Source organism: Cyprinus carpio, unplaced genomic scaffold (assembly GCF_018340385.1).
Source record: "Cyprinus carpio isolate SPL01 unplaced genomic scaffold, ASM1834038v1 S000006675, whole genome shotgun sequence".
In the NCBI taxonomy this organism is placed as follows: domain Eukaryota; kingdom Metazoa; phylum Chordata; class Actinopteri; order Cypriniformes; family Cyprinidae; genus Cyprinus; species Cyprinus carpio.
In genome coordinates this window covers 655733-727821 of record NW_024879293.1, presented here as the reverse complement: position 1 = coordinate 727821, position 72089 = coordinate 655733, and the positions used below count along the sequence as shown (strand labels likewise).

Here is a 72089-nt window from a genome sequence, read left to right as displayed (position 1 = left end):
TTATCAGTTTAGATAGTTTTTAATGCTTTGGTAACTAGCAGAAGACAGTAATCAGTTTTAAATCACAGTTGCACAGATGCGGCTCGTTGTAACACTGCGTTACAGTCTGATGTTCTGTGACATTAACAATGTAATTTACACTGTTTACTTTATTTAATTTTAATGAGAAACCACGAGGAACAGGTGAATAAAGACTGACAGTAAATTTATAATGCTCAGAAGTGCATTATTTCAAGAAATGTAAAGCATTTTTGCTCGTTTATGTGGGCCGACACAAGCATGGATGCAATTTGTTCATCATCAAACTCTAAAATCATAAATCATAAAATATATATATATATACACAAACCTATCATCTATGAAAACACATAGATATGAAGCTGGATATGTGTGATGCTAACATTCAAAAGCATCAGTTTTCAAATCTCCCAGTATATTAAAATTGTTTTGAAGTCATAACATAATATTCTTAAAGTAATTGTGTGAAAATTACGCTTTATTAATTGAAAATAAACTCTGTAAATTTGAGTGTAAAGGATTAAAAGGCGTCACAGTTTTTACTGCCTCTAGTGTTCATTTATTTTGGAAACTGTAGTGAGATGTACTTATTGGTACGTGTTTTGCATCTTGTGAAAAAGTGCCCCCGGTATGTTTTTTTCCATGAGACCAGGTAGCTATAATAACCTTAAAGTGCCTACTTTAAGAGTCTACGGTTTGTGTTGCCATTTTGTGCATTATACAGTACAAGTGACTTTGGAATCAGCACATTTCAAATGATTTAAAATCAAAAGTCAGAGGTCACAGTGGTTGAATCACATTCCCACTCCATCTACTCCATGGCTTTTGTGACGACCCTGAGTCTCCTGATCCTATCGATGACGTCATATTTTCCGCGCTCACCCAAGCGAACTGGCGGACGCGTCGAGTATAAATCAGCCTTGACACAGAGAAAGGGACCGATGGCCGGCCAGCCGGGGTTCATCTTTGGGTGAAAAATTAGCAGATTTTATTTTAATTTATTTATTGTTTTTATTTAAATTTATGTGTGTGTACTTCTAACATGTTTGGTTGGTAAAATAAATGTTGTAAATTCAAATCAGAGAGACTTCCGTGTCTGGAATGGATGTATTCTTGAGTCTGTAAGGTAACAATAATATAATAAAATAACCTTGTTTGAAACGGGTTTGGCTAAAAGAAAATGTTGGTTTTTATCTATACTTCTAGGTACTTTTATTATATTCAATTTCAATTCAAGTTTATTTGTATAGCGCTTTTTACGATACAAATCATTACAAAGCAACTTTACAGAAAATTAAGTTTCTACAATATTTAGTAGTAGCTTATCAGTGGTGACTGTCAGTTCATGTGCATATGGCAGAAATTTTCAGAAAAATCAATAAAAGACGTAAACAAAAGACGATTAACACTATTAACAGCAATTATGCAATCAAACTTATAGCAAAATGTGGTAGTTCTGTATGTTGTCTCTGGGTTAGCATCATCTGAGGTCCTCTGAGGGGCTGGCATCATCTCTTCTCAGGTGTTCTGGATCCAGACTGGAGCTTGTGTAAATCCTAGTTACCACGGGATGTAAATCCTGTGGCAAAGCAGAGAAACAAATATAGACATAATTAGTGTAGCTGCTATTCCAGCCAAGTAAAAAATTAATTAGTTTAACCCAAGCTAAAGAATAATAATGCACATTTGATCAGATATAACTGCAGTCCAACATTATGAGATGCATTATTTGAATGCTTGCCAAAGAGGTGTATTTTTAATCTAGATTTAAACAGAGAAAGTGTGTCTGAACCCCGAACATTATCAGGAAGGCTCTTCCAGAGTTTGGGAGCCAAATGCGAAAAAGCTCTACCTCCTTTAGTGGACTTTGCTATCCTAGGTACTACCAAAAGTCCAGCGTTTTGTGACCTTAGGGAGCGTGATGGATTGTAGCGTGTTAGAAGACTAGTTAGGTACGCAGGAGCTAAGCCATTAAGGGCCTTATCAGTAAGTAATAGGCGCGCTGGAAGCTGTTTTCATGCGGGGGGGGGCTGAGGCCTGGTTTGGAAAATATGTGACGTCATTATGTTTGTGACTGACGACATGAAATTTCTCTACTAGTCTCTTCTCCCCTGGCGTGATTGTTACTGTTTTATACACAAAAATTGTACCTGATGTACTTGTACTTTGATGTTTAATAAAAATAATAAATAAAAAAAAAAATAAAAAAAAAATCTCTGTACTGTTTAGGCTATGTGTTTGTAGCCATTAAAGAAAACATATTTGGTTTCATATTTGTTTAAATATTATAGGCTAATGTAATTTTTTTATTTATTTAATCAATGTTTATTATGAAAGTGAGCATGCAGCATGAGAAAGATATGATACATCATGCGCAATAGCCTATGAGACATGGAGTGGGTAAAGACATGATTTTGACCACTTTATTGAGTTTTGTGTTGTAGAAAGACTCTGTTTAAAAGATTTTCGTTTTGTATAAATTGTATCTTAATTTTGATCAATATTTTATCAACCCATTGCCTGTATTTAATAAACAAGCAAATATATTAGCAGACAATGTAATAAGGTGCCGGCACATCACCTGCATCGCTACTGAACTGGAGGGCGCAGAAACTCAGCTTGTGCCTCACAGACAGTTTTGAGAAATATAGGCTATCTATTATAGAAAGCTTAAAAATGTCTACTTTTAAACGAAAATATTCAAAACGAAAATAAATAGGCTACTCTCTGAATATGTAGGCCTAATCCATGAAATGTGCATTTCTCTCTGGCGTTCATGGCGAGTCCGCATCGTCTTTGCAGCGACACAGAAAACACCATTTTATTAATAAACAATTAAATGTCTCCTTGCTATTTTTGACAAATTCATAATCATTTCTTCAGCCGGTTCTTTGTGGCAAAATTATGCATGCGGTCGTGCGCTTGAGAGCGGCTAGTAAACGCCCATTATTCTGACGGAAGCCAATTATTCTGACGGTGACGGAAGCATTCCTGAGGAGGCTAGGTTAGTCTTTTATCAACGAAATATTAAAATAATTAATCATTAGTTTATATCTTATACACTATATCTTAATCCCACATTAAACACATTGTTATGTCTGTTTTTTATTTATTTTATTTTATTTTTTTTTCACGTTTTTAAGTACAATATTAGGTTAGTCCACAGCCCCCCACCAGGGGGGGCTGATGCTATGACGGGGGGGGCTGCAGCCCCCGCAGCACCCCCCTTCCCGCGCCATTGCTAAGTAATAATATTTTGTAACTGATACGGAACTTAATAGGTAGCCAGTGCAGAGACTGTAGTATTGGGGTAATATGATCATATTTTCTTGACCTGGTAAGGACTCTAGCCGCTGCATTTTGGACTATCTGTAGCTTGTTTATTGAGGATGCAGGACAACCACCTAGCAGTGCATTACAATAGTCCAGTCTAGAGGTCATGAATGCATGAACTAGCTTTAGCAACAATCAATTTCTGGGGAATAATTAACTCAAATGAAGTGAATATTCATGAGTCTATGAATATGATGTGCTTATTGCTTACAAATATTAAATTACCCAAAGAGGGAATATTTAATCATTTAAAGGTAATCTTTACTAGAATTAATGTAAGTTATCTAGACAATCTGTTCGTCCCGCAAACTGGATGCTAGACCTCCCTTATCAAATATCAATAAAAATACCCTTCTTACAAACTCCAAGAAATATTAATCTTCTGATCAGGAAGAACAATATTTTCTGTGTCTGTAGTATTTAGATTACTGAATAGTAATTCCTAGAAAACAAAGCTTGTAGCTTAGATCACACGATTCAGGGACTTCGATCTTGATGAGCAATAAAACGGTTCAATTCAAGCAAATTATGGTATTTAATAAAAGCGGACTAAAAGTAAAAAAAAAAACGAAAATACAATTTAAAAAATGATAAAATAACAAAAAAAACAATAAAATAAAAAAAAGATAATCAAACGAAAATAGTAATGAGATAGAGAGGGAGAGAGAAAGAAAAAAATGAGAGAGAGAAAAGACGGAAGGCAGATCTCAGAGTGACAATTTTCAAACAGTTAACTTTGTGAGAGACTCCAAGTCATTGGATAATTTCACAAAAGTGGAATAGCCTAGACAACCTTAAACAGCAATTTTTAAGTAGCGATATAAGAAAGTACTTGCTTTGATCTGGCTCTTGTGTGTAGCTGAGCTCAAATTGTCCGTTGTTGTAGCTTCTGCGTTGTCCGTTCCGGAGCAGATGATGCGTGAGTTTGATGGTTAACGCGAATGTAAACTTTGCCAAAAGATGATTAGACTTAAGTTCGTTTGGCTCGTGAGGACAATTGAACGAAGTCAAATATCAGAAGACAATAAAGAAAAACTAAGATAAAACGAAAAATTAAAGAAGAACAAACGGAGGGACTTCTTGAGAAGTCCGATCGCAAAGCTGGGAAAACCCCTCTTTCTCTGGCGGAATGCCAAGAACAAGGGTTTTCCTTTGGTTTTTATTGAAAGGTTGGTTCACACCTATGTCACCTTATGAACCAATGAGGTGTGAGAAACTGAGGCGGGAAAAATCTTCTTTGTCTGCTGATTTCCGCCCACTGGTCTAATTTATGGCGATGAAAAAATTATAAATTTTTCTTCAGAGAGATTGTACTTCTGAAACAATGCATCTTTTTGTAATTTGCCGTTGAGATTCGTCACAGTCGGGTTTCTACGATCATACAGACACCATAAACTATAACTTTGCGAGTCAGGGATACAGAGATACAGAGTTGTTCCTAACTACAGGCATATAAAGTTTGATTAAACACACAGTAAACATTATATCTATTCCACTATATCACGTGAAGATATCTAAGCACATAAAGAGATACATTTAATACATTTAGAGGTAGTTGTATCAAAAATGTTCATGTGTGAGCCCTTTGAGGCCGTGTGTCTGTGTGTGTGTGTGTTGGGTGTGTGTCTTGAATGTTGTCGTGCTGTGAGTAAAAAGGCGGGTGTTTGTCTTTGCCTTTGAGGCCAACGAGAGGATCTCTGGACTGCCTCAAAGGTGTTATAAATGTCACTAGGGCTGGGATGTCGTCGACATCGCGGCGCCCGAGTGGGGAGTTATGTTAGAGGATGTTGTAAAACAAAAGTCCTTATCTTTTTTTAAGTTCTTGTCTATGAGTGCAGGATGTGTTAGAGAGTCAGGATTCATTAATATGAAACAGATGGTTGAATCCCATCCGCTCATTAGTTTTACATAGCTTTTCTGCATCAGGAACAGGTAACATGTTTCGTAGCTTGGCAATGTTTCTAAGATGGAAGAATGCTGTTTTTGTAACATGGGAAATATGATTTTCAAAAGACAAGTTACTGTCTAATATAACACCCAGATTTGTTGACAGTAGAGGAAGAAACAGTACATCCGCTCTAATTGTAAATTGTAATCTACGAGATTCTGTGTAATGTTTTTTGGTCCAATAAGTAATATCTCTGTCTTATCTGAACTTAATAGGAGAAAATTATTGGTCATCCAATCTTTTAAATTTTTAACACTCTGTTAGGTTAGATAATTTAGAAATTTCATCTGGGCTCCTTGAGATATATAGTTGAGTATCATCAGCATAACAGTGGAAACTAATCCCGTATTTTCTAATGATATCACCAAGGGGCAACATGTATATTGAAAATAGCAGAGGACCTAGGACAGATCCTTGTGGCACTCCATATTTTACTGGTGATAAATGAGATGACTCCCCATTTAGATAAACAAAGTGGTAGCGATCGGACAGGTAGGATCTAAACCAGCTTAAAGCCTGCCCTTGGATACCTGTATAGTTTTGTAATCTATCTATGAGTATGTCGTGATCTATGGTGTCGAACGCAGCACTAAGATCAAGTAAAACTAGCAATGAGATGCAGCCTTGATCTGAAGCAAGAAGCAAGTCATTTGTAATTTTAACAAGTGCCGTTTCTATGCTATGATGGGGCCTGAAACCCGACTGAAATTCTTCATAGAGATCATTTTTTTGCAGGTAGGAGCACAATTGAGCAGACACAACTTTTTCTAAAATTTTAGACATAAATGGAAGATTTGAAATGGGTCTGTAATTTGCCAGTTCACAAAGATCTAGTTGTCATTTCTTAATAAGAGGCTTAATAACCGCCAGCTTGAATGGTTTTGGGACGTGACCTAAAGATAACGAAGAGTTAATAATATTGAGAAGCGTTTTTTCTGCTACAGGTAACAACTCTTTCAGTAATTTAGTGGGTACAGGATCTAATAAACATGTTTTTGGTTTAGATGCAGTGATAAGTTTATTTAGCTCTTCCTGTCCTATAGTTTGTAAAGCACTGCAGTTTATCTTTGGGTGCGATAGATAAAACTAAAGTATTAGACGCTGTAGAATCTACATTTGTTATTGTATTTCTGATGTTATCTATTTTATCAGTGAAGAAATTCATAAAGTCATTACTATTTAACTGTGAGGGAATATTTAGATCGGGTGGCGTCTGGTTATTTGTTAATCTAGCCACTGTGCTAAATAAAAACCTTGGATTGTTTTGGTTGTTTTCTATGAGTTTGTGGATATGCTCGGCCCTGGCAGTTTTAGAGCCTGTCTATAGCTGGACATAGTTTTTCAACGCAATTCTAAAAGCTTCCAAGTTCGTTTTTTCTCCATTTGCGCTCAAGACTACGAGTTTCTTTCTTGAGAGCGTGGGTATTACTGTTGTACCATGGCACAGTACGTTTTTCTCTAACCTTTTTCAATTTGATGGGGGCAACAGCTTCTAATGTATTAGACAAGATAGTGCCCATATTTCGTCATTTCGTCTAGTTCATGTATATTTATGGGAACACAGAGCAGTTGAGATAAATCAGGCAGGTTATTTGTGAACCTGTCTTTGGTGGCTGGAACAATAGTTCTGCCTGGACGATAATGCAAAGCTATATAGTTATTATTATCAATATGCAGACAAGGAAATGGTCAATAACATCATCACTTTGAGGTACGATATCTATGTCAGTAAGATCGATTCCATGCGATATAATTAAATCTAGCGTATGATTAAAACGATGAGTGGCCCGGTGACATTTTGCTTTACTCCAAAACAGTTTAATGTATAGCACAACACAAGCCCTAACCAACAATTCTTATAATAAATATGAATGTTAAAATCTCCGAAAATTAGCGCTTTATCAGCGGTAACCAACAGGTCTGAGAGGAAATCTCCAAATTCTTTTAGGAAATCTGTATATGGCCCTGGTGGTCTATACACAGTAGCCAGAGCAAGAGATACGATAGATTTCTTTTGCATATCTGACAGTGAAACATTAAGCAGAAGTATTTCAAATGATTTAAACCTGTATCCTGTTTTCTGGTATATTGTTGCAACACCTCCCCCACGACCAGTCTGACGGGGCTCATGTTTATAACAGTAGTTTGATGGAGTAGACTCATTTAGACCAATATAATCATTTGGTTTTAGCCAGGTTTCAGTCAAGCAGAGTACATCAAAACTATTATCTGTGATCATTTCATTTACAATAACTGCTTTGGGTGTGAGTGATCTAATGTTCATGAGCCCAAATTTTAAAAATTGTTTTTGCTCATTTATTTTACGTTTTTTTCTGGTTTAATCACGATAAGATTTTTTTCTAGATCCTACATTAAATTATATTTTTGACCTCACTATTCAGGGAACAGACACAGTCTTAATAGATTGGACAGCGCAAGTACTTCTATCATTTAAGCGGGTAGAACAAAAGCCATCATAGCAGTTATTTGAGAATTGGCTTACTAGTCAAATGGAGCGTAGAGTTCTGGAGATGTTGTCCGAGAGGAGATCCGCTCCGACTCTGCTGGGGTGCAGGCCATATATTGACTGGGTTATATTGACTGGGTTAAATAGAATTGCATTACTAAAAAGTCATCAGTTTTTGTCGACTAAAACTAGACTAGACTAAAAAGAGTATGAACGTGACTAAAACTAATAAAAACTAAAATGACAGCTTCACACAAAGACTAGACTAAAACTAAAATTAAAACAGGCCGCCAAAAACAACACTAGTGTTAACAAATGCAAAACTGATATAAAAACACATTTGTTGATGCAACCGTGCCATTTGAACTTGTGTTATAATTACACTTTATTAATCGAAACTCTGTAAATTTGAGTGTAAAGGATTAAAAAGGGTCAGAGTTTTATTGCCTCTAGTGGTCATTTATTTTGGAAACTGTAGTGAGATGTACTTATTGGTATGTATTTTGATTGGTTGTCAACTTGTTAATTGATCATTAGTTTGAGTATTTAAGGGTGTTCTGAGTTATTTGGGGTAGGCACTCCTGGAGGGATAGTTCTCTCAGGAGTGTCTCTTTCTGACTCTTTTCTGGTTTGTTTCTTTTGGCATTTCTTATATTATGTTGTTAACGTTTTGTTCTTATATTAATTTAATTATTTCCATTAATACCCCTAGATTATTGTTTGTTGTTAATTGTTGTTGTAATAGTTTAATGTAATAAAACAATTTGTTTTGATGTTGCAACCTTAAACGAGCAGATCGTAACACTTGTCTTTCTCTTCGACTATGATAGTGTTAACAAAGGCAAACTGATATAAAAACAACATATTTGTTGATGCAACCATTCCATTTGAACGTCCTTATATGCAGATTTGACTTTGTTCCTGACTATGACTGTCTCTTCTTCAGTGCCAGTGATTTTTTCAGTGATAGTGATTTCTGCTGCTGCTGCTGCGTCTGCTGTTTTCCTGGCTGCTGTTCTCTGGCTGATCTGCAGAAAAAGAGCTGGTGAGTTTCAGATTTACTCCTTTATAACAATTAAAAAACCGTTCAGATCTCACTGTAATGATCAGCAAACAAGCACATCATGATCAGATTGTGTGTATCACAGAAACATGTGGAATATGTGACTCTGAGATTCTCAAACTCAGCTTTATTCCTGTAATGTCAATCTCAAATAGTTATCAAGTCAAACAAACATTGTTTCATTCAATTTAATGCTTCTTGCCTCAACATCATTAGCTTTGTGAACGTTCTGTGTTTGTATGTGTCTTTTATTAGAAGTAATAATTTGAGGCATGTTTTTTCAGGTAATAAAAGAGAGACTGATGAATCGGTGGTGAGTTCAGTAATAACAGTGATTTAGATCTGATTTCTGTCTTTAAAGCTCAATAAAGTGTGATTAATCAGTTTTAACTGTTTGTTGTCTGAAGGTCAAAGATGAGAATGAAGATAAAGTGACATATGAGACGATCAACATGTCCACTCCTGCTGCTGCGAGAGACAACGTGAGTCAAATAAACCATTAGACATTCAGTTCTGTTCTATAATGTCATATTATTTGAAATATTACAGTGACAAACATTTCTGTTCTGTGTGTTAAATATTTAGGAGCAGACACGTGATGTGACTTACTCTGAAGTCTCTTCTTCCAGTAAAAAGCCAGTAAAATCACTCAAAGTGAGTAGACAGCAGCTCATTCTCTTGTTCTTCATCACTGACTGCTGTTCAGAGAAAAGCACAGCAGCTTCTCTCGTCTATACGCTGCTGAGATGTAGTTCTGAATCTGAATCTCAGATAAATGAAGCTTTATCAACATGTGGCTGTGGTTCAAACACTGACGGAGAAACTCTGTGCTGTTCTTTCAGGATCAAGATGATTCAGTGACTTACGCTGCAATCGGAGGAACAGAAAATGAGCCACTGGGTGAACTTTACTCCTCTGTGAACAAGAACAAGAGCTGCACAAATCCAGATTCATGATACAGATCACTGCATGAGCTCCTCGTATCAGCAGCAGATGTGACGTTTCCAGCTTTGCTGTTTGGAAGAATATATTCGGAAGAATTATATGAAACGTATGTCAGTTATTTCTTGAACTGAAAAGGAAAAGTAAAATGCTGTAAAAAAAAAAAAAAAAGTTTCCCAAATTTTCAACCAAATGCAGAAGAAGCTACTCTAGTATTTAAAGACTGTTTCTTGTAGAGAGTAGTCTGAGAATTACATCAGTGTCTGTTTAAATTATATTCTATATGTCACAAAATTAAATATCAGTTATTTCTTTTTTCCACATGTGACAAAGAGTCATGGGTTCTAACTAGTTTTGTTCCAGTCAGATGATTGTTTTGTTTTCATTATGTTCATTCAAATACTGTGTGTGTGGTCAAATACAAAAAAAAAAAAATCTCATGACTGTATCTCTCTGTTTTGCTTCTAATGTCAGCTTGCTCTTCTGACAACTTACCCCATAAATTGTGACGACAAGGAACTTTTTTTTTTCTTTTTTCTGGGCAATAATGGAAGGAAGTGTTCAGTTGCCTTTTTGTTTTTGGAGTTGTTAATAATCCTCTGCTGAGATCTTGAGAGGTTTAATTGATTTAATTTGCAGTTTATGTTTAAATGCATAAGATCAGTTATTATTTGCAAAAATAAATTTAAATGGGAATTTAACCTTCTTTCCTTTGTGTATCTAACATGCTGCTTTTCCATAATTGATAAATAGTCAATGTCTAGCCTACATGTTTTATTTATCTTTTAGTTATTTCCTCATGTGACACGGCCTTACATGTTGTTCTAGAAGCTGTTACAGCCGGATCCACCCTACTGCTCTCTAAAGAGAGAGATGTTAAAATTAACTCGTCGTGTCAATGTGAAACAGGCAGATGTAAAAATATTAACCGTTTCAAGGTGTGAGAACCACAAGTGTGTAAGTGACATTTCAGCAACTTTACAGGAGGGCCAAAACAAAAACTGACCATAGTTTGATCTGACTTTGTGTACTGCTTTCAATCATTTATAATAAAAATTTGTACACACGGATGACAGTATATTCTTTGAACACTATTTTAATGTTCCCAATGTTTTATTCCATTTCGTGTTTAAAAACACATCTAATGACATTTGGCACCAAAAAACAAATCCAATTACAATATAAAAAAACAACTAACCAAAATAAAACGCATAAAAAACGCATAAAGAATGAGTTTAAAACAAAAAAACCTATTGTGATAAAATAAAATATCACATAAAAGTCATTGTATCAAATTAGTTACTTGAATGGGATTAATTTTACTAAAATGGTAATCCCAGTCACTTAACTATTTGACCAAATGAGTGATTGAAAAGGCCTTTACAGATTCCTTTATAGTGAAAATTAAATATATAATTTCATGCTAAATACACTAACAATATATTAACTTACTATATATCACTTGTCATATGTGCCTTTGCTGAAGCAAAGAGATGTAGGAGGTTCCAGTTGACATAGAACTTCACTATTGAACAGAACACCAGAAAAGACCACGTAGCACTGGTATGAGACAAACAATACCAGACGAGAAACAAGGGAAAGACACACTTTAAATGTACTGAAAATAATGGGACACACCTGGGAACAATGGAACAGAACGGGAACACCTGGAACAAATAACACAATCAGGACAGGAACAGGAAGACCAAATAAGGAAATAAACATAACATGGAACACGTGGGGAAGGAAACACACACAGACACGGAGCTGAGTCTGACACTACTAAACTGATATACTTAAAGTCCGCTAAACTGGAACTTATCACTCACCTAAAGGATTTTTAGGAACACCATACTAAAACTGTGTTTGACCCCCTTTCGCCTTCAGAATATTTTACTGTGTTAAAAATGGAACTATAGTATACTTTATTTACACTTTAAATATCTGGCAAATAAATATAATTCAAAGATCATATAATCCTCATCAATAGTGCCATTAAAACACATTTTAGACTTAATATTGAGAAATGTGCATAATCTGTAAGTCTACTACCAAACTTCAAGAGCATCACCCACTGATATGATGTTTCATAAACAAATTTCGGGAGGAGCATGCACGGATAAATGTTAATAAATTTTAACTAGTATTATATATATATATATATTGTGACGATCCAAGGGGCTGTAGTATTTTATTTGGTCCAGCAGGTGTCCCCGGGTAACACTTTTTGTGTCTTCAGGTTAAGTGCTGTGACGCAGGTGTGGAAAATTGATGGTGATTAACCATGCTGCTTATAAGGTGCTGGCTTTCTCACCCTCGGTTGGGAAAGGAGATTGGGGCTTGGTCTCTGCTGGTCTCGCGGTTTTCTGGTCATGCGGACTTTCTCACGCTCTCCAGTCCAAGGGCTTGATGTTGTGTCTTTGTATCTTTTTTTTTCCTTTAATGTAGTTATGTCTGTTTTTGATTAAAATACATATTTGTGCAAATTTGGTTACGTTGTATGGACTCTCCATTTATGTTGCTGCTCCTTGAGCCAAGGGGTTGTAACAGTATATATATATATATATATATATATATATATATATGTAGTAATGTACATATAATGTATAACCTAACGTATAACTTAACTAAAGGTATACCATTTCTAGGCGTGTTCCCCGAACCATAACTTAGGAAGCTGTTTAATATGTAGTATGATATATATAGTATATGTAGTATATGTACTGTATATACTGTAATGATTCCACTGAAGGTGAGTGAGAATCCAAGGGCAGTTTATTTACAGAAGTGAAATCCAAAACATCCAAACAAGAAACGAAGACTTGACTAGACTTGACTTGACCAGACTTGACAGAAACAGACTTACCGAAGCAGGTTACAACATTAATACACAACAGTGAACAAGGCAATGACATGGCTACTTATAACAGACAAGGATGAACACATGACATGAACAAACCAATGGGGAACATGGCATATGACTAAAACAACCAATAAGTAAACAGAACTGATAATCACATGACGACAATAAACCAATCAGAACACCACACAATGAACAAGAGGAACCAATAGCAGGAATACAAGAGGGCAAGAGAAGCTCGACACAAACAGCAATCAAGCTACAAAATAAAAGACATGAAAACAAGAACATGAAACAAAACCCCCAAAACAGACATTTGGAGCCACCTCTAAGGGCGCCCAAACAAACAAAACACAAAAAGTCCAGGAGGGTGGTGGAGCGGAGGCGGAACAGGGGGAGGGATGGAGGGCCAGGCCCGTGAAACAGAGGCAGGTCTAGACTGTGGAGCAGAGAAACAAAATCAATCAGAGGGGGACATGGGCTGTGGAGCAGATCCAGAGCAATATGGAGCCATGGCGGAGCAGAGACATGGACAGACCACTTGGTCATGACAGGACAGGCAGAGAGTACGTGCACGGCCTCCAGAGAGTTCATGGCCGGGGACTCAGGCGTGGCGGGCGTGATTTTTTTCCCCAAACCAGCTGAGCGCAAACCACACCACCGACGTGAAAACCCCACCCCACAGCCATGACTCACGTCTCTAGCTCGATTTCATTGGTCAACCCTGTTATGTCACCTGAGAAGAAGTTTGGACATCAATCAAGGTCTTTGATGGATCCGTCGCTGACAAACGGTACACAGTTCTTTTCAATAACATTTATTACTAAAAGTATTTGTAGGTCTCAATGTGAGTTTTTAAAATTATTATTATAGTTTTCATTTGAACTTTTATCTTTATCTTATTCATTAGGTTCGCTCTCAGGAGAGTACGCATGTTTTGGCTGTGGTGAAGACAAGCTCAGTCAAAACAAAAAAAACATTTTATATATATATATATATATATATATATATATATATATATATATACAGGGTATAAATTGGGCAGGTGCTGTCAAGCACATAGGCTCGACATTATGCTTCATTAACGCCAGAAGAGTAACATGATTAAAACATCAGTAACCAAAAATAGCTATGTAAACACCAAAATGCAAGTATTATTCTGATTGTATTACATTTAGATTCAGTGGCGAATAGTATAAGATTGGGCTGCTGAGGCAAGGCTCACACAGCCTCTCCATAAGATATCAAAACGCGCAACACTAAAAACTCAGCACCATGAGGTAAAAATTTAAAATAAAAAGTTTTGATATTTAAAAATACAGTTAGTTTGGCAAAATCACACACCACATTTTCACCATTGACTGTTTAATGAACAGTTCATAATTAAACAGTTCAATAAGCAAACACAATAATTTTACATTTTACTCAATGACATGAGACTCAATGACACACCCTTTAAACGCTCACTACTGGCACCTACTGGCATATTAATTTAGTTGAAAAGTTCATTTCCACCATCATTCTTGTTTTTTTATATTAAAAAAAATATTTAAAATAATCTCATAATATTACTTAATACAGTTGTATTTTTTCAGTGTAAAATTTAAAGTATAATTTTATAATTTTATCCTGCCCACATTTACAACTTTACCTACAAAACATAAGGCCTGGGCCTGCCCACATTTACAGCTGGCCCGCCAAATCAGAAATAAAACATAAAATAAAATACTACTCTGTATAGTTAAACATGGATACTACTTTATGTGGTGTATTTTATCTATAACATGTTATGTTAAAAAACAGTAAAATTATAAGTAAGCCTGATAACTATTTTAAATTTAAGTGTGTTGGTGACGTGTTTTCATTGGTCAATGCAACATCAACGTAGCACGCACTATTGCAATCTGGCGCGAACAACCAATGGCTAACGATCGCTAGAAGTGTACATGGTATCTTGATTTTTCTTTAGTATGGCCAAACAAGTTACTTGGATTGAATATAGCCAGTCGAAAGACCTTCTTATTTATTAAATCGAGGCAATTGTTTGATTAAACATTGATTAAAATTAAGATACAATTTATACAAAACGAAATTCACTTTAAAGAAAGCCTTTCTACGAAACAAACCTATGAAGTGGTCATAACCATGTCTGACCATGTCACATTGCGCCTCTTAGTAATGCTGTTCAGTGTTCACTTTTCATAACCAAAATAGATTAAATAAAAAAAACAATAATATTATAATATTGAACATATATATGAACCTAAATACATTTTCTTTAATGACTACAGCACCTAGTAACGTCAGAGGACTCAAGGCTGTTTCCCGAAACCTTCTTATTCAGGTTACACTTTTTTTTTTTCTTTTTTTTTTTTTTACTGAAATGCTGGAAAGTATTTAAAAGAACAATATTTCATCGCAGCATCACCACAGCAACAAAAAATGGGAACCAGAAGAAAGAACGTAAAAATTGAAATGGTTATTGTGGCAGCAATATATGATACAATTTTAAATATGTAGGCTAGGCTATTATAGTTTGGATTACTTTTCATAATATCCCACATGTCCTAATACATTCAATTCCAACTATTTCTGTAGCAGTGAAGCAACCCATGCATGTGAGAGAATAATTGATTCTGGAGCCGTCGATATCGACAGATTCAGCACCGTATTGCTCGGGGAACACGCCTAGAAATGGTATACTGTACCTTTTTAGTTAAGTTATACCTTAAAGCGTTAGTGTACCCAAAAATTGTTGTGATCTTCCGGGTCTGTTGTGAGTGCGTTCACGATACTGCTGACGTGTTTTCTGGTGCGCCCAATAACAAAGATAACACGTCAGCAGTGTCAATGCAGCGCCATGAACGCGCTCACAACAGACCCGGAAGAGAAGACAATCCTGAATAAAGTCTTAATTTTTTTTATTTTTGGAGCAAAATGTATATTCTATGCTTCAACAAATTCTAACAGACCCTCTGATGTCACATGGACTACTTTGAAGATGTTTTTATTACCTTTCTGGACATGGACAGTATACCGTACATACATTTTCAATGGAGGGTCAGAAAGCTCTCGGACTAAATCTAAAATATCTTAAACTATGTTCTGAAGATGAACGGAGGTCTTACGGGTTTGGAACGACATGAGGGTGAGTTATTAATGACGCTAAAAGCACGTTTACAACAGGCCCCGTTTTAGTCATCTTCGTAGTGCACTAAGATACAACGTTATCGAGAAACGCAGCCCAAGACTCTGCTGCTCTAGTATAATTTCAGGGCTGCATTTCTCGATAACGCTGTCTCTTAGAGTTGCTACAAAGACTCCTAACGTATAACTTAACTAAAGGTATACCATTTCTAGGCGTGTTCTCCGAACCATACCTAAGGAAGCTGTTTAAGATATACTTATGTGTGACTCTACCAGGTGCTGTCCGTGGCGATGGTGCTGAATCTGTTGATATCGACAGCTCCAGAATCAATTATTCTCTCATGCAAGGGCTGCTTCACTGCGTTATGAGAGAAAGTGGTGTTCTTTATAAAATAATCACTTCAGAAATAGTTGAATTTGCATGTATTAGGATGTTTTTATAGACTTGTTATCGTTTCTTATTCAAAAGTGATGTACGCGTGCACATATACGATAAGATACAGTGTAACATAAGAACGACGTAGCGTTAAGAAGGTTTCGGGAAACCCAGCCCTGCTGGATTCGGTACAACTGCTTTGATTTCGGAACACCCATAGATTCAGGCCCACCTTGACTTAATCCAGGCCCACCCATCTGTCACGTTCTGCATCCGCCACTGGTGTAAATTATTACATTTTATAACGTATAGATAATCACATTATTATAATTGTATTCATAGATCAAATGTAAGAATTTGAAATGAAAGTATTAATGAGATTAGTGGGAAAATGCCCTCTATAAAGGAAAAAAAATAAAAAAATAAATGTCCTTGGATAAAATTTAAAGGTCTCAACTTATAGAAAACTGATGAGGATATTGCTTAAGAATAAATCATTTTTTCACAAAAAGAAACACACACACACACACACACACACACACACACACACACCCACATATATATATATATATATATATATATATATACATATATATAGATCAAAAATACAGGGGAAAAAAAATTATATTGTGAAATATTATTATGGTGTAAAATAACGTTTTCTATTTAAATATACATTAAAATCTAATTTATTCTTGTGATCAAAGCTGTATTTTCAGCATCATTACTCCAGTCTTCAGTATCATTTCCTTCAGAAATCATTCTAATATGCTGATTTGTTATCAGTGCTGGAAACTGCTTAATATTTTTGGTTTTTTTTTTTTGGAACCTGTTATACTTTTTTTTCAGGATTCTTTGATGAATAAAAAGTTAAAAAGAAGAGCATTGTTTTATACACACACACTACTGTGCAAAAGATTTTGGACACTAGTATTTTATTTTATTTTATTTGTTAAATAAACTTGGTTTACTGTTATGTGTCTAAACGTTGGGCCATCTCAGTTATAATGCTAATGGGTGAATTTTCTGTTCGGTGACTTCTTTTTACTTTTACAGAACTGTTTGCCTCCTGGGTATAAATATCACTTCTGCACATATCGTTTGTGCACTACACAAGGCAAATCACACCTGGACCACACAAGTTTTGAGGCATCACTAAGAATTGCATTGACAGAAATTTGTGAAGTAAAGGAATGGGTGGAAAAGCTTAGCGAATCATCAGGAGTGTGTTGGAGAGTGGCAGTGACAAAACCAAATAAGGGACAATGTGTACTTTATAAGGTAATATCAAATAATTCCATTCATCTTTACACTATATTAGTATAAGACCTTTAGTTACACTGAAAATGACTTTACAGTAAATGTTGTTACAGTAAATGTTGACTTTACAGTAAGTGCTCTGGCACATCAGATTCTTCCCCCAAATTTCAAGACCATTATTTATATATGTATTATTTATATTTCACTTTATTGTGCCAGTAAGAAATATCAGTTAACATTGACTTTTACCATTAATTGTAATAGTCCAGTGAGATTTGTATCCCTGTGATGGACTTGCCATCTGTAGGCTCCAGTATTTGTACAACCTTAGGACAAGTGAGATGGATGGATAGATGGATTTTTGTATGCACAGGGGATCTGAAATCATATGGTTCACACACAGATCAAATCTCACCATCATCTAGTCAGTGTTGGGCAAGCTACTTGGAAAATGTAGTAAGCTAAGCTAACAGCTACTCTTCATTAAATGAAGCTTCACTACACTAAAGCTACAGCCCTGTGAAATGTAGCAAGCTAAGTTACAACAACACGGCAAAAGTAGTTTACTACATCTAAGCTATTTAAAAAAAAAAAAAAACATTTTTATATTGAACCAACATCATACCAAGTCAATGCTCTCTCAGTGATCAATACAACTGTCAGTGAAGCAGATAGACAGGCATAATAGTTCAGTTTAGTTTTTTATTCAACAGCTGTTCCAAATCAATTTGGCAACAAAAATCAGTCTTAACCCATCTTCAAGAATCAAGAAATAAAAGACTTGCACTCTAAAAAAAAAACTATTTATTTTACTAACTACTTGTTTTCTTAAAAAAAAAAAAAAAAACTAACACTTGCTTCTCTAATCTTTTTGTATTCTATCTTTGTTTTCTTTTTATTTATTATACAATTAACAAAAGCAAAAAAGGCCTCTAAATTAAAAAAAAAAAAAAAAAAACTTGCTACATGTACTGCGTTAAGCTAACTGAGACTTTTTATAGCACTTATATATCATTGCTCTTTTGTTGATTTTGATTTCTTCCATTGTGCTCATTTGTAAGTTGCTTTGGATAAAAGTGTCTGCTAAATGACTAAATGTAAATGGTAACCCTTCACAATAAGGTTCATTAGTTAACATTAGTTAACTAGTGTAGGTAACACGAACTAAGAATGAACAATACTTTCAACATTTACTAATGCTGTTACGGTCGGTGGCTTGGTCCGTCTGTTTTCTTTGTTTTTGTCCCTCCCTTGTTTTTATTGGCGTTGCGCTATCCTTTTGGAGCGTGTACGTGCTCTATCTCTCTCTTAGGTGGACGCACCTGTTCGTGATTTGAGTGGCTGATTGATACGGTATAAACATCAACGAGGAGGAGAAAGGAGATGGACAGATCTTGTGGGCCAGCCAGCAAACAAGCGTTTCTTTATTTGAATTTAGTTTTCTTCGTTGTTGTTTGTTCTGTATAATTTCGTTCCTGGGTTGGTATGTTCGTTAGTATTGTGACGTCTGTTGGGAGTGAGTGAATAAACAGATTTGAGCGACTTCGCTATTTATTCGTTCTTGTTTATGCTACGTATCTCTCTTCCCTCTGAGCTGATATTTTGATGAGAGGTCGTAACATAAAGTGGGGGCTCGTCCGGGATCCTGAAGTAAGTTAGACATATTGTAGGGATAAGGTAAGTTGACGCTCCGGTTATTTAGAGTGATCCAGCTGGCCGTGCTTCACGCCGGACCTTCCATCGGATTACTGTTTATTGTGTTGAGTTTATTGTTTTAATTTATTATTTTTGGAGGTATTCCGGGGAAGAGAGTTTTCTCTTAACTGGTAATCCTCTGAAGATTAGGAAGGTTGTAGTTAGTTTGTGGGTAGGTAGATAGGTCCGGAGTGTGCTTACTTGATTCCTATTATTTTTTTATAATGGCAACGTTTGATTTGAATGACTTTATAAAGCAACCAAGGGTCGAAAACATTGGACAACTGTCGAAAAGAGGATTTGTTTGTTATTGCTCAGCAGTACGAGATATCTGTTTCTAGAACATTACTTAAAAAAGAGTTGAAAGCTTGTTTGCTGGCCAGTCTTATTGAAAAAGGGGTGTTACCTGGTGGCGCTGAAGTAATGCAGCAGGTTGAAACATCAGTCGCTGTTACGGGAGATCCGTCTCCTATAACTCCTGTTACTCAACTGAATGCTGGTATGGCAGGTCCACCGTTGTCTATGCCAAAATTTGAGCCATTGTCAGTTTCTACTGATATGTCATCAATGTCTCTAGTAGGGGCTTGTGTGAAAGTATGGTTAGCTCGACTGCAATTGGAGACCCAAGATAAAGGTCAAGCACGAAAAGACGAATTGCAACATCAGTTGGAGAGGTATCGTATTGAGGCAGAAACTAAAATTCGGCTGCGAGAGTTAGAATTGGGAAAACAAAAAGGAGACGGTATTAGAAAATCAATTGTGTGTAGACTCTAGAGTGAGTGATGTTAACGCCGTAGCAGTTGTTAATGATGCTGGTAATTCTGCGTCTGCCCTTATATCAGATTCTTCGTCGACAGCTGCGTTTAGTGTGGCGAAAAATATTGCTCTGGTGCCACCTTTTAGAGAGAAGGAGGTTGAAGCATACTTTCAGGCTTTTGAGCGTATAGCTATGGCTTTAAAATGGCCAAACGAAACTTGGTCATTGATGCTGCAGTGTAAGCTCACGGGGAAGGCACAGGAGGTGTGCGCGCGTCGTTATCTTTAGAGGAAAGCGTTCAGTATGATGCCGTAAAAAATGCCATCTTGCGTGCATCGGCATTAGTGCCAGAGCACTATCGGCAACGTTTTCGTATGACTAAAAAATCTGCCTCCCAAACGTATGTTGAATTTACTAGGGAAAAGAGTGTATTATTTGACAGGTGGATTAAAGCCTGCAAGTCTACTGATTATGAATCTCTTCGTGAACTTCTACTTATTGAAGAATTTAAAAATTCAGTCCCAGAACGTACAGCTCTTTATTTGAATGAACAAAAAGTAATTACTGTGCAACAAGCAGCTATTTTGGCCGATGAATATGCTTTGATGCATAAAACTACTTTTGTTAGATCTTCTTAGGAATCAGGACTTAGTTCTCAAAAAGAAAAACGAAGTTTGCCATATTGATTCTAAAGTGAAGCCTTTAGGGGTGAAGTTTAGGAAGGAGTGTAGTTATTGTCATAAAATGGGACCATTCTATCACTGAATGTTATAGTCTTAAAAAGAAACAAATACGACATGACACGGTAGGTCAGTCCCGGGGAGTGGTGTTGCCTAAAACCGTCTTTCCTTAATCTTCTCCTGTTCCGAGTGATAGTGCTGAGGACTGTTTCAAACCTTTTGTGTTCGAGGGTTCTGTGTCTTTGACTGGAAAGGGGTGATGATCAGCGCGTGGTGAAAATCTTACGCGATACAGGGGGGATCGCAGTCCTTTGTGTTAGCAGATGTGTTACCTTTCTGCCCAGAGACTGCATGTGAAACGAGTACTAGTGTACAAGGAATCGAAATGGGTTTTGTGCCCATTCCTCTCCATCGAGTATGGCTTACATCTGACTTGGTGTCAGGGGTCTTTAATGTGGCAGTTCGTTCTTCTTTTCCTGTAAAGGGCGTTGAGTTTATTATGGGAAATTATATTGCCGGTGGTAAGGTTATGCCAGTGTGTTACATGTTACTAATATACCACAGGTTGAGACGTACCCTGATCAACTCGCACAGAAATTCCCTGATGTGTTTTCAGCCAGTGCAGTGTCAACAAGAGCGCAAGTGAAGGCAGCATGGCAGCATGATGAAGTCAGTTTGTGCGATACCTTGTTGGCTGAGGTTTCTGAAGATGGTAAGTTGCTTAACGAACAAATAGGTGATTCAGAATTAAAATCATAAATGTGGCTGTGCCAGAAATGGCTGCATTTTTGCCTGTTTCTTGTGAGTCACTTATTGAAGATCAGAATAACGATCATACCCTTGAGAGATGTCGTGCAAGTGCTAATGTTGCTGGATCGCAATCAGATAAGCACCAATATTATTGGGACAAGGACGTTTTAATGCGTAAATGGAATGCACGCTCGTTCATTGATGCAGATAATGAGTGGGGTTCTGTGAACCAGATTGTTGTCCCTTTTAAATTTCGACAGCATGTTTTGGCGGTGGCACATGATCACCCATGGGCAGGACATCTCAGGGTGACTAAAACATATGATCGTATTCTTCAGCACTTTTTCTGGCCCGGTTTAAAAACGGAGGTTTCTCGATATTGTAAAACTTGTCATACGTGTCAGATGGCTGGTAAGCCTAACCAAGTGATTTCGCCAGCTCCGCTTTACCCAATTCCCGCAGTTGGTGAACCTTTCGAAAGAGTTATTGTGGATTGTGTTTGGTCCACTTCCGCGTACTAAAACAGGGTACCAGTACCTTTTGACAATAATGTGTGTAGCCACACGATTCCCTGAGGCAGTTCCGTTGCAAAATTACAGCAGCTACGGTGACGAAAGCGCTTGTAAAATTCTTTACTACCTTTGGACTTCCAAAGATAGTTTCAGACTGATCAAGGCTCTAATTTTCTGTCAAGGGTTTTTCGAAAAACAATGAACTCCTTGAGTATTTCGCACGTTGTATCTAGCGCGTTCCACCTGGAATCTCAGGGTGCCCTGGAACGTTGGCATCAAACTTTAAAGTCTTCTTTGCGTAAATATTGTCTCGAAACTGAGAATGATTTGGATGACGGTGTCCTGCTGGTGCTGTTCGCTGTTCGCTGTTCGCGAGGGGAGACAGGAGTCCCTTGGGTTCAGCCCAGCGGAATTGGTTTTTGGCCACAATGTGCGGGGACCTTTAAAGGTTTTAAAAGATCAATTTATTTCGGTGGAGCAAGCGACAAAAATCAATGTTCTTGATTTTGTCACGCGATGTCGTGAGCGGTTACATAACGCTTGTGCTGCTGCAAAACATGCACTTGGTCATTCCCAAGAGAAAATGAAGAGGCAATATGTTAAGCGTGCAGTTGTGTGGAATTTTGTGCCAGGGGAAAAGGTTCTGATACTGTTGCCTTTGCCGGGTGCTGCTCTTGCTGCACGTTTTTCAGTGCCCTATGTCATTATGAAAAGAGTTAGCGAGACTGATTATGTGCTTCATACTCCAGATCGACGTAGGAAAGCGCGTCTATGCCATGTGAACATGTTGAAAGCATATTCGGAGCGATCAAATGACACTGCCGTGACAGGTAAACTCTCTGAGTTAACCACATAGAATGAAAAAGTGAACCCTGTATTGTCCATGTTGAATGCACAGGTTAGTGAGGATGGATTGGAAGTGCACCATGAGTTGCTGACGGGTGGGCTTTAGATAACTCTGAGTGTTTAAATTCTCTACAGGAGCAGTTGTCTTATTTAGATGCTGAGCAAAAGCGGGATGTTATGGAATTTATTAAAAATTATCCTATTTTGTTTAATGATGTTCCCTCCTGTACTTCAGTGTTACAGCATGATATTGATGTGGGTTCTGCCGCACCAATTAAACAACACGCTTATCGATGTTCTATAGACAAAAGACAGGTAATGAAAACCGAAGTAGCGTATTTGTTGCAGAATAATTTTGCAAAGCTGAGTAAAAGCCCGTGGAGTTCTCCTTGTATCTTGGTTCCAAAACAAGATGGATCGAGTAGATTTTGTACCGATTTTCGAAAGGTGAATGCGGTGACGGTGCCAGATTCATTTCCTTTGCCGCGAGTCGAAGACTGTATTGACAATATCGGAACTGCACAGTTCATTACAAAGTTGGATCTTTTAAAAGGATACTGGTAAGTGCCATTGACTCCGCGTGCATCTGATATTGCTGCATTTGTCACACCAGATTGTTTTGCTGAATATACGAGAATGGCGTTCGGCCTGCAAAATGCGCCTGCGACTTTTCAGCGTTTAATGGAGTTGGTTTTAAGAGACGTTGATAATTGTAATGTATACTTGGATGATGTGGTGATTTATTCTGCCACTTGGAATGAGCATATGTCAACACTGAAGACCGTTTTAATCGTCTTTCTAATGCTTCTCTCACACTTAACTTGAAAAAGTGTGAATTTGCGAAAAGCAACTGTCACTTACCTAGGTAAGCAAGTTGGACGAGGAAAGGTACGACTAATAGATGCTAACATTTCTGCTATTCTGTCATATCCTGTTCCTACAACCAGGCGGGAACTGCGGCGATTTTTAGGAATGGCCGGGTACTATAGGTGCTTTTGTAAAAATTTCTCTACGATTGTGGCACCTTTTTGACGGCTTTATGCAGTCCTAAAAAACCCTTTTTGTTGGTCTGATGTGTGTCAACATGCTTTCATGTGTGCGAAGTCTCTTCTTTGCAGTGCTCCAGTCCTGTCAACTCCTGACCTGTCCCGACCATTCACGTTGGAGGCGGATGCAAGTGCGACGGGAGCGGGAGCTGTCCTGTTGCAAGATGGTGCTGACGGTTTTTTCTCATCCTGTGTCTTACTTTTCTACTAAGTTCAGTCGGCCCCAGCTGAATTATTCGACCATAGAGAAAGAGACACTGGCGATGTTAATTGCGTTACAACATTTTGATGTTTATCTGGGGGCTGTTTCCTTACCTGTGGTGGTTTTTACTGACCACAATCCGTTGGTATTTCTGTCGCGTATGTACAATCATAACCAGCGCTTAATGCGTTGGGCCTTGATGGCCCAAAAATACAACTTAGAAATTAAGCACAAGAAGGGTAATGACAATATTGTTGCAGATGCTCTTTCGCGAGGATAATGTAGCCTCCTATGTATGTTGTAATTGTTTGTCTGGCTTCTAATGTACACTCAACTCAAGAAAAAAAATGAACTAAGAATGAACAATACTTTCAACATTTACTAATGCATTATTAAAATCAAGCTGTGTTTGTTGTCATTAATTAATGCACTGTGAACTAACATGAACGACAAATGAACGACTGTATTTTCATTAACAAAGATGAATAAATACTGTAATAAACGTATTGTTCATTGTACGTTCATGTTAGTTACATTAGCTAACATTAATGAAATCTTACTGTACTGTATAGTGTTACCATACAGATGTATAGGCCTACAAATAACTTAGGCTACGTTGATTTGCATCGTTGCATGTGTCATTCATTATATTATTAACGTTTCACCAAAATCAAGTTTAAATACTAAGTTTTTGAATGTTTCGAATGTCTTTTACCCCCGTCATTAACGACACATTCGAAGGCAGTACGGACATCTACGGGCATCATGAACTTGCAGGTTGTACAGTTTTCTGTCGCTATGTGGGCGCTCAGTTTTTTTCTGTTATTTGGCCAAAGTATCATATTATAAAAGATTCAGCGCTTCTCACAAGCTATCTGACTGTGACTTCACAACAAATGCTAAGACACTCTTCTCCGCTCCTCAAATACAAAAAACATTAGCCTTTATAAAGTGTTTCTTGAGTAAAGAGAACGCTGTACTTATTCAATCAACAGTTATTTTATTTACCTTCATACTGCAAACAAACTAAGATCCTCCAAACTGCGCGCCGCACTTCATTCACGAGAGAGGCGGGAAGAATAATGAGGTTTGACTGACAGTTTGAGGAGCCAATGACGTTACGAGGTTTTAGTGGCGGTGGCGTCACTTTTACTGGTCCAGGATCAGATCCTTAGCAGCTATATTTCCGATTTGAGCTTGAGTTTCAGAAATGCTTTGGATAATGTAACGTTAGCTTTTGTTGACGCTACCACGCTACTTGATCAAAAAAAGAGCTTAGCTACTGAAAAGCTATTTGATTAAGAAAGCAGCGATGCTACCACCACGCTACTAAGAAATGTAGTTAAACTACTAGTGTCACTACTTGTAGCGACGCTACTGCCCATCACTGCATCTAGTCCATCTGGAAATGCATAAAGAGGGGGAAAAATGGAGAGACACTAAATCATGCGGCAAAATCTCTAATACACTTGGAGAAATCTACCTGAAATAATAAAAAATAAAAAATAAAACAATAATAAAAAATGTATTCATGACATTATTTAATAAAAAATACATCATTTATGACATTATTTGTGAAAGCATCCTCAGTTTACAGCAATTTTCACAAATGCGTATACATTTTTCAATTTTTCAGCTTTGCAGGTTGATTTCTCCAAAGGACTTGGAGATATTGGCACAGTATGTAGCCTGTCTCTCTTTTTTTGTCTCTTGATGTAATCCCTGTTGGACTCTGATAGTGAGATCAGATTTCTGTGTGGTCCATACTGTTTGTTGTTGGACTTCTTGCTGCCATTTTCTCCCTGGAAGAAGAGATCTTATATGTCAACGAGATGTTTTCCTGGATGAATAAAGGAGTAATAATAATAATAATAATAATAATAATAATAATAATAGTACATTTGGACATTTAAAATAATTTTCTATTGCCAGACTAATGTAAAAGATATAAATAACTAAATAAAAAATGTACATGTCTAAGATTTGTGCACACTTCTATACATATTTAAACATTCATATTCTTTAGGCTCATTATAGGTGCCAGCACAATGTTTATGTCCGATCAGACGCGGCTAATCAAGGGCGGCTATCAAAAAATACATGTTGTGAGGCAAAAATGGTTTGCACTCTGGTGAAGACTACAGACAAAAGGGGAGGAACTAGTAGGTGAGTTAGAAAACTCAAGATTGGATAAAATAAGTGCTTTTGCTTGCTTCTTTGTGTGATTTGTTTTTATTTTTCAGGAGCAATGATCCCCATATACCCACTTACCCAACTTCTGTGCGTTTGTACAATGCACATAATCATAACATCTTTGTTGAGGAGGCACTGAGGCACAAGGATGTAGGGGTCAAGGCAATTGAAACCCTGACTCAGTTGTTTGAGATCGCTCTGGTTGTACTTAAAAGTGACCTGTTGGCTGAGCATGGCAACAAATAGGTATATGTCTCAGCCAACCGTGCCATTTGCCCAGACCTTCAGTTTTGCTACAGGTATGTGAAATTTTACTTGGTACAAATCAGTTGCTTTAACATACTTATGTAGTCAAGACAATTTTAATTTGCAGACTGTATCAGAAGTTGAATAAGCAGGAGTTTGGAGAGCAAAGTGGGGAGGGAATGCTAGCGGCTTTGGAAAGTGCAGTCTGTAATGACACCTGCACCAAACTTAAAATATCTTCAGCAGGAACACCACTTGTAGCCATATGTTCCCCACTGATGAAACACAAACACAGTCTCTCAAATAGTGGAGAAATGTGTTTTATGGATTCATCTGGTAACATGGACAGGGAGAACTGCAGGGTGTTTCTCCTCCTCACACACACCTGTGCAGGTGGTCCTCCTCTTGGGACAGTGATAACCCAGTCAGAAGATGAGAAGACAATTAGTGAGGGATTGGAGCTGCTGAAGTCCTTACTAAAAAATGATGCCTTTGGAAGGTGAGGTGAGGCAGGCTCTCGTGTGTTTCTGACAGATGACTCAAAGGCAGAGAAGGGAGCTATAGCACAGGTCTTTCCTGAAGCTGCACGACTGCTCTGCATATTTCATCTTCTTCAAGCTGTGTGGAGGTGGTTGTGGAACAAAGAACATGAAGTTGGGATGAAGGACAGGCAGACAATGTTCAGCATAGTAAAAGACATGCTTTATGCCAGGGAGATGAGTTCAGTTGAATTACTCTACCAGCAAGCCCTTGACAACCCTTCAACCACCAGGTAGAGAAAATAGTAGACAGGTAGAGGTAGCTTAAATATTTTTGTAGTACTTCTGATGTGTTTACCCTCCAGAGGCCTATTCTGAGGGTTTTATTGTATTGCATTTATTCTTTACAATTTATTTTGTTACCCATTACAGATACAGGAAGTTCCTGACCTATCTACAGAGTCTTTACAGGCGACGTGAGAGTTGGGCTCTCAGCTGTAGGAGGGACTTGCCAACACGTGGCAACCAAACGAATAACTATGTGGAGGCTGCAATGTGTGTCTTGAAAGACAAAATACTTCATAGGACAAAAACATTCAACCTGCATCAATTATTCAACCTTTTTATTACCTGACTAGAGATGTACTATGAAGCACGTGTGACAGACGTTGCTCTTGGCCATTGGGAGGCATTCCACCGGTCAAGATTTCTTGCTGCATAAAGTAATATCAAAGCATCTGATATTTCTCAGGTAAAATGTAATTTTTAATTATGAATCATTAAAAAAAAACTTGTTGGTTAATTTTGCAAATGGCTGTTTCTCAAAATGCGTTTTTAAGCCTTTTAAGTCTTGTGTTTTCATACGGTCATCATCAGCTGTCAAAGTTCATCTCCAATAAGAATGCAAGTACAGAGGACACATGAAAATTCTGTGATGTAAAAAGCAAACATTTGTCGTTTTGTTTTACACAAATTTAATAAAGTGATAGAGACATAGAGAAAGCCTGCAGTACTTTTTATTGGTATATTTAAAGAATCTTAACATCGACAAAGCATTAGTAACATTCAGTTTGTATACACATATTCACAAATACGTGCAGTAAAATAAAAATATCTAAAATAAAATAAACAACAATGTTGTAGTAGGTTATAACATCTGTGAAGTAATATGTCATTTGTTGTGCTGTCCTTCTCTTTACTGCTGGAATGGTTAGTTGAGCAACCAGATCACTGTGCATCTCCATTCTCACAAAGATGTGTTCTGTGTCCTAGTGTCCTACCAAGTTAATTCTTTAAAGCAATAGTCTGGCAAGACCAGTCTACGCGAGAATGCAGGTCCGTTCTGTGCATTTTTATAATTGAGAAACATCCAATATGTCTGTATTTTTTATCTTTATGTCACTGTTAGGTTGGAGAAAAGAAATTTCAGGTGAGATCATCCACATCAGGGCACACATATACAGTGGACATGGAGTTGGAGCTCTGCACTTGTCCAGTTGGCCATAGTGGGGCACCTTGCAAACACCAGGCAGCAGTAGTGCAGAATTACAACATCACCTCCATCAACTTTCTCCCCACAACAGCTGAAATGAGGGCTGAGCTGCTGAAACTAACAAAAGGTAATTATTTCTTTGTAGCATAGGTTGCGTGGTGGCCAGAAAGAAACAGTCCATCACAACGCAGCACAGTCACCTGCAGCACCATGGATAGCACCATCAGAGGACACAAGGTCTGGGTGAAACAGTGGTGTTCAGGACCAAGGACAGCTCTAACACAGGTGTGCAGCATTCCCCTCTGACAAGCAGACTCAACTCAACCATCTTTTTCATATTGAGTTGTAACACTAATGAGCGGATGGTATTCAACCATCTGTTTCATATTAATGAATCCTGACTCTCTAACACATCCTGCACTCAGAGACAAGAACTTAAAAAAAAAAAAAAGATAAGGACTTTTGTTTTACAACACCCGCCAACATAAAACCCCCCACTCGGGCGCCACGATGTCGACGACATCTCAGCCCTCGTGACATTTATTACACCTTAGAGATGATCCAGAGACACTCTCGTGAGCATCAAAGGAAAGACAATCACCCGCCCTTTTACTCACAGCACGACGACATTCCAGACACACACACACACACGAGCATTTCTGGCTCACACATGAACATAGGTGTGAACCAACCTTTCAATAAAAACAAAGGAAAACCCTTGTTCTTTGCATTCCACCAGAGAAAGAGAGGGGTTTTCCCAGCTTTGCGATCGGACTTCTCAAGAAGTCCCTCCGTTTGTTCTTCTTTAATTTTTCGTTTTATCTTAGTTTTTCTTTATTGTCTTCTGATATTTAACTTCTTTCAATTGTCCTCACGAGCCAAACGAACTTAAGTCTAATCATCCTTTTGGCAAAGTTTACATTCGCGTTAAACCACGAACTCACGCATCATCAGCTCCGGAACGGACAACGCAGAAGCTACAACAACGGAAAATTTGAGCTCAGCTACACACAAGAGCCAGATCAAAGCAAGTACTTTCTTATATCGCAACTTTTTTTTAAAATTGCTGTTTAAGGTTGTCTAGGCTATTCCACTTTTGTGAAATTATCCAATGACTTGGAGTCTCTCGCAAAAGTTAACTGTTTTAAAAATTGTCACCCTGAGATCTGCCTTCACTCTTTCTCTCTCTCTCTCACTCTTTCTCTTTATCTCATTACTATTTTCGTTGGATTGTCTTGTTTAAACTATATTGTTTGTTTTGCTATATACTCATATTTACTCTGTGTGAATTGTAGTTATGTACTCTTTAGTCCGCTTTTATTAAATACAACAATTTGCTTAAATTGAACCGTTTTATTGCTCATCAAGATCGAAGTCCCTGAATCATGTGATCTAAGCTACAAGCTTTGTTTTCTAGGAATTACTATTCAGTAATCTAAATACTACAGACACAGAAAATATTGTTCTTCCTGATCAGAAGATTAATATTTCTTTGGAGTTTGTAAGAAGGGTATTTTTATTGATATTTGATAAGGGAGTCTAGCATCCAGTTCGCGGGACGAACAGATTGTCTAGATAACTTACATTAATTCTAGTAAAGATTACCTTTAAATGATTAAATATTCCCTCTTTGGGTAATTTAAAATTTGTAAGCAATAAGCACATCATATTAATAGACTCATGAATATTCACTTCATTTGAGTTAATTATTCCCCAGAAAGTGATTGTTGCTACATATTTTATGGTGGAGAATTATTTTGGGCAGCGTTCAAATTTTGTTTTTGGTGAGCAATATTCATATTCATATTCATGCGTATTTTTGGATGTTAATATTATGCATGCGCATTTTTGAATTGTGAGTTAAGTCGCGCTTCGAGCGAACTCCTTCGGCACAAAAGCCAGCTGTTCAGCACATTAACAGTTTCTAAAAAGAAAACCTAACAGTATAGTCACTGTTATTTTTAATGAAAGTACACTGCAGTATAATGTTAAAAGTCTCCTGTTAAGAAAAGACCAAGATCTCTCTGCAGTGAGAACATTTTAATATTAATAACCCACCTATTAAAAGATGAAGAAATCTCTTTTTTTAGGACGAGACGTAAATCTGATCAAAGCGACGTTCCTCTTGATTCAGTTGTAAAAGGCCGTGTAATTACATATCGTTATTGAATTCGTGGTGAACCACAGTGATATTCAAAAATAAACAATAAATCTCCTGGTCTAAAAATTGGCTTAGCTACCCGATTTTAAACCTAAAACATTTAAATCATAAGTGCTATTTTGATAAATGTGTATGGGAGTGCAACAGACGGACAATTCCTGTTGTTCACATTTGCGTGTTTTTGCAGCGAAGAAATCCTGCCTCACTCTCTTGTGTAATATAGCACCGCAAAGGTCCTAAAACCTTTGTCTGTTTGTTTAGTTGTGATTTTGACGCAGAAAATCAGCCGACAAACGCTCAGATTCTAAATCACATTGAGGTTGTCTGTAATTCCGCTGACTAAACACCAGAGGGCGTCCTTTAAGTGTTTAGAAGTCTCAAATTACGCCTCGCCTTCTGATTTCAGCCTGCATGAGTGCAATTACGCCATCTCGTGGCCGTTTCAGATAATGCACTCTTACTGCTTATTTTAAATTTCACTGTGGTTGTTGAATTAGCCCGTCTAAATTCTCAATAATTATTTGCATTTACAGCTTTGCTCGTGCAAATATTATTTTATGTTAGACAAATTTTCCTGCCTTTGACTGTTTACATTTACTTTGAGTTTGGTTCGAACATGATTTGAATTAAAATTTAATTGTTTAATAGTGTAAATTAAATGTCTCAGATCAACCACTGATTGACCCACTTAGAAGGAAGTGAGCCATCTAGTGGCTGTCTCCTGTTAAGTCGGTTCACAGCGTTCAGCTCTCCTGACCTCTCTCTTTTCAATTCTGTTTTGAATTGCATGTTTCTACTCTTACCCTTTTGATTATTTCATAATTATTAATGATACCTTACTGTTATCATTGGTTATTATAGGATATTATTCAGATTTTCCTTTTAATTCTTCTTACATGCTTATTTTAAATTTCAATTTAAACCCGTTTTGAATTTTTAATTTGAATTAAGTTTTCTGCTCACCTGGTGAAGCACAGAGAGGGAATAGGCCCCCTTGTGGTGAAAACCAGCTACTACGTCCTCCTCCTGTGTTCCATACTGTCTTTTCCTCTTTTTGATTTTTATTCTTTTTCTTCTCTCTCTTTTGGATTAGGTTATTTTGGATAATTACCATCATTATCATAATTACCTTTTTGTTTTATCATAATTAGGTACAGCTGTTGCCTTTAATTTCTACATATATATTCACTCAGTTGATGTTAAACAAAACAAATCTTAATTCACTTTAAGTTTCCTTTGTTCATCCTTTGTGTATTTGATTGTGGAACTCCCTTAGTGATTGGACAGTCATCTCAGGTTTCCAGTGAGCAAGGGGGTCGACCAGCGTTACAGATACTGGCTGTGAGTGGACCCGGTTTCTCTTATCTCTGTCCGTCGTTGCGGCCCGCAGTAAGACCTCAGCAATTTGGCACTCCAAGGGTAGTCAATCAGTCCAGCCGACACAAACAACGCAATTTCTGGGACCAGTACCTAAACCGGGGCCTAAAAAGGGGCCACTCTCTTTCGAGAGGGTTCTAGGGAAAAGCCCAATTTTGCAGTGCTGTCTGGCGGTTGACACCTTGGTGTTGCCAGGTTGTGTTAAAAGTCACAAGCTGTTTGAGAGGGCGCGGCGCGACACAGAGTAACGGAGGGCCGGGGACACTGCAGTTGAGTGTTTGGGAGCGCCAGGGAGACTGTCCGCACTGCTGGTTTCCACCTGAGTGACATCAGTTCACCCAGGTGAACCAAATGTGATAAAACCCATCCACTTATTATAAGGCACAGAATATTAGATATTCCCCCGGATATATTTTAAGTGTTTGGTCCACTTTTCCTCTCTAAGCCACACCCTTTTCCTAGGTCTCTTACTCCCATAGCCACACGTGCTGTAGGCCCTAGCAGAAACTCTTGCGAAAGGTAGCAGGTTTAGCCCCTTTATTGTCTTCCTAACACTTCCAGCGTTCCTATTCATTCCATTTCATTGCAGACCAATTTATTTGGTGTTTCTGTTTTCACTGTGCTCTTTCCTATCTTCAATTTTTTTTTCTTCCCTTTTCATGCTGTTGTGATTTTGTTTCTTACAGTTCACCTAGAGACCCCAAGGAGAGCTAAGTAGTAGAGCGACAACCGAACAGCCGGTGTCACCAGGTGACCCACGAGCTGAATGTACAGTCATACAGCCAAAATGACATCCAGCTTAGAAACGTAGCTCCCATCCACCTGACTATCGGTCCTATGAGTCTAGTACATCCTATTTATGTCTCACCAATGAACACTTATTCATTTCTCATCGGCAAAGACCTGCTAGATCGCTTTGAGCCTTTACTAGACTTCAAACAGCTGAAAGTCTGGGCTCAAGTGCGAGATCCTCTTCCCCTCCAGCCACACAGGTCGCCGGCGCCAGACTGTCAGGTCACCGAGGTCACGGGAACTCCCACAGAGCCAGACTGTCAGGTCACCGAGGTCACGGGAACTCCCACAGATCCAGACTGTTAGGTCACAGAGGTCACGGGAACCCCAGCAGTCAGCCATGGGTACGCAGCCTCAACTACAAGCCAAGGCTCAAGTTCACTCCTCTGCACCTTCAAGGCCACCAAAGACTCTGATACCTACGGCCCCAAGGTCAAGACCAAATTGCAGCTCCATGATGTAACCACAACGGACATTATTCTGGCCATATGGGCAGACAACTCAGCCATTAGTCTCTCACTATACAACGCAATCATTGAGAAGACACCGGACCTTCCGTATGCCAGCAAGCGCACCCGTTTCCCCCTGAACCCACACCCATCCTCTATGGTGTCTGCCAGAGGAATCTGCGCTTTGTACGTGAAATGGAATTACCGGTGCCTGACTCATTATTTCCTGGTCCTTCCGGACCTGCCCCACGATGTTTACATTGGAGCAGACATCTTGATTCGCCTCAAGGCTCATGTGGACATCCTTAATGAAGTTGTATGGGCCCCACTGACTTTGCAGCCATGCGTTTCCATCAACCATGACAACCTAATGTCAGGGCAGACCATCCCAGAGGTCTGCACCTTAGTCAACGAACAGGAAACGGTGGTACCAGCTTACACCAAAGGGGTCACTATTCGGCTCAACATGCGATGTGGTCAAACCTTAAACCACACGCTGGGTTTCTTCCAACCTTCACCTGAATGTGTGGAACTCGGACTCACACTGGAAGCCACACCCCTCACTGAAGTGTCATCTCGTGTTGTCTACATCCTTTTCAACAACTGCACGGCAACTGACATCAACATTCCCAAGGCCTACCGGCTGGGATGGCTAGTGAGCCATGACTTTCATGACTTTGAACTTTTACTACCTGTCATTGGGCCCATTCCACCTGCACTGATACCCGAAGGGAGTACAGACAACACATTGTTCACTGCACCCTTCAAATTCATCGCCATCACATCTGTCATGTCAGTGACCAAAGACCGGGTGTGCAGAACGGAGCTGACTGAGGACCAACACCTCGCAGTATACACAGTCTCCCACCAGAGTGTCGGTGAGACTAATGAACCTACTACACCTCTCAATACCAAACCGACTGATGACACACCGACAGAGTAGCCTTACCCAGGTTTTGAATCTCAAGTGCAGCAAATTCTACAAGACACTAATGCACTTCAGAGCGATACGGATCATCAAGGACTCAGACAAGTTCTGTATAAGTTCAAAGAATCCTTTGCCAAAGACTCTTTAGACTGTGGTCTCACCAGCCTCCACACGGTGCGCATCCCTATGCACCCTGATGCTCCTCCCACTTTTGTCAAACAGTACAAAATTTCCCATCGCCTCACATGAACCAATGCAGGAGATCATCGAATCTATGCTTGAGAAAGGTGTCATCCGTCCATGCAACAGCACCTACTCAGCCCCCATCTGGCCCGTCCTCAAACCTAACGACAAATGGCGACCCACCATTGACTACAGGAAACTGAATCAACAGGTGCCGCTGTCACGATGGCCCATGACCCAGCTAGAACAAGAAAAAATACCCCGAATCAGAGGAGCCACAATCTTCTCTACACTTGATGTGGCCTCTGGATTCTGGACCATTCCGGTGCACCCGGAAGGCCAACACAAGCTGGCATTCACATTTGGCAACCGACAGTTCACCTTCAACAGGTGTCCGTTCGGCTATGCCAACTCACCAGCTGAATTCAACATCTTTCTGAACAAAGCCTGCCCAGATGCTAGAATGAGAGGTAACCTGATCTATGTAGATGATGTTCTCATGAAAAGTACAACGGTGGCCGACCACCTGAAAGAAATAAACTATGTTCTGAACCAATTATCCACCACCGGAGACAAGATCGCCCTCCACAAAGGACAGTGGTGCCGAACTAAGGTTAACTACGTGGGCTCATTGGATCCCAAGGCATTGAACCACAGTCAAACCGTATTCATGCTATTCAAAACATCAAGCCTCCCACTAACGTCTCTGAGCTGCGGAGTTTTCTAGGGGTATGCAATTACTCTCGACAGTTCATCGAAAACTACTCAGACATTGCCAGACCTCTGACAGCTCTGTTAAAAAAAGACTGCCATATCGTCTGGTCGAAGGCTCAAGAACACGCCATGAAAGAACTAAAACGACATTTATGCACAGCTCCATGTCTTGCTTACCCCGATCCACAAAAGGAATTCTACCTGGAAGCTGGGTTTTTCCGACCAATGTATCAGTGCTGGCCTGTACCAACGGCATGACCAAGACAAGAAAGTAGTTGCCTATGCAAGCAAGACACTGCTTCCACCAGAGTGTAAGTTCTCAGACTGTGAAAAAGCTCTGCTCTGCACTGTATGGGCCATTCAGCGATTCTCCAATTACATTGGGGCACAAAAAGTTATCATAGAGACTTGCCACCAGCCAGTAATGTTCCTCAACAGCCAACGAATACGAGATGTCGTGGTCACCAATTCACGCATAGCCACATGGTTAATGGCTCTCCAAGGACGCAATGTTGAGGCACGGTATGCACAGAATCACAAGTCTGCACTGGGCAATGGCCTGGCCGCATGCCAAAACTGCTCTGATAACACACCTGCAGAAACAATGGGCGTGCAAGAACCCCAACAACAACAACCAACCTGTCACAGGTACTTTGAAGAGAATGCGTGTCAAGGCATGCTCACAGCCTACGTCGATGGATGCTCCTACAACCACGATGGCATCCTTAAGGCAGGTGCAGGAGTGCTGTGGGTCAACGACCAGCCGTGCCCCCCCCACAACACTTCAAATTAGGTCCCCAGTCTTCACAATATGCAGAAATAGCAGCCATTCTCATAACTCTGCAGATCGCATCAGCCCATGACACCAGAGAAATCCTCATCTGTACAGACTCTAACTATGCCAGACTCAGTTTTGTGTGCCACCTTCCAGGTTGGAAACAGAATAGTTTCAAAACGGCAAACAACAAGCCAGTCAAACACCAACACCTGTTCCAGGAATGTGATAACATCACAAAAACACACAATATAACTGTGTACTGGAAGAAGGTAAAAAGATCACTCAAAGTTACCAGGTATGGACAAAGACCTAAATGATCAAACCTGACGCCCTCGCCAAAACAGGCGCACTACATGGGGAGGTGTGGTCACCCCCAGAACCCACACCCAGCCCCAATGTTGCAGTGTTAACCCGCAGCAAACGACCTTCACCTGTGGCAGTGCCCGCCTCACAGCCGCTATCGCTAACTCCGCAGATTTCCAACAACGACATTGCAGATATGCAAGCCTCTGACACTGCCAGAAAGACAATTCTTACCCACCTCTCTGACCCCTCCAACCACCCTATCACTCAGGCTCAGCTCACTGATGACTCGTGCCTCCGACACCTATATAACACCAGACACATGCTGCGTGTACAGGACGACATTCTGTGGTTTGCACCTGATGACAGCACAGCGCCACGGCTCGTGGTGCCACGATGCCAAAGGGGGGTACTACTAATGTACGCCCACGACACACCATGTGCTGGACACCACGGTATCAGAGCCACGTATGACACACTGACACAGGTGGCATTTTGGCCCGGCATGCAGCAAGATGTGGCAGAGTACGTCAGAGAATGTCTTGTGTGCTGCCAGCTTCACACCAGCAAACCCAAACCACAGAGCCCCACTGCAACGCAGAGGGATCACATTCCCGTGGTCAGACCTTCAAATTGACTGGGAAGGACCCCTGCCAAGGTCAACAAGAGGCAACAAGTACTTTCTCACAGTGGTGTGCCAGTTTACCAAGTGGGTAGAGTGTCTGCCAGCACCCAATGACACTGCCCAAACCACGGCATACCTCCTGATGAACCATATCTTCTCCCGGTTCGGATTGCCACTGAGAGTCAACTCAGACAGAGGTACCCACTTCACGGCCGAGATCATGCAACAGATCTGGCAATGCCTAGGGGTACAAGCTAAACTTCACATCAGCCACCATCCAATCGCGTCCGGCCAGGTAGAGAGATCGAACCGAGCGGTGGTCACCATGCTGAAAAAGTATGTGTCTGCTAACCAGGAAGACTGGGATGTAAAACTACCCCTTGTGCTGATGGCCATCAGAGCCACCCCGCAGGAATCAACACGGGTGTCCCCTTTTGAACTCATGACTGGGCGGCAGATGACCCTGCCACTACACTTGCTGTATCAACCAGGAGACTCCAACCTTGTCACTGCTTACACCACATTCCAGTTTCTTGACGAGCTCCATAGACACTTGAAAACAACTTTTGCTTTTGCCCAGGAACACCTGCAAAAAAGCGCTGAAGGCCAGAAAGCATCACACCAGGAACTAAATGTGGGCGACAGGGTCTTGTATTACAGCTTCACGCCGCCAACTCAGACAGGCCCCCAGCAGCTGTCAAAGAAATTCCTACCACACTGGACGGGACCTCATGAGATTATGAACAAACTCTCCCCAGTTGCGTACCAAATCCAGCTAAACCGGAGATCGAGAGAACCAGTTCTCAAATGGGTCCACCGTAACCAGATTAAGAGACATGTGGCCACCAGCAGAGAAAGACAGGGAGGGGCCAATGCAAGCTAAACTCAACCGCCACCATCGAAGCGGAAAGACTGTCCCATCCAACCCGGGACAACCCTCACTGACCTGTTCCCTCTCTCTTTCCCCTTTTCCTCCCTACCTCTCTCTCTCTCTCTGGCCTGTAACAGGATGCTGCTGTGGATTGTCATCCTGTGCCTCCAGACAACCAGAGGCCAGCCACCATCAGACATTATCACACTGGGTCCGGCCTCGGGCATTGTACTGAGAGAACAACCAGGACTCCTGATCACGAATTGTCGGACACACACCCAGAAAGTATACGTTCGACTCGACCCCTGCAACTGCTACAGAGCACACTACCCCCGCGCAGTAGCCCAGTACAGCTGGGCCGGTGCCCGTTGGACAGAGGACTCCCTCTATCACGCCGAGGCCGATGTCAAGCACATGCTCAACCAACTTGAGAAGATGACTGTTACCCAGGCGGAATAAGGTGGACACAACCGCCGCTCCAAACGTTTCCTGGGAGCGTTGCTCGGAGCCGCCGCTGCTGTTTGAACTCTGTTCAACATTGGTATGTCCAATGTCAATGCAGTAAACATAGCCACTGTGAGACGGCATGTGGCTGAAATTCAGACTGAACTTCCACAGCTAAAAGAGCAATCACCACACAGAGTGCATCCTTGCAAACCATCGGAAAGACATTGAAAGGAACGGTGGTCATTCTCAACACTCATAGCGTGCTTTTGAACCAGACCGTGAACTCCATGAAACAGCTGTTCACTGTCTTCCAGAATGACTTTGCCCAAACGCAGCTAGTCACAGCATTAATGACTGACATGTTACAGGAAGTGAGTTCCTCCATCGACAGTCTAGCCATGGGAAGAATTCCACCATACCTAATACCCTTAAGCCTGGTGCAAAATGTGCTGGCTTCCGCCATCACCACACCCACTGATCCTATGCAAATACACCTTGCCTACTCACTGGGTAGCGCTATTCCCCTCTACGTGGATCCCGAGCAGAAGGAGATGAGTTTCCTCCTGAACTTACCCATCATAGAGTCGAGCCGAATCTACAGACTCAAAGACATTGTTAATGTGGGGTCCTGGAAGGATAACACACATATCAAGATACGTACCCCTGAGGTGGTGGCATACCATGACAGCAACACCCAGCTGTACTTAGCCCCGAACCTGCACATGTGCACCCTGACTAAAGACATCCACTACCTCTGCCCCAGCCAAACCGTTTCTCAGAGACAATACTGATGGAATCTGCGGGTTGCAACCCATGATCAGCGACACGCGTTGCCCTGCCGACGCCCAGCCTCGCAGCCAAGTCACCGAGATGCAAGCTGAGATTGTAGGTGATAGATGGCTCGTTAACACTCCAGTACGTACCGCTACATTGACCTACGACCAGCATGACACCGCCACCCGTGTCAACCTGCTTGACCAGAGCATGTGGATTCAAGTCCCGCGAGGGGCCATCCTCCACCTTGACGATCTGGCCTTATACCATCTTCCGAGTGAAGAGTACCAATCAGAACTAGAAATCCCATCCTTCTTCAAGAACTACAACTTCACCCTAGGTCCAGAGTTAGAACTATGGATTGAAAAAAGGGGGGGGCCTCAGCTCATTGACATCGCTCCCGTCGACGCAGCCCTCCAAGCCTTGTCTCGATCATCCATCCTGAACACCTAACCTGTTGTCCAAGCCTGGACTCCAGCTGACACAGCACTGTGCATCTCCGTGGTCATCGGCCACACCCTGACCCTTGGTGTGGCCTTCATCCTATACAGGAAACTCAACGAGATGCGAACCTCTGCAGCCAAACTCAAGACAACCCTGACTGGAGGTCTCCGATGGAAACCATGGAGGGAAGGTACCACATCAGAAACGGATACGGACCTCATCGAGCTGGGTCGTCAGCCCTAACAAACACCTGCTCTCCTACCGTCATGATTCACCTGCCATCCGACCATTGTGATGGGTGTTGTCCGATAATGACCACAGGGCATCATCCGACCACAAAGGGGGAATGTAACACTAATGAGCGGATGGTATTCAACCATCTGTTTCATATTAATGAATCCTGACTCTCTAACACATCCTGCACTCAGAGACAAGAACTTCCAAAAAAAAAAAAAGATAAGGACTTTTGTTTACAACATCCGCCAACATAAACCCCCCACTCGGGTGCCGCGATGTCGACGACATCTCAGCCCTCGTGACATTTATTACACCTTCGAGATGATCCAGAGACACTCTCGTGAGCATCAAAGGAAAGGCAAACACCCGCCCTTTTACTCACAGCATGACGACATTCCAGACACACACACACACACACACCCACACGAGCATTTCTGGCTCACACATGAACATTTTTGATAAACTACCTCTAAATGTATTAAATGTATCTCTTTATGTGCTTAGATGTCTTCACGTGATATAGTGGAATAGATATAATGTTTACTGTGTGTTTAATCAAACTTTATATGCCTGTAGTTAGGAACAACTCTGTATCTCTGTATCCCTGACTCGCAAAGTTATAGTTTATGGTGTCTGTATGATCGTAAAAACCCGACTGTGACGAATCTCAACGGCAAATTACAAAAAGATGCATTGTTTCAGAAGTACAATCTTTCTGAGGAAAAATGTGTAATTTTGTCATCGCCATAAATTAGACCAGTGGGCGGAAATCAGCAGACAAAGAAGATTTTTCCCCGCCTCAGTTTCTCACACCTCATTGGTTCATAAGGTGACATAGGTGTGAACCAACCTTTCAATAAAAACAAAGGAAAACCCTTGTTCTTTGCATTCCACCAGAGAAAGAGGGGGGTTTCCCAGCTTTGCGATCGGACTTCTCAAGAAGTCCCTCCGTTTGTTCTTCTTTACTTTTTCGTTTTATCTTAGTTTTTCTTTATTGTCTTCTGAAATTTGACTTCGTTCCAATTGTCCTCACGAGCCAAACGAACTTAAGTCTAATCATCTTTTGGCAAAGAATAAATTACTTTCTTATATCGCAACTTAAAAATTCAGCTCCGGAACGGACAACGCAGAAGCTACAACAACGGACAATTTGAGCTCAGCTACACACAAGAGCCAGATCAAAGCAAGTACTTTCTTATATCGCAACTTAAAAATTGCTGTTTAAGGTTGTCTAGGCTATTCCACTTTTGTGAAATTATCCAATGACTTGGAGTCTCTCGCAAAGTTAACTGTTTGAAAATTGTCACTCTGAGATCTGCCTTCACTCTTTCTCTCTCTCACTCTTTCTCTTTCTCTTCCTCTCTATCTCATTACTGTTTTTGTTTGATTATCTTGTTTAAATTGTACTGTTTGTTTTGCTATATACTCATATTTACTCTGTGTGAATTGTAGTTATGTACTCTTTCGTCCGCTTTTATTAAATACAACAATTTGCTTGAACTGAACCGTTTTATTGCTCATCAAGATCGAAGTCCCTGAATCGTGTGATCTAAGCTACAAGCTTTGTTTTCTAGAAATTACTATTCAGTAATCTAAATACTACAGACACAGAAAATATTGTTCTTCCTGATCAGAAGATTAATATTTCTTGGAGTTTGTAAGAAGGGTATTTTTATTGATATTTGATAAGGGAGTCTAGCATACAGTTCGCGGGATGAACAGATTGTCTAGATAACTTACATTAATTCTAGTAAAGATTACCTTTAAATGATTAAATATTCCCTCTTTGGGTAATTTAATATTTGTAAGCAATAAGCACATCATATTCATAGACTCATGAATATTCACTTCATTTGAGTTAATTAGTTGCACGCATAAGAAAAACCACAGAACCTAATCACATAAAAGGGAACAAAGAAGCCACAGTAGAGGGAGACGAAGGGGAAGAGGACAGACTCAGTGTTGGATGCATTCAAGCCAAGCCAGCCCAACTACCCTCTTGAAGATAGAGGCTTAATTGTCGGCGTGAGTACAGTGAATCCCCTTAACTAATCCTACACCTCTCCTGCCTCTTTTCCAGAAATAAATTGATGCAGAAAGGAGCAACCTGAGAGAGAAGAAGTACCTATGTTCAAGTTTTCTCCCCTTTACCCTGAACCCTGCTTTATGACAAATAAAGAACTTTAAGTTTGCTCCAGTGACAGTTCGGCCTGGTGAATGATTTACTTTGAACCCCAGAGCTAACCCTCTCAGCCTGTGTGGGAAGGTTACATGTGGTGGAGAATGCGGGCATGAGTTGACCCTCGCCTGGGATTCAGACAGTGAAGAGAAATGCTAAGAAAATGGAGGAAGCCTTAACCGCCATTCTGCAGGCTCAAACGACCCTGAATGCAGCAGTCACGGAGCTCTGCCGAAGGACTGAGGCACACAGTAGGAGGCCCCAAGATTATCTGACCAAAATGACTAGAGAAGATGATGTTGAAACCTATCTCGACCTTTTTGAAAAAACTGCCCAAAGAGAGAGATGGCCCAGGGCAGACTGGGCGAACCTGCTACTCCCTCTGCTAACTGGGGAAGCCCAGAAGGCCTGCCGTGACCTCACCGTTCATGAGGCTACAAGCTATGAAGTGGTCAAGAGGTCAATCCTGGCCCAATATGGGCTCAGCCTGCCTGCCAAGGCCCAGTGTGTCCATAGCTGGGAATACCGTCCATCACTTCCAGCACGGGCCCAAGTAACCACGTTAACCCCGCATGGTAAGAAGCTGGCTGGATGAAGGAGAAGGGCCATCTGCGGTAGAAAGGGGGTGATTGATCGGTGCACACGTGGCCTGCCTACAGATGCAAAAAAATATGTGGCTCAACAGGGACCACCAAGTGTAGATGCCTTGATTGCACTCCTAGAAAACCACCAGGTGACGGTGAGCTTGATGAAACCTGAGGTACCCAAAAAACCTCTCTTGGAACCAAGACAAGAGCGAGAACCTCCTAGAAAGCACCCCGAAGTGGTCCAACCCGGACCCCTAAAACCCCAGGGAAACTGGAAAGATGAGAGGCCTCTACGAAATCCTGTTCCATTCCGATGCTTTACATGTGGGAGGGAGGGACACCTGGCTCGAGATTGCCCAGGCCGAGAGGAGCCGATGCCCACCGCCAGTACCTCGGAATCCAGGTTTCCATGCCATTTTCTTACCACCTGTTGGGCTCATGAGGGGACGGCCGCCCCTAAAGTCCCTGTTAAGATTGGGGGCAAGGACACAGAAGCGCTTATAGACTCAGGCAGTATGGTAACACTAGTCCGGCCAGAATTTGCAGGGCTTATCCTGGGGAAAGAGATCTCCGTTTCCTGTATTCATGGGGACACCAGAAACTACCCCACTGCCGAATTAAGAATGGTCACCCCACGGGGGCAGTTCCGAGTACGAGCAGGGGTCGTCGATCACCTGCCAGTCCCTGTCCTCGTGGGCCGAGACTGTCAAGCCTTTTCTGCCTACTGGTCAAGCCGAGCTACAGAGGGGAGGAAACCTACTCGACGCAGAAGAAGAGACCGGCTATCCACTCCCCGCGTTTTAGGAACCAATGCAGGGACCACAGATGCAGATGCAACCAGCCCTGAAGAGCCTCACCATAGTGATAGAGGTGAGGAGCATCACTCTGACTCCACTGCCACTGCTTCAGAAGACCCCGAAGGGGTACAGGTTAGGGACGATATAGAATCCCACGAGGTATTTTCTGAATTTCCCCCGGCAGAAGTCCTCCAAGGAGAAAGGCTGGGACGGTTTGGCACCGCCCAACTGCAAGACCCGGTACTGAGCCAAGCGTGGGGGAATGCCCAGGTGATTGAGGGCCAGCCACAAGTTGGGGTGAGTAGACTCACTTATCCACATTTTATGATCAAAAACAGATTGTTGTATAGAGTGGATCAGCGAAGGGGTGAAACTATAAATCAGTTGCTGGTACCTAAGCCATACACCACTAAAGTGTTATATCTCGCCCATACTCACCTGCTGGGGGGCCATTTGGGGACAGAAAAGACCTACAGTAGGTGGACATCCAAAACGTTACTTTTACCGCCGCTCGTACCGCCGCCGCGGCGTCTGCAAAGTGCATTTGCAGCTTTTGACCGCTGAGTGGCGCTTTAATCACAAGTTTTCAAACAAGCGCATCAAAGCACATTTTCGCAAATAGACGTCAGTTTTGCCTCGCTGATGTGTTACATTTGACGGCTGCAGTCAGGGAAAATGAAAGAAAAACACTATAGTTAAAATATTTAATATTCACAGATGAAAGTTTGGTACTTATGAAGTTATGTGCATTTCTTAGAACGAATTCAAGCAGGATAAATGTCAAGCCTGTGCCTGAGCCTGTGCTTATATTTTCTCTAAGCTACACAGTATTACGCCATATTTTAGATATGACACATTTAATAGGTGTGCAGTATTATTTATATAATATGAATTATGTGTTATATTATTCAAAATAAATTGTGGTTTACTTTGCATCGTAGCATTAAAAGTGGTAGCCTATTTTAGTGAGCTAGGCTACATGGATTTATATGCAAAATATCAATATTCTCATATATTAGGCCTATATTTTAATTTATATTTTAAAATTCCTTTAATAAAACAACATGCATTTTTGTTATTCGTTACCTGTCCTTTATTTTGACAGACAACTTCTTGGGAAAATATATTTGACTGATTAAGAAATTGTTGCGTGTTTTATAAATTATTTTCTTTATTTTAGTAAAATGTGAGGCACTGTATAATTTCGTTCCCATTATTTTGGCCTAATTAAAACAAGAAACGAATATAAAAAAAACGTCCTCATGATTAAACTAAATCACTCAAATTATAAAGAATGGACTGATTAATAAAACGTCCTCATGATTAAACTCAAGTTCTCTCATTATAATCACCAAAGTTCAAATGATGTAAAAAAGAGCTTCATTAATAGACAACTTCAGTGATTTCAAAGGGAGCCGCCGTTACTTGCTTACAGAGAATTTAAGTAAAAAAAAAAAAAAAAAAAAAAAATTGCAGCCACATTTAAATGCAGGTGTGTAAAATGTCTGTGTGCAAGATTTGCGCGGCGCGCGAGTGATGCTGAGTGCACGCGCAGCATTTATTCTCATCTGTTTTATCTTCATTACAAATCTTGTTTGGTTTTATTTTGGATAATTGCATGTAAAAATAATTTACGTTGTAATGCATATGCAAAATGTGAATTATTATTCATATTCAAGTGTTTGTGCGAAAATTATTAATGTGCATGCAGGACAGGGAGGCGCCCTCTAGATCACTTGAATTTTTTCCTGATAATGAATTAACTTAAAATTGCGGTGTCTCACATACATGATAAATATATCTACAGAAAGCTTGAAATGTCTTTTAAACGAATCAATTCAGAATAAAAGCATTATGTAATCTGTGAGGTTGTATTTCTCTTTAAAGGCACGTCCATGTGGAAAGAGTCAGCACTGTGAATTTCATCTTGCAGCCGACAAAAAACATTTGTTTATTAATAAATAATTAAAATGTCTCCTTTTTTTTACAATTATTAGGCTACTTCTGCCTGTGCTTTGGGGCAAACCTAATGCATGTGCTTGAGCGCGGAATATATTAAGGCTCATTATGGATTATAGATGTAAATTTAATATAAACCTGCGATTAGTTGAATAATGAAAAATGAACGACTAGTAACTAGAAAAATCTTACATGGGAGGCAGACCTATTAAATACCCTCTAGACATCTCTGTTAAAGTTTTTACAGCATTTTATACGCGTTTGCATAAATTCTTCTTTCAGAACGTCTATAATGGAGAGATACCTTAACACTGATTTTTCCTCTGAAACACAAAAACGAAAATTGAAATAAAATTGATTTTTTTATAATTTGAGAATGGCCAACCCTTCTCTGCAGATATTGTTGCTTCTGGTTTGTGCATTGTAAATAGGCTACAATAATAATAATAATAATAATAATAATAATAATAATAATAATGTCTCCAAAAACTCCAAAATGTTTTTTTTTTTTTTTTTTTTTTGTCATGTCTGTATGCATGTGTATTCCCAAATCTAAAAAAGCCTATAAAACATCATAGACGGATCATACTGATGTCTGGACTCTGTTTGGGATTTAGAAAAACACAAAGAGATGTATAGACAATATATGGTTATGAAAAGGCTACATTCTGTGAGAATTTAGGCTATATTTCATAGTCTAAAAATAATATTGTTTAGACGAAACAAAATAAAATTAACGCAACAGTTTGCAAATTTTTTTTTTTTTTTTGAGTTAAGGCAACTTCCTCTGAAGTTATAATAACTAATAAACTATATTGCGCTATACATTAGTCAACATTTGAAGTGGATCAAAACCTTTCTTCAAAGTTGCCCTAATACCAAAATGACGAGTCCTATCTAAACCTGTTCTGCAAGTTTGATACCCTCATAAGACACTGTCCATAAGAAAGACCAAGAGATTCAGACCTTTATCTCGACCCCCACAAGCTATACAGAACTACCCCCCAACCCCCTCCAGCTGAACTGAACTAGGTCTGTTTTTTGGCTGTGAGGAACAGTGTGTTGTCATGTTACTGTGCTGAAACATGCCTGCACTCACAGCAGACCTACTCTTTATATTCATTATTTTCCCGCAGCCCATATTATTGTTTTCACAAGACCATAATAATAACAAATTATCAATTGTTAATTAATCATTATTTTATGAAAATCATTATTTGTGACCGTAGCGTTTGCGAAAGGCTTTAAGACCAAGCAGAGTCCTCCATCAGCTGCTCCCGCTTCACAGCGCGTGGGGACTCTAACTAACTGCACCCAGCTTCAAAGTCCGCAAGTTTTGATTTAACTAAATCAGTTTGAGCGAATACAACTTACTGATCATGAGCCCAACATTTAGCAAGACAGAAAAACATTCAGTCTTCCTGAAGGAAGATGTATTCCATTGTAAGTTAATGCTGTTATATAGAGAGTTAAATGGAGAGAGAGAGAGAGAGGGAGAGAGAGAGAGAGAGAGAAATAAAAAAAAAAAAAAAAACCCGTGTTGGCTATTCCTAAACTTTGAGCTCATTATTGAAGTACAAATCCTAACACCAGAAGCAAACTCTCAGTGTTCTTTAATTGAAAAGTATGCATTTTGTTTATTCACAGGCTATATGGTTGAAATAATATTTTAGTTCAAAACTTTAAGTGCCATTGTTTAAAAAAAAAATGCTTTTCATAGACCTTCAGTTGTTATGCTTTAAAATCCCATAACATTTGTAATTTCAAAGTATTTTCACCTCCTAAATCACTAACCTTTAAAAAGTCACAATTCTATAATGGTAAAATTTACTCAGGCCGATGGCACTTTTAATTACATTGTTTTGTTTTGTTTTTTGTTTGTTTTTTTTAGAATAATTGTAGCTTACATAAATAGGTGAAGCAAAACAAATATGAATAATATTTGGATCATCCCTTATTTTTTCCCTTATTTTCTTAAAGAATAAACACTTATTTTCTACAAGAATAAACATGATAACATATTATTAATTCATATAAATAATTTAAGCAATTAACATATTATTAATTCATAGAAATAATTTAAGCATTTAAAACCTTTTTTTAAAAACTTGAACTTCAATACTATTAAACTGACTTTAAAATCTCAAGAAGTTTATAAGTTAAAACAGGGTAAAATGTCACAGTGCATGTTAAATAGCCTAAATGAACTTGTGTTAACAATATAATTAGAACTAACAATATAATTCTATTTTTTTTTTTATGAACAATTCCTGTATAAAATGGGACAGCAACTTTAATAGCAAACATTTTTAAAATCGTCAACGCGCGAGGCAGGTTGAGCGTGCGAAGTGAATGTGCTGCACAAAGTCATTTTCAGATGCAATGAAAAAAAAAAAAAAAAAAAAAACCCTGGATAGCCTAGATTAGGCCCAGACTCTGTTCCTAAGTATATAATAATTATAATTACCCCACAGTAACCAAATTTTAACCGATTAATCGCCTATTTTCGTTTCCTACATGTCATTTTTATTGTATTTATTTATTTATTTATTTTTTAAAACAGGCAAAAAAATTAATTAAGTTTGTGAGAGGAAAAAAAATATACAAGTCATGTATAAGTTGCATTTTATTACATTCAGAAATAATAACGGCTGGCCTAATAATGTTATAATGTGCCAACAGGATATTTTTAGTTCTCTTCACTTTACAAACAAATCCTTTAAATTTAACAAATTTATCAGAACAGAACAATAATTACAAATATATAATTCTAATGGATAAATAAAATTGCAGTATATAATAATATAGGGTTAGCTATAAACAAACAAAAAAAAAAAAAATGAATAATAATTTAAAGCGAACCATAAGGATGGCTCTCATTCGGGAGAAATCCAAACGTTTCCATATTCGTGATGTTGCCTATTTCAAGGCTTAACTATTATTCATTAGGAAAAATAGGCTTTGTAATTCATGCGTGTTTCAGTATCGACGAAAAAAAAAATAAAAAAAATCATAATTAACAAAAATATGCCAAAGTGGACCGCTGCTCGCGCCGGATGGCAAGGTGAACGACTACTGTTTCCAATGAAAATGCATAATTCAACAGCACGATCAAACAGCTGAAACAGAAAATACAAAATTTTTGGTCACACAGTAAAGGCATAATTCAAAAATGCAAAGTGTTAGCAGTTTGAAAAATCAAGAATAATAACAGAATTAATAATTATTATTGCTAAATGCTGGACCGTTCTCATTTCGATCTGCAAATGGAACCTGAAGGATTTTTTTAAACCAAGAATGAACCGAAATGAAAACATTTAGCTTTTTATCTGTATATATAGGCCTTATATTTAATGACTGTTTAATAACAATAGCAAGCATAAGATCCTTTGTGTAAAGGTCTTCTTTTAATTTTTGATGAGTAGACTGTAGCCTAAAACTATCCTACATTTTGAAATTAACTCACTGTACATTTTTTAATGGTTTTTAAAGATGGTACAATGTTATATCATAATGTTATTGTTGTTTTACCCTCCTCCTTTTATCTCATTTTACAATTACATTCAGTTCGCAATCCGTACCTTTTCATTTTGGTTGTCTACCATCTGTATGTGTGTTCCCCCTTTCCCCTTTCCCCTTTATTTATTTTTATTTTTTATTTTTCCTTTTTTTTGTTAATTGTTCTATACCCCAATAAAAGGATCCTCACGCGGTTCTATTGGCCCGGGGTTAAAAAGGCGGTAGAAGAATATTGTCGTCACTGTCCTGAATGCCAACTCAACAGCCCAAAGGTAACCTACCGAAACCCCCTTATTCCTCTACCAATCATTGAGACTCCTTTCAGCAGGATTGCACTGGACATTGTGGGACCGCTGCCAAAATCGAACCGGGGACACCGGTACCTTCTAGTCATCCTTGACTATGCCACCCGATTCCCAGAGGCCATACCTCTCCGATCAGCCACCTCAAAGGCCGTCGCCAGAGAACTGGTTCAACTCTTCAGCTGGGTCGGGATCACTGACGAGATCCTTACTGACCAAGGTTCTTGCTTCATGTCTACGGTTATGAAAGAGACCTGTCGGCAATTGAAGGTAAAACAAATCAGAACCTCCATATACCACCCCCAGACTGATGGGCTGGTAGAGAGGTTCAACAAAACCCTTAAACATATGTTAAAGAAAGTGATTGACATTGACGGGAAAAATTGGGATCACCTGTTACCATATGTCTTGTTCTCTATTCGAGAGGTCCCACAAAGCTCCACTGGTTTCTCGCCCTTTGAACTCCTCTACGGGCGACGACCTCGAGGGATTCTGGACCTCGCTAAAGAGAGTTGGGAACAGCAACCATCACCCCACCGCACCGTCATTGAGCATGTTGAACAGATGCACGACCGAATGGCAAGAGTCTGGCCGATAGTAAGGGAACACATGCAACAGGCCCAACAACAACAGGCCAAAATATACAACAGGGGAGCCAAGATAAGAGATTTTCAGCCCAGAGAAAAGGTATTAGTACTAGTACCATCCAACGAGTGCAAGTTTCTGGCCAAGTGGCAGGGACCCTATGAGATTGTAGAGCGGGTGGGTCCGGTCAACTACAGAGTACGCCAACCTGGCCGGAGGAAAGGCCAGCAAATCTACCATATAAATCTTCTGAAAACGTGGCATGAACCTATCGCGCCTACAAGCAATGTGCTCACAGCCAGTGTCGCTTCTCCTATAACCCCGCAGGTAAAGATGGGTAACCAGCTCTCCCCTAGGCAAAAGCAGGAGTTACGTGAACTCGTGTGGTGAAACCGTGACATCTTCTCGGATCTGCCTGGACGGACCTCCCTTATAGCCCATGATATAAAAACTGAACCAGGGAAGGTAGTTAGGCTTCGACCCTACAGGATCCCGGAAGCAAAACGGGAAGCCATCCGGACCGAAGTAAAGAAAATGCTTGACCTAGGTGTTATAGAGGAGTCCCAAAGTGCGTGGTCAAGTCCTATCGTCCTCGTACCAAAACCAGATGGGAGTACACGATCCTGTAATGATTACAGAAAACTGAATGAAGTTTCCCAGTTCGATACCTACCCTATGCCAAGGATAGATGAGTTAATCGAGCGACTGGGCCCTGCACGTTTTATCACAACCCTTGATTTGACCAAAGGGTACTGGCAAGTATCTCTAACCCCCCAAGCCAAACCAAAAACCGCCTTCTCCACTCCTGAGGGGACCTTTCAATACCGGGTTCTTCCTTTTGGGGTCCACGGGGCACCAGCCACGTCTCAAAGACTCATGGATAGAGTCCTCCATCCCCACCAGCAATATGCTGCTGCATACCTTGACGACATTGTTATCCATGACAGGAGTTGGGAGGAGCATCTTCACCATCTAGAGGCTGTATTACAAGCATTACGGTCAGCGTCTCTTACAGCAAATCCAGGCAAGTGTACACTCGCCCAAGAGGAGGCCAACTATCTAGGGTACACTGTTGGGAGAGGAAATGTGAAACCCCAACCTAAGAAAATTGACACCATACTTACCTGGCCCCGACCCCAAACCAAGAAACAGGTAAGAACCTTCCTTGGGCTTCTTGCTTACTACCGAATGTTCATACCTGGCTTCGCCACAAAAGCAGCCCCCCTAACAGAGTTGACCCGCAAGTACCTCCCAAACCAGGTGAGCTGGACCAAAGAAGCCGAACGGGCCTTCACCGAACTCAAGCAGTCCCTCTGTGGTGAACCAGTCCTACAAGCCCCGAACTTCAACAAACCGTTCATTCTACAAACCGATGCCTCCGAAGTCGGGGTTGGAGCAGTACTGTCTCAGTTGCAGGATGGCATGGAACACCCCGTCATGTTTATTAGCTGTAAGTTGCTGCCCCACGAGAAGAATTATGCCACAATTGAAAAGGAGTGTCTTGCTGTAAAATGGGCTATTGAAAAATTGAGGTATTACCTGTTGGGTCGAAAATTTGTTTTAATAACTGTTCATGCTCCCCTAAAATGGATGTCTCAAAACCAAGGGAAAAATGCAAGAATCACTCGCTGGTTTCTTCAGTTGCAGGACTTCCAATTTAAAGTAGAACATCGGGCTGGGAGCTCTCATGCGAATGCTGATGCCATGTCCAGGAGGCATGACTGCTCTTGGGCATGCGCTCCAAATAGGAGTTAGGAGCTGGAAAAGAGGGTATGTGGTGGCCAGAAAGAAACAGTCCATCACAACGCAGCACAGTCACCTGCAGCACCATGGATACCACCACCTAATGGTTAGAGATATCAAAGAATCCAAACCAGAAAGACACAAGGACAGCTCTAACACAGGTGTGCAGCATTCCCCTCTGGCAGGCAGCCTCAGCTGCAGGCTGTTGGGCCCAATTAGTAATCACATAAAAGTGAGCAAAGAAGCCACAGTAGAGAGAGACGAAGGGGAAGAGGACAGACTCAGTGTTGGATGCATTCAAGCCCAGCCAGCCCAACTACCCTCTTGAAGATAGAGGCTTAATTGACGGCGTGAGTACAGCGAATCCCCTTAACTAATCCTACACCTCTCCTGCCTCTTTTCCAGAAATAAATTGATGCAGAAAGGAGCAACCTGAGAGAGAAGAAGTTATGTTCAAGTTTTCTCCCCGTTACCCTGAACCCTGCTTTATGACAAATAAAGAACTTTTTAAGTTTGCTCCAGTGACAGTTCGGCCTGGTGAATGATTTACTTTGAACCCCAGAGCTAACCCTCTCAGCCTGTGTGGGAAGGTTACAGTTGTCACACACATTGACTGATGCTGTTTTTAAATACTGTCTTCTTTAGATATTTTAACTATTAAATAATTGTATTAATTATACGTCTTGTTCATCTTCACAGCCTCAGTTTCTCTAGACTTTCTAAACCCTTTACGGCAATATGCCAACGCCAAGCACAAAACAACTAGTACAGCAGTGCAACAGTAGTATACATTTTTTAGACATGCCTCCGAGGCAAGAAACCTGCACTACTGATCATCAGTATCATCTCAGTGCTGAAGATGGTGGTCAGTATAAAGGGAGGGATCGTGCTGGTTTTTTTAATGTTTTTTTTTTTTTTGAACAGAAACACTCTTGTAACATTTCAATTTGTCCATCTGTATCTTTTGAATTGTAGAGTCACATCAGCTAGACCTGTCTTCCACCAGCTCTACACAATTGCACCAAACATCACCTATGCTAGAGGACCCATACTGCAACCAACCCTGTGTACAGGGTAACTCAGAGAGTGAGTCCATGAAGCTTAGAGTTACATTAAAAATTCTGAATAGATGTTCATTTGGGCCCAAGCACCTTTTTCTGAGATTTTTTCCCCTACTGTTTTGGGGTCGTTAAAGGAATAGTTCACCTTAAAATGGTTATTGGTTTGGTAATCGAACAGTTGCTGTAGTATAGTTGCATAGTAATTTTTTCCATGCTATGTATGTTTGGAACAACATTATGGTGAGCAAATTATGTCAGATGTTTGTTTTTTTTAACTTTGCACACACGTTGGCATAGTCTGCCATTTGGTATTCTTGCTTTAACGTTTTTTTGGTCTTTAGTGCAAGCTTTTTAGTATTTTGAGGGGATCTCTTTCTACTAAACAATATTCTGTATTAAATTATACACCATTTAGTTTTTGTAAAAAAAAGAAAATTATTAAAAAAACAGTTTATACCATTTTTTTTTTTATTTTTTTTAATCCAGTAAGTTAAAAATAGGTAAGTTAAAACAAAGGTATTTAAAATCCAATGAATGGAGGCAGATTAGTAGAAAGAAATACATGAAATCAAGTGCAATACTGTATAGGCATATATTTAAACAGGACTGTGTAATCCCTGTTGTTGAGAACAGTGTTTTCAAACAGAATTACTTTTATTAGGCATTTCATTTGAGTATATATTTAGATAATATCAAACCTTCAAATCATACTACCTTTTTTTCATACTACCTTTTTTATTTTACTGTGACTGATTTGTAGATTAATCCCCTCAGAAAATGTTCTGTATTTTTCCATTTTCTATTAGTTTTTCCCGTGGACTTCATTTTAGACCAAAGTATGTCTATATTTTATGATCATTTAGCCTTTAGCTAAGTGCTACCAAAGTCACCTAGTACTTATTCAAAGCAAACAGATGTCAAAAAAACAAAAACAAAAAAAAAAAAACAACAACCATACAACTAACAACCAAAGACTAACAGACAGTTAACTGCATGCAATGCTGTGTTTGGTCCGATCATCACTGATTGAAGCTGTATTCAGTTGTTTATGCGGATAGACATTTCTGTCATGGTTTGGTTTCATGGTACTCAGACTACAGTAATGCCATGTCTACAATGGCCAAGCAGCTTGAAAAGATGCAACACAACCCGACCCAACTGATCTCTGCATTTTACTGCTTTGGTAAAGGGATGTCTGTGTCAAAACGTGCATCAGCGTTATAACCTTTGGGTTGATTTACCCGGGGGTATTCCAGAAAGCTTGGTTAACTTACCATTTGATAAACTATAACCTTTGGGTTGATTTACCCCAAACAGGCATACCATGAGTATGTCGGTTCCAAAACACCTGAGAAGAGTTTGTTTAATCAACCTCTGACTGGTTACCCAGAGTTAATGCGCGTGCACGGTGCATGTATAAAGACATTTTCAATGGATCGCCGATTTCACGAGTCACCATGGAAACTCAAAGCGAAAAAAAAAAGAGAGCGGCGTATTTCACAGAGGCGGAGTTGAAAGTTTTAATGCATGCTTATGAGGAGTTTAAGCCAATAATATTAAAAAGAAGCAATACAGCTGCATCGGCTAAAGCAAGAGAGTTGGCTTGGCAAAAAATAACGGACAGAGTAAATGCGTGAGTGTATTAAATTACAAATTTGGTATTGCCTCCCGTTTTATTGAACTGCAAAATAATGAAGTATGAAAACACAAACTTTTACAAAATTTTAAATCACTATGAAAGCATTTACTTTTCCTGCCATTTATTTCTTTAGCTTGAAATAATAATGTATATTTCTTATTTAATAAGGTGTAATCCTTCTGGAGCCACAAGAACTTTAAGCCAAGTCAAAATGAAACACAAAAACATTCTGCAAAAAGGTAATATTTGATTACACAATTACTGAACTATTATTATAACAGGATTTAGTATATTCATTCTGTCATGCAGCTAACAGAAAGAAGACTGAAGCCCGTCTAACTGGCGGGGGGCCACCACCACCTCCCCTCACCCCATCTGAGGAGCTGGCTCTGTCCGTTAATAAAGGGCGACCAGTGGTTGCTGGCATTCCAGGGGGCAGTTCATCACACATACTATGCACCACAAGTGATGGTGAAAAAAGGGTGACATGTAAGTTTACCTCTATGATTTGTTTTCATTTTTTGTCCTGATAAATTACTATCTCTGTCACTTAAAGACTTTTTGAACAAGATTAATTTTTTATGTATGCTTATTTTATTTAACTGCATATGATGTATTATTTTCTTTGATAATATTGAGAATTTAACGGGTTGTGTGTTCTTATAGATACTGATGGACGGATTGTATTATTGGACTCTCCAGAAAGAACACAGTCTGTCACAGTTGTAAGTGATTTGTTGTCAGGTACTTTTAGGTTTTTTTTTTTTTTTTGCCAAATAATGTATACTTGAATATTTGTCTTGTAGGATGAAGATGATGATGACGATGAAGAGACCACATCTGCTGTGACAGAAGTGGACAATGCTGGTAGATCCACTGAGGTATGATGCATACCATTATGATGTATGGCCCCTTTTTGCATTAGAGTAACAAACTGTCATTGTCCTTTCATAGTACATACCTAGGGATTTGCCCACAGATGAGGGTCCCTTCAGCCTCAGCACACAATCTAATCAGGGTAAGAATTTGTGTCCATGTGTCCATATTTGAATTTTATTGTCTGAACAAACAATCTCATTTATTACATTTTTCCACCTTAGTTGCCAGCAAAGGAGCTGTATAAGGTCCATCTTCAAAAACAAATAAGAAAAAGTGACATGGAGATGGACCTTATACAGCTTCAAATGGAAGAGAAAAGGCTCCTCATTAAAAAAGCAGCACTTGAAATAGAATTACCTGAGAATCGCCTTAAGGTGAGAACTTGTCTGAATATTAATCTGTTGCATGTTAAAAGTGGTCTGTCTGTCTGTCTGTCTGTGTCTGTCTCTATCTATCTATCTATCTATCTATCTATCTGTATGTATGTATGTATGTGTAAAGCAATATATAAAAAAAAAACATTTTAATGAAGTTTACTTTTATTGTTTTTCAGGAAATGAAGAAATAAACTGCCTGGCAGACCAGTGCAAAAAAAGCTAATAAAAGTAATTTTGACAAATCCTGTCTCTCAAAAGTCTTCCGTCTCTGTTGGCCTCTAAAATCTGTCGGTGTTCCTCTGGGCCATCTTCTTCAATACAAGGAGGGTGGCTCTCTCCTCTTATAGTGGCAATATTGTGAAGCACAACACAAGCCACAATAATGTCGCATGCCCTCTCTGGACTAACCCGGAGCCCACGCAGACACTGAAACCGAGATTTGAGGATTCCTATAGTAATCTCCACCTTGGCCCGTGTTCGGCTGTGAGCCAGGTTAAACCGTGTCTGTGGTCCAGGCTCAGGTTCAGGGTAGGGTGTCATTAAATAGGGCAGACAAGGGTATCCTCTGTCCCCCAGCAAGTAACCATTGTACTGTCCTGTATGATTGAAGTGTACAACACAAATATAGTAAAAACGAAAAGAAAAAACAAAAATTGTATAAAGCAAATCATACCCTGCTGAAATGTCTGGCATAATGATGACTCGCGGAAAATTCTGGCATCATGCACAGATCCTGGCCATTTTGCCTCGACATTGGTGATGATTTGGGTTGCCTCACATATTACCTATAGTTAGTGGAAAAAGTAATGACTTTGATGATTTTAAGAAGGGGAAAAAATTAAGTTGTTACCTGCACATTGATACTATGAATAGATTTCCTATTAACATAGTCTCCCTCATTTATTGATGGAGCTTTAATAGGAATGTGAGTGCCATCAATGCACCCAATTACATCTGGAAACCCTGAAACAGAAAGTTATGGAAGTATGAAGTGTGTGCATAATGAATACATGCATAGATATTAATAATATGACTAAAAATTAAATATGCGTCATATATTTCGTGCAAAAATAGTGCAAGTCTGTTCAAGTCAAGTCAAGATTTCTAAAAATCCTTTCTTTGTATTGGTCTTAAGTAATATTCTAATTTTCTGTGATACTGAATTTGGGATTTTCCTTAGTTGTCAGTTATAATCATCAAAATTCAAAGAAATAAACATTTGAAATATATCAGTCTGTGTAATGAATGAATATATTATAAAAGTTTCACTTTTTGAATGGAATTAGTGAAATAAATCAACTTTTTGATGATATTCTAATTATATGAACATCGTGTAAATATTCATTATAGTATATTACTATTTTACTAAGGTTTGTAATAGATGTAAGCGAAACAGGTCAATTTAGCTCAAAGGGAATCATCTAAGATTTTAAAGGGAATTTGAACAGAATCACTGTTTCACGGCTGATCACTGAAACGGCCAGCGATTCACTGAACGAGCCATTTAACATCAAATCTGCGCTGGATATTAATATCCAAAGTATAGTGAAAACACTATTAATTAGCACAGTAACAAGATCGGCAGTTTAAGACATTAACTTGTAAGCACAAAACAAGATACTTCTCTTTTCAATATGAATAAGGCTTTATTAGATAAATCTAAGACATATAAACTAATCTAACACATAAGCACACGCACTCACACATTCACACAAGTTGCAGGAAGATAGAAAGTTAGGAAAGAATGAGTTTAAGAGGATGAAAATGTGAAATCCCAAGTTTACAGCAATACGTGAAATTGCATAGACATGAACAACCATTAATCACTTAATTAACCCTCGCATTGAGTTCATCAATTAGGTTAAAATTATATTAGATACACCAGTACAGATCAGAGCCTGGAGGTTACTTGCGTTGCCTGTTTAACAGGGTTCCCTTTGTTGTCGCTGAAAAGGGGGTTTCCCGAGGTTGCTGATTGGCTGGAAGTTCAGTAGTCGTTTGAAGTGACGTCTTGGGAAGCCCGTGGTTGGGCGTTGGCTGACGATGCAGAGTTGTGGGCTGGTTGAAGTTTCAGACGGGCACTTGAGGTCAGACTCGGAGACACGGCGTTACAAAACTTAACTCAGAACACAAAACTCTCAAACGGAAAAGAAAAGAAACTAAAGTAAAAGAATAGAAGTAAAGTTTGACGAGACTAGGTGGTGTTTCTTCTCATCGTGGCTAAGTAGCAGGCGTGCAGGCCGAAGCACGCTGGAACGGCGCTCGAAGAACGCTAAAAGTGATGACAAAGCATGACTAAAAGCAGCAGCTAAAAAGCAGGCTAAAAAGCAGGCTAAAAGCCGGCATGACTGATAGCAAAAGCTAAACGAAATCTAAAAGCTAAAAGCGAAATCAAAAGCAGAGGCTAAAAGCAAAATTTGATGGTGTGCTGAGTATTTAAACTGGCATTTTGGCCACACCTCAAATGTTGTCTTGACCAATTAGATATTGTCTTTTCTCGGGGAGATGCATTGTTTGTCCCACCCATTCATAAATCATATGTTATCTTATCAAGCACGTGGTCTGAATTTTACCGCTCTTGCAGGGTATAATTTGGACATGATTCCTATAACAAGAATATGATACATTTGACAAATAACTGATAGTCAGAAACATTTCAAGCCAGAAGATTCGAACACACACATACTAAACATGAATATGATCCCTTAAACTATTCAAGAGTTATGTAAAAAGACATACACAATAAGTGATTAGAAATATTATAATCAAATGTGTGGGTTACATAAATAATATGGAGTTAAGCAATGGACTGATATCCATTTAGAAGTCTTTTTTGAGTTCATTTTGGTGCATATATGCATTGGAAGGCATTATCTGTGCCATTCTGGGGAGTAAGGATATGTCCTGTGAAGACCAGAGGGGTTAACAGGTCTCCTTAGGAATTTCAGTCTGGTTCTGCTAGGTGGGGGGAAGTCAATCCAAAGATCTTGTTTACTCTCACGGCTTTACATGTGAGGGTCAGAGGAAGGATGTGTCCATCTCTTCGATTACTTGCCCCAAATTAGACAATCTCTTCTTCGAATTGAAATTGTCAATAATTGTTCTAATGGTGTTAATGTTGAAAACTGTTCTGTGAAAGAGTTGGTTGGTTATCAGACTGGTGCTAGGAGTTGATTTACAGCATCCTGTTGCCTTTCCGAGGAATTTGGCTTCTCTTGTTTCAACCATGCTCATGATCGAATCTTTAATTTGTCTGGTTCAGGCCTCATACGCTACATAAAAATATGATAGCAAATACCATTAACTGAATGATTCCGAAGTAATGAATTGCACAACTAATTATCATTAACAATAATAATAATAATCCCTTCTCTGGATTCTTTCTCGTGGCTAAGCAGTAACTGAGTGCCTGTATAATATACCATTAGAATGTAAGTTATTGGTTGCTAGCAAGCTACACCTCACTGACATTGAATGGTGGATATTTTAATTTTCTCCATCATCATAATCCAGTTCTTTGTCATAAATAAGCTTGATAATAAATCTTCAGTAGTTAAAAAACGGCTGTTTTCTCATGGTTGACAATACCAGGTTTACTTGTTGTGTCAGTCATTTTGACTCATATGTTATCCACAGGCTTTACCCACAATACATTGCTCCATGCCAAAGTGGTGTAGGTGCAGTTATGTACTTTTGGCACCAACTGACTTAGCATTTTCAGTGTTTTTTAAGTCTTTTGGTTTTGAATAACTCCAAAATTATTATGAATTCACTTGTGTCCTTTTGGCATTAGAAAGAGCTCATCAAGAGCTTTCAGGTATGGGTCACCCTTGGCTACACATCACGTCACTTTCACTTTTCACTTTCAGTTAATACACACACACACACACACACACACACACACATACATCTATATATATATATATATATATATATATATATATATATATATATATATACATATACATACACATATATATATACACATATACATATACACTCACCTTAAGGATTATTAGGAACACCATACTAATACTGTGTTTGACCCCCTTTCGCCTTCAGAACTGCCTTAATTCTACGTAGCATTGATTCAACAAGGTGCTGAAAGCATTCTTTAGAAATGTTGGCCCATATTGATAGGATAGCATCTTGCAGTTGATGGAGATTTGTGGGATGCACATCCAGGGCACGAAGCTCCCGTTCCACCACATCCCAAAGATGCTCTATTGGGTTGAGATCTGGTGACTGTGGGGGCCATTTTAGTACAGTGAACTCATTATCATGTTCAAGAAACCAATTTGAAATGATATGGAAGTAGCCATCAGAGGATGGGTACATGGTGGTCATAAAGGGATGGACATGGTCAGAAACAATGCCCAGGTAGGCCGTGGCATTTAAACGATGCCCAATTGGCACTAAGGGGGCTAAAGTGTGCCAATAAAACATCCCCCACACCATTACACCAGCCTGCACAGTGGTAACAAGGCATGATGGATCCATTTTCTCATTCTGTTTACGCCAAATTCTGACTACCATCTGAATGTCTCAACAGAAATCCAGACTCATCAGACCAGGCAACATTTTTCCAGTCTTCAACTGTCCAATTTTGGTGAGCTCGTGCAAATTGTAGCCTCTTTTTCCTATTTGTAGTGGAGATGAGTGGTACCCGGTGGGGTCGTTCTCCTGTTGTAGCCCATCCGCCTCAAGGTTGTACGTGTTGCGGCTTCACAAATGCTTTGCTGCATACCTCGGTTGTAACGAGTGGTTATTTCAGCCAAAGTTGCTCTTCTATCAGCTTGAATCCGTCGCCCCATTCTCCTCTGACCTCTAGCATCAACAAGGCATTTTCGTCCACAGGACTGCCGCATACTGGATGTTTTTTCCCTTTTCACACCATTCTTTGTAAACCCTAGAAATGGTTGTGCTTGAAAATCCCAGTAACTGAGCAGACTGTGAAATACTCAGACCGGCCCGTCTGGCACCAACAACCATGCCACGCTCAAAATTGCTTAAATCACCTTTCTTTCCCATTCTGACATTCAGTTTGGAGTTCAGGAGATTGTCTTGACCAGGACCACACCCCTAAAAGCACACATTTAAAAAAACTTTTGCTGATAATTTACTCACCCCCAATTAAAGGAGAAGTTCACTTTTAAAAAAACTTTTGCTGATAATTTACTCACCCCCATGTCATCCAAGATGTCCATGTCTTTCTTTCTTCAGTCGAAAAGAAATTAAGGTTTTTGATGAAAACATTCCAGGATTTTCCCCCATGTAATGGACTGTAATGGGACCCAAACGGTTCAAGGACCAAATGACAGTTTCAGTGCAGCTTCAAAGGGCTTTAAACGATATCAGACGATGAATAAAGGTCTTATCGAGTGAAACGATCGGTCATTTCCAAAATAAATAAAAAAGTTTAAGTTTTATAAGCACAAACGCTCGCCTTGCTCTGTACTGTGATGCGCGTTGAAGACGTCACGTAATACGCAATTACGTTGAAAAGGTCAAGCTTGACGTAGGCGGAAGTACCGTGTCAGTGTTTACAAATGTGCCGAAAGGAGTACCATATACACCTATTCATATGTCTTTGTGTCAGTTTATCGTTTAAAATGCCCGTTTCATGTGCGTATCCTGGGTGTTTTAATATTAAAAGGCCTAAAAGAACATTTTCGACAGGACAGACATTTTTGACTTTTCATAGATTTCCTACACACAATCCTGAGCGATTGAAACTGTGGTTGCTCGCGCTGCACTTGGATATCAACACACCCGAACATGCTCTAATATGTAAGAGAGTGTGCAGTGATCATTTTTTCGAGGATGATTTCAAACCCTCCCAGCAAGGACATCGCCGTTATCTGAAAGCGTCGGCGGTGCCCAGTACGTTTTTACAGCAAACGGAGGTATGTATGTTTTTTTTTTACTATATTAGATGCACTGACGTTTTTTTTCTCGTCAATGTGTTTCATAACGTGTGAAAGTTTATCACTAATATCTTCCTATTACTGTAGACTTGCTAATAATTTTTTTTTTTACTCCTATATCCGTCTCGTGGAAATTTAGAGTCTCCAGCAACAGACAGTAGCGCTGAGCTGGAGGTCCATAAAGCAGTAGAGTTTTTGGCTAATGTTCCACAGTCAACACCAGTAAAGCAACAGGACTCTGATCCAGGAACTACCATGAGACAGTTTGCAGATGCTCCGTCTAAACTTCGTTTACTGCTCACAAGTCCTGAAAGTGTTAGAAACAGGAAAACACCCTCATCATCTGGAATATATTTTTCCAACCTGCAATACACTCCAACCAGACTGTAAATACCATAATTTGTTACCAGTTTACAAATTGAAATTATGGTAAATTATGCTTTTGTGTTAGTCATTGGGAAAAATATAATTTAGTATATATTACATAAAATGTAGTATTTTAATATTTTGATGATGTTGTATCATTAAAAAAATGCACAGATATACTGTAATAAATGTATTAAACATACTATTTACATTACAAATTTATATTCAGTTTTATTATAAACCAAATTTAATCCATTTAATTTCACAGCCCCCTGTGTATAATCAACCAGAACAGATGGAAGAGCAATTAGAAGAAAGTTTGGAGCTTGATGTTAGCATGCTGTCCATAGATCCTCCATCGGACAAAAAGATATTAGTTTTCAGCCACTGATTTCAACATCAACGTCTACCACAAACTCAGAAGAAGAGGAATGTGAAATGCATTGGAAACAAGAAAAAATGGATTGTCAACGAGCCCAATGTCATGGAGCTGTTCAAAAGATGTCAAGAATGTGGATCAGTAATAACAAAGACCGCAAAAGCAACAGTGGGAAGTGTTCTCCGTGTTCACTGGGAATGTGAAAAAAAACACAAAGGAAAGTGGAGTTCATGCAGTGATGTTAGGGGAATGCCAGCTAATAATCTTCTTGTTTCTGCTTGCACACTATTCACTGGAGCAACATATACAGACATCGCTGATTGGGCCACTTTGCTCAACCTTCAAATACCCCATAAATTCACTTACTTTGACATTCAGTCTTCCTACCTTATTCCAGTCATCAATGAAGAATATAAAGAACAACAGAAAGCAGCAATGAATGACTTACACTTACAAACTGAACTCTGTAATCCAGTTCATTTGTCCGGAGATGGGAGGTCAGACAGGCAAGTAAATGTAGTAATTTTATTTTTTTGACAATTTAAAAAAAAATTTAACAAGTTTTGTACTTGTGGTTCTTTTAGCCCTGGATTTTCGGCCAAATACAACACGTACAGTTTCATGGATGACACAACAGACAAGATTGTTCACTTTGAATTGGTGCAGGTCAGTTTACATGACATAATTCTACATCCCGTATGTTATTAATTTTAAGTAACTTTAGTGGGTGTTCAGTATTTTAAAGTCAAGTACAGTAACATTACTGGCAGCTTTTACAATGTTATGATCAATATAAAATGGTTTTAAAAGTAAAAAAAATAATATATTTTGTTTGTTTTGAACATCAATGAAAATACACACACTCCTTGTTTATCTATCATGATATTGCATTTCAGGTTACAGAAGCATCCAGTTCTGTGGCCATGGAGCCAGTAGGATTCAAGAGGGCTGTGAACACAATACAAGAACAAGGAATCAAAATCGACGTGCTGACCACAGACAGATCGCCATCTATTAGAAAGATTATGCGTGTAGAATATCCCAACATTCACCACAAATTTGATATTTGGCATGTAGTCAAAGGTAACTGTCTCACAAGAGACTGAGAAAGAGATATTAATTATGAATTATCCAAAAGGCAAAATAGTCTAAAGCTTATTTATTCCTATGTAGGAATATACAATGTGTTGTTTACATGCATTTAAAAAAATGCTACAATAAACCGTGAAGTACTAGATTTACCTTGGTATGCACTATATTGTCAATCCTTTTTAATTATTTTGTAATTAAAATTATATTTTTTAAGGACTTTCCAAAAAGTTGTGCTCCATGTCAAGATACAAGGACAATCGAGAGCTGCAGCCATGGACATGAAGTATTTGCAACCATTTATGGTATTGCTCTGCAACTTGTGGAGGTGACCCTGACGTAAGTTCTGTAATGTTTTTAATATTACATTTAATTTCTTTATACACACACACAAATTTTACTTTGTTCTTTAGAGAAAGCTAATTTTTTTTGTTTTTGTAAGTTTTTAAGTATTGGGGTTGCTGGACCATAAACATCTATTTTTCTATGTTTATAATTTATACATTTGTATAATAATTGCTTTGAGTATTCATGTATTTATACAGGAACTGATCGAGAATTGGAAGTCCATACTTTATCACATTACAGGTGTGCACAGTTGGTTTAAAGAAGGAAAGCAGAAAAAATGTGTACACAATGATCTCAGTCCAGAACAGCAACGTAGAAAAAAATGGCTTGGAAAAGACTCACAAGCAACAACCACTACTGGTAAGTTGAAAACAACATATTGTGTGTAACTACTAAAGATTTTTCAATGAGCCCCTTAAGGTTCATTGTGGTGGAAAAAAATCAGAGTGAGTGAAAAAATTTGGGGTGGGAGGAAAAAAATACGGAGCCCCTTAAGGTTCATTGTGTTGGAAAAAAATCAGAGTGAGGTGAAAAAATTTGGGGTGGGAGGGAAAAAATATATTTTTAATTTTTTTTACGTTCTCTCGCAAAACTTTTGCGTTCCCTCGAGAAACTTTGCGTTCCCTCGCAAAACTTTTGCGTTCCCTCGCAAAACTTTTGCGTTCTCTCGCAAAGATATTTGCGTTCCCTCGCAAAACTTTTGCGTTCTCTCGCAAAATTATTTGCGTTCCCTCGCAAAACATTTGCGTTCTCTCGCAAAACTTTTGCGTTCCCTCGCAAAACTTTTGCGTTCTCTCGCAAAACCAGCTGAGTTCGGACAAACACATTCCTGTTTACTTTACAGCTTGTAGTGGTTTATACAGCTCCATACAATGGAGCGGTTCATAGAGTTTTGTTTTTGAACTTGGAGAAATAGTCAGTGCATGCTTATTACGGCACGGTTTTGGGACATACTAAAACGCTTAATGTAAAACACTGTGTTGAGAGCCGTGGGAACCGAGCGAGGCCGGTGGAGCACCTGCGCCATTCACCGGTAACGAGTCCCGCGAAGGAGAACTGAAGGAGGGACTGATGACAGTGTTGGACGATAGAGGACCAGGCTCGGACTTTATTTTGTGTTGTGGTTCTGTTTGTGTGCGACAGTCGTCCACGAGTAGGGGCTGTCGCGGTCTTTTAGGTATATTTTATTAATAAAGTTTTGTTTGAATGTTCGCCGGTTCCCGCCTCATTCTTCCCGTGACTCATTCTTCCAGCTCTCTTTCATCACAAATCCAAATGTTTCCATATTCGCAATGTATTTGAAGAAAAAATCATAATGAACAAAAATGTGCCGCACTGCAGTGGGCCGGGGCTCATTTGGAACTATTATTTTGTTGTAAAATACAATATAGACAATATTGTGTTTAAAATGTAGGCTTCTTTTAAAATTTAAAATGTACACTTAATATTGCCTTTTTTGTTGAAATGTTAGGCCTATATAAAATCAATTTCACATATGCAATATTCTGGATATTCAGGGAAAATTGCATTCTCGTATAGGTTCCAGAGCGAAATGAGAACGTAACAGTGTTCGCTTTATAACATTTCTAATAATCTTTTATATTATTGAATCTTCAAAGTGAATTCAAAATCGCATTATGCCCTACTGTAGCCTAAGTGACGGAGTATTGTGTTTCAGCGATTTGATCGCGCTAGCGCCTCATGCGCATATATTCATTGCAAGTGCGGCCTGTTCATTATTAAAATAAAGAATCACCAATACAGATATAACGTTACACAATCAATTTAAATAATCTGTATTATGTCTGTGCCGTATCGTGAGCCCCGGCCCACTCCAGTGCGGCATATTTTTGTTCATTATGATTTTTTCTTCAGATACATTGCGAATATGGAAACATTTGGATTTGTGATGAAAGAGAGCTGTACGTGAGCCCAGTTTCGCTCTACATTAGGTTTTGGCTTGTTTCTAGCTATTCTGGGCTTGTCTGCTTTCCTGTGCATAATAAGCTATATTTTATTAATAAACTGTTTACCATATTTTGGTTTTAGCCTATATAGCCTACTGTCTTTGTCCAGCTTCCCTTAAGGATCCTTTCTATATCCTGACGGTTTTAAATGGGGGAGGAAACGTTGTATTATGGCTATTTGCTTTACTGATAGCTATTAATAAGGTTATTAATATTACAATTTTTATTAGCATTAATTGTATTTATTAGGCCTTACCGAATTGGGCCTCCAATGCCACTGTTATAGTAGCTACATCCACATTAAGTGTTTTAGAATGTCCCAAAGCCATGTCTTAAACTATAGGCAAAGCTGACTGTAGCCTATTTGAACTTTAGTCCAAGTTTAAAATAAAACTCTTTCTTTCTATGAGGGATAGCCTTCGCTTAAAGTGCAGTTTACCATGTTACGTTCATATTCTGGGCTATTCTGCTTGTCTGTCTACTTTAATAATATGGTGTGTAATCCGTGTACTGAATTTAGTCATCCAGTGTGTAACAAACGTCACGGGAAGAATGAGGCGGGAACCGGCGAACATTCAAACAAAACTTTAATAATAAAATATACCTAAAAGACCGCGACAGCCCCTACTCGCGGACGACTGTCGCACACAAACAGAACCAAAACACAAAATAAAGTCCGAGCCTGGTCCTCTATCGTCCAACACTGTCATCAGTCCCTCCTTCAGTTCTCCTTCGCGGGACTCGTTACCGGTGAATGGCGCAGGTGCTCCACCGGCCTCGCTCCGTTCCCACGACTCTCACACAGTGTTTTACATTAAGCGTTTTATTATGTCCCAAAACCGTGCCGTAATAAGCATGCACTGACTATTTCTCCAAGTTCAAAACAAAACTCTATGAACCGCTCCATTGTATGGAGCTGTATAAACCACTACAAGCTGTAAAGTAAACAGGAAGTGTTTGTCCGAACTCAGCTGGTTTTGCGAGAGACACAAAAGTTTTGCGAGGGAACGCAAAGTTTCTCGAGGGAATGCAAAAGTTTTGCGAGAGAACGCAAAAAATTTTGCGAGAGAAACGCAAAAGTTTTTGCGAGGGAACGCAAATATCTTTGCGAGAGAACGCAAAAGTTTTGCGAGAGGAACGCAAAAGTTTTGCGAGGGAACGCAAAGTTTCTCGAGGGAACGCAAAAGTTTTGCGAGAGAACGCAAAAAAATTAAAAATATATTTTTTCCCTCCACCCCAAATTTTTTCACTCACTCTGATTTTTTTTTTCCACCACAATGAACCTTAAGGGGCTCCGTAGTAATGTAATCAATACAAATCGTGTAATTTATTGTTATGTTTCATCAATTTTCTTTTATTATAGGTGCATCTCGGTACAAAGTGGTTTTCCCCAAACATACCAAAGAATGGGTAGCCAAAACGATTTTTACACAAACCACTCAAAAATTCAGAGAGTCTCTGGTTGAGAAAGTTGTACAGCGGCGGCTGGACACCAACGTTGTTTACAAGGAAAGTTCTTGTCATTTGACTCATCATCACCCATTGCCACAGAACATAGCCCTAACACCAAGGCCTGACAAGCAAGAAGTAATTGCAAAGTGTTTATCACGATTTGGACACTAATTTGCTTTAAAAAAATGTTGAAGTGGTTTTATAGGTTTTTTTTTTTTTTTTATATAGTTTTTCTGATTTTTTTCTTATTGAGGTAAAAACAGAAAACACTGTTGGTGAAACAAACAAAATATTTATGGTGTTAGTGTGAAATATATGGTCCTTACTGATGGTACCCCACATCAGTTGGAATTAAACATCAACGAATGTATTTCTCAAATTAGTTTTATTCTTCCAAAATAAACATTTGTGTGAGACATCAATAAGTATGTAGTGTTGATGTATATACAACAACAAATAACATTGACTATGCAAAAAAAAAAAAAAAAAAAAAATACAGCAATTACAGTAACAAAAACACTAACCAAGCCACAACAAATTATAATGTATATAAAAAAATGTAACATTGTAATTCAAATTGTATTTCAAATTATTATTCCTACAAAAGACCAAAAGCCTCTTCTGCTTCTCTGAAGCCTACATACCGTCCTGATGGAGAAGGGTATGACAGTCTGATGGCACTGACAACACAGGATGGAAGAACCCTCCTGTTGCGTCTTCCCAATCTCTCCCCTTTCAGCATCCATTCCAGAACTATCCGGTATGCCACCAGCCTATATTGACTGTAAAATAAAAGAAATGTGTGCAGTACAATCCCTTTTAAATATTTAACGTTAAAATATGAAAAATGATAACATATATGTATATGTAATAATCATACTACACGCGATACTTACTCAACTGTTAGGGTGCCACCAGGTCCTTGGGGCCTCGGATGGCGTCTCCAGTTAATTTTGGGCAAACTAAAAAAACACCTCTAACACGCTGTTGCTCAGTAACGGTGGAAATCCATTTTGTTGGGTAATGCAGCGAGATGTAAACAGGGTCTCACCAGCTGACTCAATGATTGATTCTAATGGCGGGATTGAAATGGTCCAGTCGTGGCAGCATTGAGATTCTTCCTCTGTTGGCAATGGTTGGCATTTGCCACATGTGCACCAACACGTCTCGTTAGATCTTCGTCTGCCCGATGCTTGAGAGGTGTGTGTCGCCGCAGCGTTCTCGTCCATCTGCCTAATTTCTTCCTCTGTGTATTCCGGTTCAAAAAGGTAGGGCAGGGCGAAAAACTCCATCTCATCTTCTCCTCTAAGTTCAAAATCGTCCGACATCGTTGTTTTACCTTTTAACTTCCTTTTTTTTGTAAACGGCGTTTAACTTTCTTTGCACGTTCAACTTGTAAACACTGACACGGTACTTCCGCCTACGTCAAGCTTGACCTTTTCAACGTAATTGCGTATTACGTGACGTCTTCAAAGCGCATCACAGTACAGAGCAAGGCGAGCGTTTGTGCTTATAAAACTTAAACTTTTTTATTTATTTTGGAAATGACCGATCGTTTCGCTAGATAAGACCCTTATTCATCGTCAGATATCGTTTAAAGCCCTTTGAAGCTGCACTGAAACTGTCATTTGGACCTTGAACCATTTGGGTCCCATTAGAGTCCATTACATGGGGGAAAATCCTGGAATGTTTTCATCAAAAACCTTAATTTCTTTTCGACTGAAGAAAGAAAGACATGGACATCTTGGATGACATGGGGGTGAGTAAATTATCAGCAAAAGTTTTTTTAAAAAGTGAACTTCTCCTTTAATGAGAAATTGAGGTGAACAGGTGTTCCTAATAATCCTTAACGTGAGTGTATATACACACACATATATATATATATATATATATATATATATATATATATATATATATATATATATATATATATATATATATATATACACACACACACACACACACATACATACATATATGTATATATATTATATACACATATATACATATATATATACAGTACAGACCAAAAGTTTGGAAACATTACTATTTTTAATGTTTTTGAAAGAAGTTTCTTCTCCTCATCAAGCCTGCATTTATTTGATCAAAAATACAGAAAAAACAGTAATATTGTGAAATATTATTACAACTTAAAATAATAGTTTTCTATTTGAATATACTTAAAAAAAATAATTTATTCCTGTGATGCAAAGCTGAATTTCCAGCATCATTACTCCAGCCTTCAGTGTCACATGTAACATCCAGTCTATCACATGATCATTTAGAAATCATTCTAATATTCTGATTTATTATGAGTGTTGGAAACAGTTCTGCTGTCTAATATATTTGATGAATAAAAGGTTAAAAAGAACTGCATTTATTCAAAATAAAAAAAAAAAATTCTAATAATATATATTCTAATAATATATTTTCTTTACTATCACTTTTTATCAATTTAACACATCCTTGCTGAATAAAAGTATTGATTTTATTTTAAAAAAAAGAAAGAAAAAAATTTACTGACCCCAAATTACTGACCAGTAGTGTATATTGTAATTACAAAATATTTCTATTTTAAAAACATAGCTTCTTTTTTTTTATTTTTTTTTTTACTTTTTATTCATCAAAGTATCCTAAAAAAGTATCACATGTTCTGAAAAAATATTAAGCAGCAGAACTGTTTCCAACTTTGATAATGAATCATCATATTAGAATGATTTCTAAAGGATCATGTGATAATGATCCTAAAAATTCAGCTTTGCATCACAGAAATAAATGATAATTTAAAGTATAATAAATGTAAAAAAAAATATTTTAATTTGTAATAATATTTCACAATATTACATTTTTTTCTGTATTTTTGATCAAATAAATGCAGGCTTGATGAGCAGAAGAAACTTCTTTCAAAAACATTAAAAATAGTAATGTTTCCAAACTTTTGGCCTGTGCTGTATTCAAATGTGTGTGTGTGTGTGTGTGTGTGGTGTGTATATGTGTATATGTATATATGTGTGTGTGTATATATATATATATAGACACTTTAAAAAAAGAGATGTGTTAAAAAGGAAATTAACACATGTAGTGCGTGTGCTCACGGGCAACACGTTTTAAATTTAAATTTAAATTCCAAATTTAACACACAACCTGTGTCATTTCTTAAAACATCTCAGTGATTATAAAGTTTACATATTTTGTGTTACCTACTAATGTGTTATTTCTCTTATGTTGAATGTTGAAACATTTTACGCACTAACGTGTTATAGTTACACAACAGTGTCAGATATGTGTTTTATGTTATTTTTGGTCAGTCTGAACAGAACATGGATCCATCAGATATTAAATCTGGGTTAAAATAAACAGCATAAAAATCAATTGACGATAAAAGACATTAAATATCTGAAGATCAGAGGATTAAACAACAAAAACAGCTGCACCAGTCTCACTAAACCAGAACTACTTTCAGGGGCGTAGCAACCATTTTAAAAGTGAGTGGTACAAATTATATAAATAAATGTACAAAGTAAATTCTATATAGAGTTCTATATAAAATACCAATTGCTGTTTTTTTCACCCTAGTGGCAATTTTGGGAACATGCGTTGATAGCTTACAGCAGGGATCCACAAATCTGGCCCACGAGATCCACTTTCCTGGCAGTTTAGCTCTAACCCTAATCAAACACACCTGAGCATGCTAATCAATGTCTTCAGGGTCATTACAAAATCACAGGTAGGTGAGTTTGATCAGGGCTAGAGCTAAACTCTGCAGTGCATTGGGCCTCCAGGACAAGATTTGAGGAACTCCTGGTTTATAGGAAGCAAGACAGCTTACCGGGACCTATTTTTTGTGAAAACCAAAAAATTACTGTGAACTGTGGATTTCTGGAAAAATTACTGCCAGATGATTTAGTATTAGCTGATCGAGGGTTTGACATAAAAGAGAGTGTGGGATGTGTGCTGAAGTAAAAGGTCCAGCATTTACAAAGTGACAAGAGCAGCTGGAAGCAAAGGATGTGGAGGAGAAGATGCATTGCGCACCTGAGGATACACGTGGAGAGAGAATCATCTGTGTTGTAAGGAACAAATACAAAATCTTGTCGTCAACAATTCCTGTCAGTATGGTTCCTCCCTGTGAAGGTGAAAATGTGACATTTTTAGACAAACTTGTCACGGTTTGCTGTTCACTGACAAACATGTGCCCTAGTGATGTACTGTAATTACTCAAAAGAGTGGTTCACCCAAAAATGAATATTCTCATATCATTTACTCTCCCACATGTTGTTCCAAACCTTAATGAGTATCTTCTTCCACAGTATGGAAAAAAAATATTATGGATGTCAACAGCTACCAGTAATAGTAGACAGTAGCCATTTACTTTTTTTTTTCCTACTATGGAAGTGGATGACTACAGTCAACTGTTTGGTTATAAACATTTTAAACATTTATAAACATATCTTCATCGGTGTTCATCAGCAGAAGTAAGATACTCATACATGTTTTGAACAACTGTCCCGGTGAGTAAATAATTTTTGTGTAAACTGTACAAAGCCACAGTACATTTTTGTCACGGTCTGCCTACTGTGTAGGAACGAGGAGACAGGAGAATATGTGAAGGAACAATCTTTATTCCACCAAATAAAGACTCACAGGAAGGAACACACACAAGCAGGAGAACAGACGTTAAAGAATGGACCCAGGATTTTGGAACACACAGGGCTTACATTCAGGATCTAAATGGGGAACACCTGGAAACAATTAACAATCAAAAGGAGCAAAGCATGGAACACAGGGGCAGTCCAAGGGTGTGGCAATAGTAACCATGTTAATCAATTTGTCCAATGCTATTGATGAAAAAAAAATTCATGCTTGACTGAATTGATTTATACAACTTTCTATACATAAATAAAACATAATAAACATTTGAAATTATGTTAGCAAATTTTTATGTCTTTAAAAATCTAGGGCATATTGAGTAAAAAAATCTAACATTTTAATACAATTACCTAACAATAAGTCATGTTAATCAATTAAATAAATATAAAATTCACATACAAATTACATAACAAATGACAGTTTTTGACAAAGCCAACAATTGTATTTAGTAGTACTACATAGCTCACTCCTCAGGTGTAATGTTTGTAAAACTTATGTAATAATGTTAAAAATAACTTTAAAAGTGAACAAAAAAAAAAGTACCTGACCAATATATTCAATTCTTAATATAATTCTGTAACAATAAGCAAATCAAACACCAGGTAATCATAAAAAATACAAACATAATGAAATACACATAAAAAGCTTTTTTAAAAAAAAAAAAAAAAAAAAAAAAAAAAAAAATCTATTAACATAAAACTGCCCGGCAGTGCTTTTCCAAAATTGAAAAATCAGATTCATCAAGCCTGGTGTCACATAGGAAGTGAAGGGATTTCATAATTGTGACAGGCTGCACAGAACCCTTGAACTTCTCCCAATATTGTTGCAGCACAATATTTGTTGTTCACTCTGAATGTGTTGTTGGTGGTGTAATGAGCTTCCTGGCACA

At 38.9% G+C, this 72089-nt stretch overlaps 5 long non-coding RNA genes across 5 annotated transcripts; 3 read left to right on the top strand and 2 right to left on the bottom strand.

Annotated features, from left to right (window-relative positions):
- The first annotated feature begins 53614 nt into the window (after positions 1-53614).
- On the top strand, positions 53615-54161 carry LOC122144446. The gene is made up of 3 exons (XR_006159712.1): positions 53615-53760; positions 53935-54005; positions 54076-54161. It is a non-coding gene; the product is annotated as an uncharacterized LOC122144446 (long non-coding RNA).
- A 204-nt stretch (positions 54162-54365) lies between these two features.
- Positions 54366-54753, top strand: LOC122144447. Its single transcript, XR_006159713.1, has 3 exons — positions 54366-54491; positions 54573-54647; positions 54721-54753. It is a non-coding gene; the product is annotated as an uncharacterized LOC122144447 (long non-coding RNA).
- A 519-nt stretch (positions 54754-55272) lies between these two features.
- On the bottom strand, positions 55273-55988 carry LOC122144443. Its single transcript, XR_006159709.1, has 3 exons — positions 55873-55988; positions 55696-55807; positions 55273-55618 (listed from the first exon to the last, which is right to left on the bottom strand). It is a non-coding gene; the product is annotated as an uncharacterized LOC122144443 (long non-coding RNA).
- Positions 55989-62750: 6762 nt separating this feature from the next.
- LOC122144449 lies at positions 62751-63471 on the top strand. The gene is made up of 3 exons (XR_006159715.1): positions 62751-62777; positions 63001-63122; positions 63329-63471. It is a non-coding gene; the product is annotated as an uncharacterized LOC122144449 (long non-coding RNA).
- Positions 63472-66775: 3304 nt separating this feature from the next.
- Positions 66776-68296, bottom strand: LOC122144438. Its single transcript, XR_006159702.1, has 2 exons — positions 67447-68296; positions 66776-67332 (listed from the first exon to the last, which is right to left on the bottom strand). It is a non-coding gene; the product is annotated as an uncharacterized LOC122144438 (long non-coding RNA).
- Positions 68297-72089: the final 3793 nt, after the last annotated feature.